The following is a 72,089-nucleotide window of genomic DNA, read 5'->3' on the forward strand; positions in this document are numbered from 1 at the left end:
ATGAAGTGAGAAGTGAGGGAATTAATTTAATAAGTCTAAAATAATCCCCATAACTTTAATAACTTATATTCTAATAATCATCACATTAGAATCTTTACATTAAAGTTATTCTTTAAATTACATGAACCAAATATTAAATTAATATATAATTTAACATTCTCCCACTTGGTTCATGTGATGACTTGAAGATCCAATATTAAACTTTAAGTGCGCACCATTCATTGGAATTATCAAGTCAACTTTCTTTAATAATTGAATTCGATGATGGATCATGGCGGTTGCAAGCTATTCAACAACATGGTTCCTTCCATTTATCACAAATCATCTAACTCAATTTCACTTTAATTATACTATAACATGTATCTTTATTTTCCTTTTCAAAGATACATCCTGTCATTCCATAAACTAAACAATAATGTATACTTTTAATTGTGAATGACAAATAAATGAACAGAAACATAATTATAATTGAATTCACAAGTGTTAAACAAAGAGAGCACTATTGCAATAATGTATATATACCAGATTACATTGATAACAAGGACTTGTTCATAACACCCATCCTTTCAACATGACCAATAAATGTTTTGGGTGGTAAGCCTTTAGTTAATGGATCCGCTATCATTAAATCTGTACCAATATGCTCAATTAACACTCTACGTTTCTGCACTTCTTCTTTGACCGATAAGTACTTCAAATCCATATGTTTTGCACCTTTCGAGTACTTATCATTCTTAGAGAAGAAAACAGCTGCAGAATTGTCACAATAAATCCTTAATGGTCTAGCAATACTGTCAACAATGCCAAGCCTTGAGACAAAATTTCGCAACCACAAAGCATGAACAGTAGCCTCAAAGCATGCTACAAATTCAGCCTCCATGGTGGAAGTAGCAATAACTAATTGCTTTGCACTTTTCCAAGAAATTGCTCCTCCAGCCAATAAATAAACATATCCAAATGTGGATTTTCTTGAATCCACACATCCTGCATAGTCTGAATCCGAGTAACCAATCACTTCAAGATTATCTGACTTCTTGTAGGTGAGCATATAGTTCTTGGTGCCTTGTAAGTACCTAAGAACTTTCTTTGCAGCCTTCCAGTGGTCCATACCGGGATTACTTTGATATCGACCCAACATACCAACAACAAAACTGATATCCGGCCGAGTACAAGTTTGAGCATACATCAAACTCCCAACCACTGATGCGTAAGGAATTGACTCCATGGCCTTTCGTTCCAAATCATTCTTAGGACATTGCATTTGACTAAATTTATCCCCTTTCTGAATTGGAACTATTCCAGCAGAGCATTTATCCATTCTGAATCTCTCTAATACCTTGTTAATATATGATTTTTGAGACAATCCCAACAATCCTTGTGATCTATCACGAAATATTTCTATTCCTATCACATAGGATGCCTCACCCATATCTTTCATTTCAAAGTTATTAGAGAGAAACTTCTTTACATCATGTAACATGGCAACATTATTAGTAGCAAGCAGAATATCATCAACATATAGGACTAAAATTACAAACATGCTCCCACTAACCTTCATGAAGATACACCGATCAACAATGTTTTCTACAAAACCATATGATGTGATGGTATCATTAAACTTGAGATACCATTGTCTAGAAGCTTGTTTTAGTCCATATATTGACTTCTTTAATTTACACACCATATTTTCCTTTCCTGCGGAGACAAAACCTTCAGGTTGATCCATATATATTTCTTCCTCTAAGTCACCATTTAGAAAGGCGGTCTTTACATCCATCTGGTGAAGCTCTAAATCATAATGAGCCACCAAAGCCAAAATAATTCTCAAAGAGTCCTTTTTAGAAACAGGAGAGAAGGTCTCTTTGTAATCAATGTCATCCTTTTGAGTAAAACCTTTGGCAACAAGTCTGGCCTTATATCTTTCAATATTGCCTTTTGAGTCACGTTTGGTCTTAAAGACCCATTTACAACCCACTTGTTTATAACTTTCAGGCAATTCTACTAGATCCCAAACTTGATTGTCATCCATTGACTTTAACTCTTCTTTCATTGCATTGAACCACTTTTCAGAATTATCATTTTCCATGGCTTGTTTAACTGAGACTGGATCCTCATCAATGCTTAAGTCACATTCATGTTCAATAGAGTAAACCACATAGTCATCTGAAATAGCTGGTCTCTTTTGCCTTACAAACCTTCTTAATATTTCTTCTTGTGGTTCCTCTACCATTTCCTCATTAATGACTTGTACATTGTCACTTGGTTCATTATCTATATGTTCATTTTGTGGTATTGGAACATCAACTTGTTGTCTCTGCATGTTGTGTGACTGTGATACAACAAGAGGGATAACAACTTGAGAAGAGACATGTGTAGAAACATTACTGTTAGTCTCTTGAATGTCCACTATACGTGATTTATCACTCCCACTGAACTGGCCATTCTCAATGAACCTAGCATTACCAGACTCAACTATTCTTGTACTATGGTTAGGACAATAGAACCTATATCCTTTTGACTTTTCAGGATAGCCGATGAAGTAACCACTAATGGTTCTTGCATCAAGCTTCTTTTCATGTGGATTATATATCCTTACTTCTGCCGGACATCCCCAAACATGAAGATGTCTTAAACTAGGTTTCCTTCCAGTCCATAGTTCAAAAGGAGTCTTAGGAACTGTTTTACTAGGAACCCTGTTAAGAAGATAGACAGCAGTCTTTAATGAATACATCCACAAAGATTTAGGAACATTGTTATGACTCAACATACTCCTAACCATATCCATGAGAGTACGATTTTGCCTTTTTGCTACACCATTTTGTTGTGGTGTACCGGGCATTGTGTATTGTGCACAAATACCCTGACTTTTGAGAAACTTTGCAAATGGACCTGGGCATTGTCCACTTTCAGTGGATTTTCCATAAAATTCACCACCTCTATCAGATCTCACAACCTTTACTTTTCTATCTAATTGCCTTTCTACCTCATCAATAAACACCTTTAGGATGTCCACTGATTGAGACTTTTCATGCAAAAGATATAAATAACAATAACGTGAAAAATTATCTATAAAGGTGATAAAATACTTTTCACCACTCCAAGATGGAATGTCAAATGGACCACAAATATCTGTGTGTATTAATTCAAGAAGTTCATTACTTCTTGTGGCAGAATTCTTTGATATGTGTTAGTTTGTTTACCTTTAATACAATCAACACATACATCCCAGTCACCAAAATCCAATTGAGGTAAGATTTCATTTTTCACCAACCTCATAATCCTTTCTTTGGATATATGACCCAATCTTTGATGCCATAAGAAAGCAGAATTTTCATTATGTACATTGCACTGACTACTAGAAACATGTTCAACATTAAACAGGGAATTAGTAAAATTAAAATTAAGATTCAAACGATATAATCCATCACATAAAGTACCAGAACCATAATAGTACGTATGTCTATACAAATGAAAAACACCATTTTCAATCTTAAAATTAAAACCTAAACAATCCAACTTTGCAACAGAAATCAAGTTTCTAGCACAACTAGGAACATAGAGACACTTTTCAAGATCTAGACAATAACCAGTGTCTAGAATCAATCTGTAAGTCCCTATTCCTTCTATTCGTGCCTTCATTCTGTTTCCCATGTATAAATACTTTTCAGTTCCTTTTATGGGCTGGATTGAAAGAAATCCCTGCATAATATTAGAAACATGAGCGGTAGCTCCAGAATCTAACCACCAAGTATTATTAGGCACTTCAACAATATTGGTTTCAAAATTTACAGAAACATAAAATGTACCTTTCTTTTCAAACCAGGATTTCCTTTTCGGACAATCTTTCTTGAAGTGACCCATCTTCTTGCAAAAGAAGCATTTAAGGTCCTTCTTGATTCTACCCTCATTAACTTTCATTGGGGCTTTGTCCTTCTTGTTCTTCTTTCCTGGATTAGCTTTGCTGGAGGTAGAACCATCATGAGTCATGAGATGAATTGAATGATCCTTCAGTTTCTTAAGCCTTCCTTCCTCTTGAACTAACATGGCCTTTATTTCTTGAAAGTTCCATTTATCTTTAATAGTGTTATAATTCACTTGGAACTGGCCAAATTCAGGAGGAAGAGAGTTCATAATAAATTGTACCAGAAAGGATTCATTCACCTCCATTCCCATTGACTTCAACTTTGCAGCTATGTTTGCCATCCCTGTTACATGATCATGAATGGGCTGTGACCAATCAAACTTTTTTGTTGTCAACTCACTCACGAGAGTTCCCACAATGGACTTATCAGTAATGTCCGACTGTGAATACTCCTTGATCATCCTTATAAATTCCTTTGCATTTTCGGTCTTGGGCATAGATGGCTTCACATTCTCTGCCATGGTCATGCGCATCAAGTTCAAAGACAGCCGATTAGACCTTTGCCAAGCCTCATAAAGAGTCTTTTCATCTGCTGTACTGGTCTCATTAATGGCTGGGGGCATCTCATCCATAACTATGGCCAAATCTAAATCGAACACACCCAATTGAAACTGGATTTGTTCGTACCAATCAGCATAGTTCAAGCCATTGAACTTGATCACACCACTGCCCAGACCACACATATTCATGGAAGCTGTAGAAAAAGAAATATATATAAACTCACACACATTAATGCTTTGATAAATTTAATGGATTCAGACAAATAACTACACTAGTCATGCATTTAAGTTCACCTTTGGGTGACGCTTAAACTGATAAATACCATACGAGTCATTCATTTAAGTCCACCTTTGGGTGATGCTTAAACTGACATATATCATACAATTAAGATGATAAAAAAAAAAGTAAAAATAAAATAGATGTACTTTAATATACAATCAATCATACTCAAGTCTACATGTATGCTATCTTTGGATATGCAAACATATTTACTAAGTATATCAAATGTATGTCTCACTTTAATATCATTATAAGCAATGGTTCACCTTTGGATAATCCATATATGCCTTATAACAATAACTTTCAATAAACCCATAAACCAATTAATATATCCATAATTTGGTATCCTTCATTTCATGAGTGATTCCATAATTCAACTTTACTTTAGAATTAATTAAAACGTAAAATTTGATCACTTTGGTGATTACAAATTTACCATACAATTAATTCCTAAATTAAATATCATGTCACAATTACGTAACAGTCAACACTTTTAATCATAATTCAAAACTTTAATTTGCAATTCAACTTCCAAATAAATTTTTATTAAAATTGCAACTTACCAATTAATATAGCTTTCACTTCATCCAAAGCAATAACTAGTAATATTCCATTCCATAACAGTGGCGCATACTTAAAAATTTTGCAATAAGAAACCAATGTGTATGCTCGTAACAGTGAAAGCATTTCAATTTCACATTTGCATTTCAACAACCAAACATAAATTCGCGGCTTCCAATATTTCATGGCATCCTTATATACTATTAAATAATGCATATTGCAATCTAAATGGTGCAATGAAAACCAATTAAACAAAAAACCCTAAATTCCATAATTTCAAATTAGGGTTTTATGATTTGGGAAATACTTTTATGGAGAATCATAAATTCCTAAACCAGGCTCTGATACCAATGTAAAATTTAATCTATGTAGTTTCCATTTTCTAATCAGTATAAGAAACTACTCTATCATACAGGAGGAACGTTTAGGAATTATGATTCTCACAATTATGTTATTAGAAGAGTTTAAGAACTTACCTGGATCCATTGCAAAGTTCTCTTGATCAATGTTTTCCTTTCTCTTACTTCTCTTTAATAGCTTCTTGATGATATAGAATTACCAAGTACGAAGTCTTCTCTTGTCAAAGTCACCTTTCCTTACGTTAACGTAAAACTCTATCGCTTTTTAGGAGCAACTGTCATTTTATTCTTTTAGTATTTTAAAACTTTAATAAAATACTATAATACCCCTATGAAGTGAGAAGTGAGGGAATTAATTTAATAAGTCTAAAATAATCCCCATAACTTTAATAACTTATATTCTAATAATCATCACATTAGAATCTTTATATTAAAGTTATTCTTTAAATTACATGAACCAAATATTAAATTAATATATAATTTAACATCCAATAGTCCCTTATACATAGTTCCAAATCCACCTTGTCCAAGCTTGTTTTCAAGGCTGAATCCATAAGTTGCTTTCGTGAGATCCCTTAGCCTAAACTTTTTCGGAGCCATAGAGGAGTATTGAATCTGTTGTATGGAGTTGATGTTGTTTATGTTGATGCCGACATGATTGTCAGGGGCATCTTCTGTGAAATTGTGTCCTGTGTCAAACTCCACTACTATAGGATAGCAGCCTGTGAAGTTCCATTGGAAGTAGCATTTACAATGCCAAGCCATTGTCTATCACTGTTTTGTGGGACATTCCTATCTGAAGTTAAGATAAAGGCCAAGCCTTCACCACCAAGGGTAGTTTCTGGAGTTGTGTTGAGCACAAAAGTGGTGTTGAAGGAACCAATAATTGAATAAGAAAGAAAAGAAAGATTTTATTAAGAAGAAGAGCACAAGAAATAGGAGAGAAATATCGTCCAAGGATTTCCTCTTTACGAATGATTTTTCGTTTCAAAAAGAGTCAATGCTCAATCTACAAATCAACATATATCCATCCACGTTTCCCTTTACTTCCTCCTATATATTTAACTCATTAACTCCCCCTTGCCCATGACTTAGATGCTGCCCCTTTTAATAATTCTAGGAAGTTTGAACTTTAATCCTTCCTAAAGTGCACTATTTAGAATTTAAATTTTGGATAACTTCTTCGTTTTGTACCAACATATCAATGTTATGACTGCAGTTTGAGTAGTGAGGAAAAGGAAAAACATAATGGTATACCGTTTCAGTTTTACAAGATATATTTGTTCTGTCAGGTTGAAGTTACAAGATATACATGATACTAATTGATCCTGATTACCAAAGATAATTACTGACACTTCTTTTGACATTTTATTCCTTTGAACTTGTTATCCATCATGAAAAAAATGAACCTACTCCTTTTAGCTGATATTTTTTTTGCTTTTTATGATTTTATGTTGAAACAGGTTGGTCGAATGACATTGGTGGGCTGTTGGCTCTTGGGTATACTGTTGTGGTTAGTTATAAGCGTGCATCGACAACTGTCAATAATGGCAAGGTTACCATCTCTTTTGAGACCATTGATGTTCTTGGTGAGACATTTATATGGTGATGAGAGGAACTAATAGAAATGTATAGTTTTTTCTGATCCCATTAGACATGTTCTATGTAAGATGCGATCGTTTTGAGGACTCACCAGTCACCATGTATTTTATGTAAAGCATCTTATTGTAGATTTCATTATACTTATTGTTGTTTCTTTTTTTTTTTTTACGAAGGGTCTAGTCATAGTAGTATAAATAAGGGTTAATTCTTATATCATATTTAAAATACCTTATTTTCTCATTTTTGAGGATTTTTTATCCTTGCACTGTGAACTCTTTTTTTGTTTTTACAGTTTCTTATATGAAAAACTTTCCATGGTTTCTTCCATTTTGTTAAATAGAATTTTTTTTTTTATACTTTCTGCTCAGTCTGATTAAGCCTCGTCTGGTTGATAATATGGTGAGTTACTTATCTGAAAAATTGAAAAAAAAATCTCAGACTGTTGGAACGGAAGCATCAAGGATGGGTATTGATGAACCTTGGATTACCAAATCATATCTGGAAATGATTCTGGAGAGAAAAGGTAGGGATTGGGATGCTCTCCCTTTAATATAGTTTATGCACATTTAGTTAATTCAGTTGTTTTCCTTACAAGTGATGATAACTGGTACAACATGAAAAATATTGTGTTTTGAAGAGTGTGAGGACTGATAGTAATTCAAGGTTGTGAAAGGGATAGTTGAAGGGATAGAGAAAATGTGTAGATAGTAGAGTGTGAAAGTAGTAGTTGGAGAAGTGTATTTGTAGTTGAGAGTAGTTGTATTGGATGTTGTGTTAGTTGTTCTTGATGTTACAAAATGGTAGGATACATGGGTATTTATAGTCCCATAGATTATTCTAGAAACTCCTAGCTAGAACTAATGCAAATACTTCTAGATTTTTCTACATAGTTGAATGTTCTTGATTTTTCTTTCTATCCTAGGCTTTTCTCCAATACTCTAGAAGTTTCTTTACATTTCAATAACTCTATCTTATATTTTTTTAGATTCTTCTAGAATTTGCATTATACTTTAATACTCCTCCTTGATGCAAATTCGGTAACTCCAAGCATAGCGCGTAGTAGTTCAAATCTTGGTCTTGGTAAGGCCTTTGTGAAGATATCTACAATTTGATCTTCTGTCGGGCAGTACTCAAGTCGTATCTTCATATTTGTTTCCGCTTCTCTGATGAAGTGGTATTTAATTGCTATGTGTTTTGTTCTACTGTGATGTATTGGGTTCTTCGTCATTGCGATAGCTGATTTATTATCACAGTTGATTGTAGTAGGTCCACTTTGTTTCTCTCCCATATCTTTGAATATCTTTCGAAGCCATATAGCTTGACTTGTTGCTTCAGCAGCAGCCACATATTCTGCTTCAGCTGTTGATTGTGCAACAGTTGCTTGCTTCTTTGATGCCCAAGAGAATATTCCCGATCCAAGCGAGAAAGCATAGTCTGAGGTGCTCTTCATGTCATCTTTTGATCCTGCCCAATCACTATCGGTGTAGCCAATGATCCTTGAGTTAGTCATGGTTTTGTACCATATTCCAAACTCCTTTGTGCCTTGTAGATATCTTAAAATTCTTTTCCCTACTCCATAATGAATCTGACTTGGCTTTTGCATGAATCTTGATAGAAGACCTGTGGCATACATAATGTCTGGTCTTGTGGCTGTGAGATATAAGAGACTTCCAATCAAACTTCTGTAGCGTGATGCATTTGTTTCTTGTGCTCCATCATCTTTTTGTAGTTTCTCATTTACCACCAATGGAGTAGCGACAGGTTTACAATTATACATCTTGAACTTCTTCAATAGGGCTTCAATATATTTCTTTTGAGAGATAAATATGCCGTCTTCTTGTTGTTTCACCTCTATACCGAGGAAATAGTTCATCAACCCAAGGTCGGTCATCTCAAATGTCTTCATCATGTCTTCTTTAAATTCTTTCATCATCTCCAAATTGTTTCCTGTATAGATAAGATCATCGACATATAAGGAGACAATGAGGTGATACTGACCTTGTGCTTTAATATATAGTGTTGGCTCACTTTTGCTCCTCCTGAATCCTTGATCGATGAAGTATTGATCAATCTTGCTATACCATGCTCGAGGAGCTTGCTTCAAGCCGTATAAGGCTTTTTTTAGTCTTAGTACTTTGCCTTCATTGCCTTTATTGATGAAGCCTTGAGGTTGTTCAACATAAATCTCTTCTTCGAGCACTCCATTTAGGAAGGCTGATTTGACATCTAGTTGATAGATGTTCCATCCTTTGTTTTATATACCCATTTCACTCCAATCATGTCTTTTCCTTGAGGACAATTTACGAGCTCCCAAGTGTTATTCTTCTCAATCATTTTAACCTCTTCTTCCATAGCCTTGACCCATATTTCTTGCTTTGATGCTTCCTCATAGCAGTTAGGCTCAATCATGGCCATATTGCAGGTTTCGTATATGTCTACCAAAGATCTTACTCGTCTTGGAGTGGACTCTAGTGAAGAATCTTCTAATGGAGGTGGAGAAGGCGTACCTGAAGCTTCTGCCTCTTCTTGAATTTCTTCTTGATATTGTTGCACTGGAACTAAAGTGGTGCTTTTAACAACTTTTTCTTCTTCCCAATTCCAAGAAGCATTTTCATCAATTTCAACATCTCGACTAATGACGAGCTTTTTTGTTTGTAGGTTGTAAACTCGATAGCCTTTTGATTGTGTGCTATATCCCAAGAATATTCCTCGTATAGTCTTGTCTTCAAGCTTGTGCCTCCTTTGATCAGGAACATGTATGTAGCAGATAGATCCAAATACTCGTAGGTGTTTGGCTGATGGCTTTTTTTCACTCCAAGCTTCAATAGGAGTCTTATCTTTGACTGCCTTAGTTGGACATCTGTTTAAAATGTAAACTGCAGTGTAGACTGCTTCAGCCCAAAAAGTGTTAGGCATACCTTTCTCTTTTAGCATTGATCTTGCCATCTCCATGACTGTGCGATTTTTTCTTTCTGATACACCGTTTTGTTGTGGAGTATATGCGACTGTGTGTTGTCTCTCTATGCCTTCATCTTCGCAGAATTTGTCAAACTCGCGAGATGTATACTCCTTTCCACGATCACTTCTAAGTACTTTTATTTGTTTTCCACTTTGCTTCTCAACAAGGGCCTTGAATTTCTTGAATATTCCAAAGACTTCTGACTTTGCCTTTAGGAAATAAACCCATGTCATTCTAGAGAAGTCATCAATGAAGAGGATGAAGTACCTGTTGTTGTGATGTGAAGGCGTCCTCATTGGTCCACAAACATCAGTATGGATCAACTCTAGTAAGTCTTTAACTCTCCATGCTTTGTCAGTCGAGAATGGTAATCGATGTTGTTTACCAAGGAGACATCCTTCGCATGATTCATTATTCTCTTTTAAGCATGGAAGATCTCTCATCATGTTTTTCTTATATAGAAGCTTTAAGGCATATGTGTTGAAGTGACCAAATCTCCTATGCCAAAGCCACGAGTCATCAACTTCTGCCTTCATGGCAATATTAGTTCCAGGTTTGAAGCTTATGGGAAAGCTTCTATTTCTCTTCTCCATTTTTACTTGGCCAATTTCTGTCTTTCTACTGTCATAAATTTTGCATGTATCTTTCTCAAAGTGGAGAGAATATCCATTCTCCATCATTTGACCAATACTTAAAAGATTTTCTTTAAGATTGGGAACCAATAAAACATCCTTGATGAATTTCGTACCTTTCTTTGTCTCCACCATGACAGTTCCTTTGCCTTGAGACTCCACTGTGGTACCGTTTCCTAGTCGAACTTTGACATTGACAGATTTATCAATGTCTTTGAAGATGCTTTGATCTTTGGCCATGTGATTGCTGCATCCACTATCCAAGTACCAACTTTCTCCTCCGTTAGGAGATTCTTGATTGGCATAAAATAAGCGTTGCTCCTGATTATGTTCTTCAGCTAAGTTTGCTTGATGCTTATTTTTATTACGACAATACTTCTCTACGTGGTCAAATTTCTTGCAGTATTGACATTGAGGTTTTCTATGATGCCAACAATCTTTTTCCATGTGACTTGTCTTTTTACATATGCCACATGGGGGATATTTTCCTTAACGAGTCATAGGGAAGCTTCTAGAATTTTCTTTATTTCTAGAAATTTCTCCTCTACTTTTATTTCCTTCATATTCTTTATTCTGAGACCGTAATTTTAGTTTTGATTGAAAGGCATTTTCGACTGAGTCTTCTTCATGCCTTTTCAATCTTTGTTCATAAGCTTCAAGAGAGCCCATTAGTTGTGTTACTGACAATGTAGCCAAATCTTTTGTTTGTTCAATCGCGGTTGCGATTGCATCATATTTTTGGGGAATAGAAATTAAAATTTTCTCAACGATTTTTTTGTCAAGAATAGTTTCCCCATAGGCTCTCATCTTACTAACTATTTCCTTTATTCTAGAATAGTAGTCTTTAATGGTCTCAGATTCTTTCATTCTTATTAATTCAAACTCTCGTCTTAGAGAATGAAGTTTAACATTGCGTACCTCATCACTTCCTTGAAACTCTTCTTGTATTGTGTTCCAAGCTTGCTTTGCGTTTGTGGCACCTATTATTCTCGGAAAGATTGTGTCATCAACTGCTTGTTGAAGAGCAAATAAAGCCCTTGAATCCTTCTGTTTGTTTTCCTTCAACTCCTTCTTCTGAGCTGCAGTAAGAGCGGAAGTGTCTTCTGGAATAGTGAATCCCTCTTCTATAATGTCCCATAAATCTTGGGAGCGAAAGAATGTCTTCATTTTGACACTCCAAAAATCATAATTTTCTCCTGTGAAAATAGGTACTGGAATTGATGATGTTTGATTGGTAGTGGCCATAGGTTGAGAAAATATTTTGGAAGTAGTATAGAATGAAGTTCTAATTTTTTTTGAAGTAGTTGAAAAGTTTATCTACGCCCAGTAGATGACCGAACGTAGCTCTGGTACCACTGATAGTAATTCAAGGTTGTGAAAGGGATAGTTGAAGGGATAGAGAAAATGTGTAGATAGTAGAGTGTGAAAGTAGTAGTTGGAGAAGTGTATTTGTAGTTGAGAGTAGTTGTATTGGATGTTGTGTTAGTTGTTCTTGATGTTACAAAATGGTAGGATACATGGGTATTTATAGTCCCATAGATTATTCTAGAAACTCCTAGCTAGAACTAATGCAAATACTTCTAGATTTTTCTACATAGTTGAATGTTCTTGATTTTTCTTTCTATCCTAGGCTTTTCTCCAATACTCTAGAAGTTTCTTTACATTTCAATAACTCTATCTTATATTTTTTTAGATTCTTCTAGAATTTGCATTATACTTTAATAAGGACAACATATGGCCAATTACCTTCATGACTACTTGAATTGTTTATTTCCAGTAGATTATCTTAATTTTCTAGACTAGTGCAAAGATAAGAACATTTGTACACATATTTAATCTTTTTTTAAAACAGTTCAATATAATTAATTTGACAAGAGGCTATGAAAGAAGCAAATATTGTGCAGTGAGTGGTTTAGAGAGTTGTCAAAGCATGAAGGGGTCCAATAAAATGTGGAGAGCAGAAAGGGATATTTGCTATGTTGTAGTTATAGATTTAAATTATAGATATATTATAGTTATAGATTACAAATTGGAGAGAAGTTGCATTTACTTGTATTCAACTTCTCACTTCCATTTGTAGGTGTACCTCGTCTTAGTACTCCACCACTTGTGTCTAATACTACTGAGGCTGGTAGTCAAGAAACAACGATCATTGCCCCAAAACCAATACGCGTTACTCCTGATGTTGTTACTGGGCTTGAGGATTTACCTCAGCCATGGACTCGATCACCAACAAAATCTAAAATGGAACCTGTTGTGGCTGCATGGCATTTCATATCTTCAGATTCCTCCCAGCCTGACAATTCAGTCCTAGGTATTTTTCCTTGAATTGGAGGATGCAAATAATTTTGTAGATAATGCCTTTACTTTATGTATTTAAAAGAATGTGCACATTATATTAATTATTCAAACAACCATATTAAAGAAAATAAGAGTTTTCTTTTTATGTAAACAGTGAATCAAATGTGATCATGTAAATAGTTTCAGTATTTTGTCAAATACACATAGTTATGAAAGATTTTCTATCCATCTAAGAGTTATCTAGAGATCATACGATCCATTTGCATATATATATATATATATATATATATATATATATATATATATATATATATATATATATATATATATATATATATATATATATATATATATATATATATATATATATATATATATATATATATATATATCGACCTCTAATTAAAATTTGCAATTAGATTATTTATTATCTCTGCTTTTTTTTCTAATTCCACAACAAATAATTAATAATAGAATAAAAATATTTAATATTCGTTGATATTGAGAACAGTACAACATCAAACAAAAAAATATTTAACGAATTAAAATAAAAATTCAGTCTACTTTTTATTTAATATGTTTAATTGGTTGAATGGGGCCACCCAGGTTAGAATAGACTAAACATTAACCCACCTTTTCGAAAATTTATTGCATGCAAGGGCTCACAAATAGACTATACATTTTTTATTATTTAAAATTTATTTAAAAACTCAAAAAAATATTTATATCTTATTGCTTAACTAATAACTCTCTCATCTGATGTTATAATTCATAATAAAGTATTACATTTGTACACTTGATGGCAAGAAGGTTGTTCTTTCTAACATCTTTAAAAGTATTAAATTGGCAATTTTGTAGCAGTTTAGGTAAATTCTTAGTGTTTTTCTCACTTGTGATGCGATTATGCAGGGACAAGAAAGTGTGTGATGGATTAACAGACGAAAGCATGGAATCAATGTGTGGAAGGTCTGAAATTCAACAGTGTGACTTGTGATCTGTACATTGCAGATGCATACTTCGGGCTTCTAATGGTAGGACCAGGTGGTGGAGTGGCTAAGCAGTTAGCCACTTCTGCAGAAGGGGTTCCGTTTAGGTTCACAAATTCCTTGGACATTCACCCCAAAACCGGTGAAGTTTACTTCACAGACAGTAGCATCCTATTCCAGAGAAGCTAAATTCTGAACCCATGTTAACTTGTTAAAAATTCGAATGCTTTGTGAGTGATTACAGTGTGTTGTGCTTTGTGTGAACGAATGTGCATGTAAAAGTCATATTGAGACTTTTCTTTTGGTTACTGCTGTACTGAATAATGCTGAATCAATTTTGCTTCATCTCAGTCTCAGCATGCATTTTTAACAGTAGTAGTTCTGATAGAATCACTTATCTTGGAGAAGTTGTGCTTTTCAGGAGGTCCAAGTGGGTCTGTGAAGACTAGTTTGGCTCATAAAATGGCAAATATAATTGGTTGTGAAGTAGTTTCCCTGGGAAGCTATTATAAACAAGTAAAGGATTTTAAATATGATGACTTCAACGCACTTGATTTATCTTTGGTATCTAAAGTAAGGTAATTGAGCAGTTTAGATGCAGTTGATTGGGTCACTCTGCATGATATTGATTGATGTCACACGTTCAAACACATTACTTTTTATGAATAAAAATGGTTTTATTTCTTCTGAGGAATCAATCTTTTTTAGTAATTATTTTTACCATGATATGTTAATTTAGTGTCACTATTTTTAGTTCCCATTAATTACCCTACTTCATGGTTTGAAGTAATAAACAACTTAATATGAAGCATTTGCTTTAGAAGATGTAAACCTTTGCATGGTTGGGGACAAACTCTGGTTAGACTTGATCTACTTATGAGCTTTGTTTGTATAATTTTACAGAGTCTACATGTCCTAGCGATTGCTCCAAAACTTGTCCTGTCAATTGCCCAAAACTCTTATCCCTGAATAATATGACAATCCAACTCAGTAACACAAAGCCATTAATTACATCTAAAAATCAGTGGAAGTTAAGGATTTGAAGCAAAGGAAATACTCTTTTTAAAAAAGTTGTTTTTTAATTTTGAATAATTTTCTCAAAGTTTATTTTATATTTGTAAGTTTGTAACCTTATATAAATATTTGATTGATATTTAGTGCTAATTTGGAGTTATTAAGGTTCATAGAGTTTCAGAGAATTGAAGCTTTGATTTTACTCCTGGGGGAAAGAATTATTACAACAACATTGATTGTTGTGATATAGCTATATATAGCTAAGAAAGGAAACTAACTTCCAGGAGACTTCAAACAACTACCACTCAGCTTTCAGTTAGATAGATGAACAACCAACTGACTTAAAAACTGAAAAATACAGAGATTCTAAGAAAAACTACAGGGGGTAGAACTCTATATCTTTTAGCGCTCTCCAAGACCTGTACTTTGATATTATAATATCTCTCTACAGACCTGGTTCTTCATTCACAAGTCTCCATTTCCATTTGCCAAGTAAAGCAAAATTAAAAAATCTCATATCTTTTAAGCCTAGTCTACCCTCTTCCTTAGGTTTACACATTTGCTCCCACTTCACCCATGCAATCTTCCTCCCCTCAAACCCCATCCCCATAGGAAATCCCTTTGTATTCTTAACTTTATATCAATTTAAATATTAACTTAAGAATAAATTTATATTTACGTAGAATTAATGTAATATTATCATTTTATATTTTTATATAATATTACATAACATTGAATTTACATTGGAAACTTTTTTTTTTCATTTAATGTCCTTCGAAACCGAACTTTTCTCATAATTGATTTTTTTAAACATCAAGCCGTAGATAATATTAGGTAATATATTCCTTCTGTGTGTTTTTAGAATAAATTTCAAAATTAATACATTGAAAATCAAATCGTTTTTAATTGTTAAAAATTAATCATAATACATATAATAATATTAATAAATTTTGGATTCAAATTTGAAATCGTCACATACAATAAAAAAGAAAAAAAAATGTGATAGCAAACATTAAATTTAACATTTAATGAAAAATATATACAAAAAATTAATTTTTGTAATAAATACTTTATAATATTTCTGATAAAAATATATAAATTCAAATATTCAAAAATTTTCGTTGACCCATAATGATATAATAATATATTAGAAAATATAATAATATGTAATAATGTAAATATAAAATATAATAATATTAATATAATAAAAATATAAGGTAAAAAATAAAAATTATAAATTTTTAAACTTTTAAAGATATGAAAATAATTAACTATTTCAATTTCAATATTATTGCAAGATTAAGATTCATATATTGTGAAAATTGGAATTCGAAATATATATATATATATATGTATATATATATATACATATATATATATATATATACATATATATATATATGTATACATATATATATATATATATATATATATATATATATATATATATATATATTAACATTTTCTCTAAAAATAATCACCAAACTGAAACTTTAGAATGAAAGTGGTACTATTTGACTAATTAAATCAAAAATATACCAATAAAATTTGAATTTTAACATTAAAAAAAATTGTAAAATAGTGTAGGTTGTTTAACAGATTCTTATAATGTCTCTAAACAACTTTCAAATATTTTTAAATTATAAGAAAGGTTCGTATTTAATAAATTATCAAAATCTGAAAAATGATAAATTGAAAAAATTTAGTGGAAATACATTAATATGCAAAATATAAAACAATAAAAGTTAAAAATATGATATAAAATGTTCCTGCAGAGAACAAACAAGATATGTTAGACACAAGTATCACCTTACCCTCGTTCGCCATCTCCTCAGCAGGCTTCTTCCCGGTTGATACATGTCGCTCATGAATATCTCGGTGTGATCGGTTTGGTCCGGAGAGGGGTTACCTGCAGAAGGGACTCCGAATCTCATGTCAGCAAAATCTCTAAGAAAGTCAAATCTGGTGATTAGGGAAGTAATGAATGCGTACCTTTAATTCGTGGGGTCCATGCGTATTTATAGATTATTAATTATGTCTGGCCACGTCATGGGCTGAGCCCTTGTTTGGGCTATAGGTGGGCCTGGACCCTAGCCTAGACCCTTAGTTCGATTATTGTGGACTTGATGAATCTTATGGGAATGTTCTGGTTTTTCCAAGTCCTTGGTTAGTTTCGTGGAATTAACGGCCTATGCCGGTTACCCTTTAGCGGCTTAGGCGGTTATTGTTGCTTTGGTTTGTTTGATCAATGTTGCTTCTTAGCGGTTTAGTCCGGGTATCTTAGCATGTGTATGGTAATTGTTATTATTTATAGCCTTGGTAGTTACATGGACGGGTTTTCTAGTTATTATTCGACTAGGCCGGCTAGGTGTGGTACATAAAAAATAAACAAGTAATATAATATTTAGGAACAAAAGCTCTATGGTTCTTAATAATATAATAATAAAATAATATATTAACATATTAGTCCTAATATAATAAAAATAATAGTAAAAATAATTAAAATATGGTGTAAAATAATAAATAAATAATTGTAAAATTTAAATATGAATTTATAAATATTTTTAAATAATTTTCACATATTTTTGACATTTTACACAAACTTAAACAATAATTTAAAAAATAATTTTTATAACATAGACATCGGTATATAATTACAAGTTAAAATTATACATTCTTAAAATTTGTAAAAATATAAAAATCACTAATGATCTCGGTATATTAGCAGGAGTAGTTTGTGTTGCTGGGTTGATAAAGATACTGATGTTGTCCCTGATGCTGAAAAATTGATAGAAAAAAGGTTATAACTGTGAAACTAATGATGTACGAACCTTTCCAAAATTATAGATGAATTCATATATTTACGTTCTTTTAATTTAATAAAATAATCCAAACCTAGTTTAAGAAAAATGAGAAAAGCTTTTCCCATTAGGATGTTTACACGTGTATTGTACGGTCGTTGTTAGCTGGCCGTCCCAACAACTGTAAAAAAAAAAAAGAAAAAAAAGAGTGAAAAATTGAATTTAAAAGATAGTTTTTGTTTTCCTCCCTCCCACTTGCGACGGACACTACTCGTTTAAGCATTCTTCTCCCAAATCTTATGTTACCATTTAATAAATCCTTTCTAACTGAGCTATGGTTTTGGCCTTGGAAGGTCTTGGAAAATTGGGGCGGAGCTGGTTGTTTTGAAGCGGGAAAATGTCACAAATCTGGTAAATCATCTCCCAAAATCCACTGTTATTGCGTTGATTAGTTGGCCATAGCTTGAAAATGGTAACTGTTTAAGAGATTCCGTTTGTTACCGGTTGCCACTGAGACCTTGTTTAGCTCTGCTTTTGTTGAATGTTAAAGCAGTGCGTGAAGATTAGCAAGATTAAAATGAGAATTACAAAGATGAATTTAAACTTACTCTACCGAGGAAAGATGCAGATTAACACGTTAATCCCAAACAATTGAAAGCAAAACTCCTAAATTAAAGCAGTGTCCACTTTCTCCCACATTCTCCACTGCCTCTGCTGCTCCCACATTTGAGTCACCACCCTGAAAAACAAAAAAAGGACAAACAAAAACATATTCGAAGTTAACGAGTGTACAGTAATGATATAAAACTTTAAAACTATAGATAAATAGAACAAGAAGTTTTTTATGATCTTTATAATGATTTGCGCTTGGCAAGTATTTATTGTTGCTTCCTTTAGATGTATTTCATAGTTAGTAATGTTGCTTAAATTGATTCACTTGTCCTCTGCAGGTAAAATTCCTATTTCATTCACCAAAGATAAGTGCCAAAATGTTTGTTGCTTATGACTGATAGCTTACAGAAAATTTGTTATATTTTAACATACTAGCAATGTTAACACACTCCTTAAGCATAATATTTTGGAAGTTAGATTTGTTTATTTTATACAAGGATTGATTTAATTAATACTCATTGTATAGTATCCTTATTAAATTGCGTTGACAATTAGGCCATTAAAGACTAAACAACTTATTAAATTTTTAACAAAATAAAAAACTCATTGAAATTTGTGCTGTCATGGCCACTAACTTTATCTATCAAAACTAACTGAATCCATGAATTATACTTTTACTCGAAAATGTGAATAAATAAAATAAAAGTAGTTGTAAAAAACTAACTACTTTCAACCTTAATCAAGCTTATTATTGTTATATGCTGAATGTAACTTTTATTTATATATAATGCAAACAAAATTACATGATGTACACAAATGTCAATATGGGTGAAATTGTTGTGCTATAGCATTTTCATCCGTAAACCGATATCGAATCCTTCACCTAAAACAAATGCTCTTGTTATCAATATTGAAACTCTATACTTTTAGAACACTTTATCTGATGGCATCTATGTTACAAATTAATTTATAATAAATTAAATTTAAATATAAAAGAATTTTAAAATTATTATCGTCCCAAGTTTCAATACAATTTCTAGATGATACAGATAGTTATGTTTTATTAAATCTCTCATACTTCTACTTGAAAATTCATATCTCGGAAATGAATCAGTTTTAATATACTTCGAAATATAAAGTAATTGAATAATAAAATTAACCGTAAAAAACAAGTTCATTAGATTATTGAAGTCTAAAAAACAGTCATACAAATAAAAGTATTTCTTAAGCCCATTTAGCCAAGAGAGACATAAAACCAGCTCCAAGCAAAAGAAAAACATTTGTTCGAAGACGGAGTGTGCCACTTTGTTGCATTCTTGGACTCATGAAATCAGCTGCAAGAAGATCAACCAAAGCCATATAGATTAAGATTCCTGCTGAAGCTGCATTCAAAACTCCTTCCACAATAAGAGCAGTTGGACTGTTTTCATCATAAATACGTGAGATTCCTATGCCAATTCCAATTCCCACCGGAGTAGTCAAGGCAAAGAACAATCCCATTACTGTCACAGATACTCTTTTGAAGTTTGCCTACAACAATAGAACTTATTTATAAGTTAGATCCTTTATCCCTCTCCATTCCTGAGGAGTGAAATTCTCAAAAATACACATAAAGTTGCAGATAGAAGACATAACTACAGAATTAACCATATTTTCTTCGCTAAATTATAATTATTCACCAACTTTTTAAACGATACAAACAGTCTCTATATATATGAATTCCTCCCACATACACTTATAAGCTTATGGATACCATCTACCAAACCATTAGCTGTCATGTATAATGACTAACATCACACAAAAATTGCGTGGTGATTAATAATATAGTTCATCAAAGTCATACATCTAAACAATTTTTTTTTACCTAGGAAATATTTTGATGTAAAAGTTAAATATTTACCGTTGAAAAGTCGTATATGGTCCCACATATATTGTACTTGTAAATGATGGATCAAGCCATTAATTAATTTAATTAAAAAAGTGGGTTAGAAAGCAGGCATGGGATAGTATTAGATAAAAAAAAAACAGGTTCAAAAATCCTGGGTTGTTTGTTCCATACCAACACAACAACACACATGGTCCCAGTCACAAATCATTTCACACAAAGCATCTTGGATCCTCACTCACATATAAGCATTTTGGATCCTCATTCACATATTCTTTTTGTTCAGATTAAATCAATCAACCAAATTCATTTGGATACCTGAGATATGCAGCTTCCAAGTCCCATGCCTTCAAAGAATTGATGAAAAGTCAGCGCAGCTACCAGTGGTCTTATCGTGTTAGGACTCTCTGAAGCTCCCAAGGAAATTCCAATAATAACAGAGTGAACAATTATCCCCAACTCCAACACCTGTGTAACAGATTCAAAACCCCCGTTGTCAAATAAAGAAACCGAGAATGAAACCCTGATTTTTGAAGAAAAAATATTAGTTTGTCCCTTAACCTTATATATTTATTTATTTTTTTTCATTGACTTAGAGTCTTAATGAATACCTGTGATATGACTCGATGGCGAAGAAGCTGGGAGGATTGATCGTGGGAGTGAACAGGGCCATGACCATGGCCCTGTGTTGCATGCATGTGAAGTTCCACATGCCCCTCGTACCCTGTCTCTCTCTCCACATCCCCACTCTCAATCTGTACATTGGAATGGTGTTTCTGAAAATAAGCAGTGGCATATGTATCCAGCATGAGAGTCCCCATGGCAGTGCACATTGCCACAAAGCCCGTGAAGGGAAAATCTCCCCAGGGATGCTCCTTCAAGCACGGGGATGCCAGATTCTCAAATGCATCAGGTAAGACATGGATGAAGCCGGTTGCCAGAATTACACCCGCTGCGAGAGCCTTTATCAAGACGAAAATATTCTTCTCGGGACTTAAAGCGGGTATCACTCTTCCCAGAAGAGGAATACAAACTCCAATTCCACTCCCTATTAAGATCGATAGCAAAGCTATTATTTTATATTTCAAAGATTTAGCTGTGTTACGATCTTCGTTTTCTCCCTCACATTCTGCTGCAACTATTGGAACTACGATCAAAAAGACGAGAATAAAAGAAGAAAACAAATAGTTTATCTTGACTCTATCCATTTTCACCAACAAGAAGAATAAGAGAAATTAGAAGGAAGAGAAAAGTAGGAGTAGAATGGAGAAAAAACTTTGAAGGATTGTATAAATAGAAAACGGTGTTGTCAAAGTAAGTGGTTTTTGTGCAGAATCAAACTAACCCACTTTCTAACTTATAGCTAAGTGATTATGAAGCAAGATGATTTTTGGCAAAGAGACAATACACTTTCTTAATATCTTTTAGAAATTTATTGGTTATTTTTTCACATACTTTATTCTTTGCATGTCATATAACTTGTTTTCTTGTTTTCTTAGGTAATGTCTTATTAATAACAGGATCATGTGGAATCTCATCATTGATAACTGATATATCTTCTTTTTTGGTACTTTCTTTTTCTTATTTGATGTTTGGATGCACTTTCTTGCTTCTCCAAATTTTATTGTTATATTATGCAATTTTATTGTTGCTTCAATTGATTCGCTTGTTCTCTGCAAGTAAAACTCCTGTTTCACCAAAGATAAGTGCCAAGATTAGAAAAAGAAAGAATATAATATTTGACTATCTAGCATTATTTTTTTAGTTTAATTTAGTGCCAAACTGTTTGTTGCTTATGACTGATAGCTCAAGAGTCTGACAAGTTACAGAATTGGTTGTATTTTAACATATTAGCAATGTTACCACACTCCTTAAGCATAACATTTTGGAAGTTAGATTTGTTTATTTTATACAGGAACTGATTTAATACTTGATTTAATAATACTCATTGTAACGTACCCTTATTAGATTGCGTTGACAATTAGTCCATTAAAGACTAAAATTCAGCAAAGAAAGCAAAAGACTAATTCTAAACAATTTATTAAAGTTTTTTTTAAAGGAACAAAATCAAAAACTTATTGAAAATTGTGGCTGCCATGGCTTGTAATTAGTATATCTCTTTTGATGCTTTCTTTTTCTTATTTGATGTTTTGATGCACTTTCTTCTTTCCCGAATTATATTGTTATATTATCCAAGTGTATGTGTTCCTTGTTTCTTTATAATCGGAGTCTGAATTATTTTGGATTGGAGATAATGTGTTTGTTTCTACCCAGAAAACTATGTTGTTCATTGCCTTGTTACTCATACGGATACACTGTTGAGTCTGACCATGCAAATACCATATATATGTTTAATGATATATGTTTGACTATAGCAGAACTACATAATGAGTTGGATGACTTAAAAAACAAAACCTGGAAGCTGGGTTGATGGTTTAATCTTTTTTACTTATGTGTAGAATTTAAACACACAATTGATCACAACAACAACAGCAGAAAAAGTTACGTAACCAATATTTTTTTAGAAAATAAATTTTTAGCAAGGGCCTAGCCCTTATTAATATTAATATTTTCTTAAAAATAAAAAAGGGACGTAACCAATAAGTCTGAGTTTCACCGTTGTTTTTGTGAGATAGCTGTGACACTCTTGTTATAATGAATTTGCTATCCATTTTAAGGAAGGGCTTTAGAGGAAGGGTTTTGTTGGAAACGTTTTTTTCTTTTTTTGCTTTTGGTATAATAAAATACATCTTAAGTCCATTTAAATATGAGGCACATCAAACAAGCTCTAAGTCAAAGAGAAACGTTGACCCTAAAGTGAAGTCTGTCACATAGTTGCATCCTTGTATGCATGAAATTAGTGGCAATATGCATGAAATTAGTGGCAAGAAAATAAAAAAGTGTGAATAAAATTTGGCTGAAGCTATTTGGATACACCTTCCACAATAAGTACACTTGGATTATTCTCATGTAAACACTTGTGATTCCTGTGTCCATTCCAATCCCAATTTCCACTAGAGTAGTCAAGGTAAAGAACAATCTCATCAGTATGACATTTCTTGAAATTTGCCGTAACAATTCATTTCAAAACTCATCTATATTGACCATTTATCCTTTTTCACTCTATTTGAAACATGAAATTCTCAAATATAGATCTACTTATTCTTCAGTTCTACTAATAATATAAAACTTAAAACATAATTTAGCCCATTATTTAAAGTTACAAACACAGTCCCTTTCTAGACTTTCTCCCACGGATAATATGTTGTTTTGAATGGATATTTACCAAAGTTACACGTTGACTAAAGTGAATAAAAGTGATAAGGTTTGAGAATTACCAACGCAACTTAATAGATCTATATGAGAGTTGGCTATCTGTCATTGAAAATTTTGTCTTTAGAAAATTAAGGATTAAGTATGTCTTTCGTCTATGAACTTTGAATTAAAATTAAAATTCGTTTTTTGTCTGAAATTTTGATATATTTTGCATTTTAAACTTAAAAAATGAATGAACAGTCATTTTAATCCAATTACGTTAATTTTTTTTGACGTGTTGAACGCATCTCTAAGCAGATATTGAATCGAAAATGTGTCAAACGTTATAAAAAAGTCAAATACTAACATAAAACACCAACACCTAAAAAAAGTTAACGTAATTAGGTTAAAAAGACTGTATTCATTCATTTATTTAGTTCAGGGACCAAAATGTATTGAAGTTTCTGACGAAGATAAATTCTAATGTTGGGTCAAAATTCAGAGACTCAAAATATAATTAACCCAAAAATTAAAAAGAGTGTTTGCAATCTTGTTTACAATTTTTTATTCTAAAATTTTGTCCACTGAAAAAATTATTGTACCAGAAGATTATATGACCCTAAAAAAATTCCAAAAAGTCAATGGCAAAGATAAAGATATACGAAAAATACTTAATATTGTTCAATAAATATAATATAATTTAATTAACACGACGATAAAAGTTTAAAGATTTAAAAATAAATTTTACAAATTAATTGATAATAAATTAATTCTAAATTTTAATATAATTTTTACAGTAATTCGTACTTTATAAAATCTTTCTCATAATTTTTGAAAACTTTATCTATGAAAACCTACTGAATCCATGAATTATACTTTAATTATACTTTCAAAAATGATATTTAAACAAAATTTCTGGACTCAGTTTTGACATAAAAGAGGTGGCACTGTAGTTAAGTTTTTTAAATTGATTTTCATTAAAAGTTTTTAATTCTTGCATGTGCGGACAATTTTGGAGGCAAAAGAAAAAAGCATTGTGTTTTGCAGAGAGAAGACAAAGGCATTTTGTTTTGCTGAGAGAAGGTAGAGGTGACGAAAACACATCGTCGAGAACAAGGGTTTCCGTTGTCGTCATCCATGCCCACGGTCGTTTGTGAGTTTCCTTTAATTTTATCTCACAACTTTCTCACACCTTCATCATTTATGGGTTGGTAACCCAATCATGATTTGTTTATTTCTTTGGCACCGAGAACCCACAACTCAAACATCGAAATGTTTGGTCTGTGTGAGATTCACCAGATAAGTTGAAACATTGGGTTTATTTAAGCAAAATGGTCAAATCTTTGGGTAGTAGGAATCATTGCAAGCAAGGAATGCAGTAAGAGTGATTACAGGGTTGGGAGAATCAAGTTTTTTTAGTGTTGTTGTTGGAATCTTTCCTTCGTCAACGTTCATTTTTTTAATGCAAAAATACAAAACTTAAGTGTTAAGACAAAATGTTCGTTGTCATCATATCATAGGACAAAACTATAAAATGTTCTTAATATTATGAACATCGCTAAGCAGGTTTTTTGGATGGTGTAATGAAAAGATGTCCCTTAAAATATGTATGAGGTATGTGGGGATTCCTATTGGATTAACTTGTGAGTTATTCTTATTATTTTGAACATCAGTTGCAATAATTCAATGGAAAATAAAAAACTTAAGAGTTAAGAGAAAAATGTTCATTGTAATCATATGATAGCACAATAATATTTCCAAGACTACTGAATGTTAATTGGATATGGATAATGGAAAAAGGTCTCATAACTAATGATGGATTAAGTGGGGAGTTATGATAGACATTTTGATCTTGAGTTATGAACAACAAAAGTAAACTATTTCCATGACAACTAAATTGAATAGTAGCTTATTTCGATGGTGAACATTACAAATTATCCCATAAGTATTGTAAATGGTATGTGGGGAGCCGTGTTGGATTAACTGGAGAGTTATTGTAAATTTGTTTTATTATCAGTTACAGTAACTCAAAATATGAAACAAAAACCGGTACTGATGACCAAAATATTCAACATAACTTTCCACTTAATTGTTCTTCACTCCTCACTTTCAAACATAGTAACTCGAAAATTCCAAAAAATCCCCATGGCCACATTACCCAGTATTTAGTGTCATGGTCATGGAAATGAATTTGTACTCACTAGTGCAGTAAGGGCTTTCTGCCCCGGTTATTTTCCACATTTTGCCTCGGGTCTGGAACCGAGGCATATTGGGGCGAGGCCAAAAGGTACACCTTTTGGCCTCGGTTATCACCCGAAGCCATAGACCCAGTTTTATGCCTCGGTTGTTTTGAAACCGGTGCCATATACACAGCTTTCTGCCTCGGGTCAGTTAGGACCGAGGCCATAGGTGATAAATATCTTTTTTAATTCAAATTTTCGCAGGCCACCATGCCAGACTGAACCTCACCCTTTTGCTTACTCATGGCTGCTGCAGAGTTATCACATCACATAACCAAAGAAGAAAAAACCTTAAACAAAACACAACACACTTGCTCCACCTTAAGCATTCTATAACATCAGCATTTTATTTGGTTACATAGAATAGGGATTTTGATTCATTGATTCATTGATTCATCCCATTGATGTTCTGAATGCTAGAGATAACCCCTTGCGTGCCAAGCTTCCCCTGTCCATTGGCCACCATACTAGTAAAAAGTTGTTTCCACTAGGAAGCCCCAGGCAACACAACAACATCATCGTCTTCGGCTCCTTCAACAACATCAACTCCCATTCCCAAATCCTTAACCTGGTACTCTGCAAACCCACCTAGTCGGAAATCCCCTTCGATCATTCTCTCCCCAAATATCTCCAACGCTTTAGAACCCGCAGCACCATCTCTGATACCCTCCACGAACTGCTTCAAGTCCAACCCCGCGTGCTTGATCACCCTGCATTCAAACCAAAACACAAACTGCAGGAGAGTAGAACAACCCAAGATCTTCTTCACCAGCAGCAACAAGCCCTCAAGTGCCCTCGCCGCGACTCTTCAAACACCAAGTTCTGCTACTACAACAACTACAGTTTGTCACAGCCCATGCACTTTTGCAAAGCCTGCAAGCGATACTGGACCCGAGGTGGAACTCTCAGAAACGTTCCCGTTGGTGGTGGCTGCAGAAAAAACAAGCGTCTCAAACGTCCAAACGGTGACGCTTCTTCTAACTCTCATCCTTCTACCTCCAATTCAAACCCTCCCTCACTACCCCACATCCTTTCTCCTGCAGTTCATTCACAGCGGCGGCTTGCCTGATCTGCTCGTCCACGGAGGTCTCCGCGACTAGGCGGAGGACCACGAGGCCATAGTTGGGGCGATCGGAGGCATCGACGAGGGAGGATTCGACGCGGCGGCGGGGCTCGGGCGCCGGTGACAGTGTGTGGAGAAAGCATTCCGATAGGAATTGCAGAGTCTGAGGGTTCCACTCCATCTCCAGAAAACTTTGTGAGAGATTTTGGGGAGGGCTCGTGCTCGAGGAGAGAGAGAGAGGCGCTGGTGCGGGGAGGAAGAAGGGTTCACGAATTTTGAACCCTAAATAAAGAGTATGGCTTCGGTTGTTAGAGGAACTGAAGCCATTGACTCCCTTTTGGCACCAGGTCTCCTTGGACTGAGGCCTATACCCCTAACTTCCAACAACCTTTTGGCTTCGGGTCCTACTGGACCGAGGCCTATACCCCTCTTTGGCACCGGTTTTGAGCGAACCGGGGCCTATACCCCTCTTTGGCTTCGGGTATTTGGAGAACCGAGGCCTAAAACTTGGCTCTAATTGCAAAAATGCCACCGCGCCATTATATGCTTTGGTTTCTGGCCAACCGAGGCATATATAAGGCGAGGTAAAATGGGAATTCTGCACTAGTGACTATGTTATGGTTAGTGTGAGGATATTATATTCACAATGAAGTTTGATTTATATATAAAAATTGGGTAATGAAGACCCAAATAGTCATCACAACTCCCCACTTACTACTTCTGTACTTCCTATTTACGAACAATATCAGTATTAGCACAATTTCAAAAAGGTCTACCATCCACATAACCAGTAGTGAATGTTGTCGTACTGACTAAATTTTTTATGTACATAATGTACGATGCATGGATCATTTCATAAGTGGCGAGTATAAAGTAGATTAATGGAGAGTGGTGATAAATCCCGTTGTTGTCGCTTCTGGTGTGATGTGGATGAAGTGTTCCCATCGAGGAGTTCTTCAAGCCGTTGTCTCCAAAAAGCTAGACATAGGAGTTTTCGCTTCTTTTTGCCAAAAACTTTTCCCTTTTGCCTTTGTGTCCAAAACTAACGCACATGCCACACTTAATTTCATTTAATGAAATTCAATTTGAAAAATAAAACTGTCTTGCCACATCATTTTGGTTATACTTTTACTCGAGAATGTGAATAAATAAAAGTACTTGTAAAAAACCAACTACTTTAAACTTTAATCAAGCTTATTCTTGTTATATGCTGAATATAACTTTTATTTGTATATAATGCAAACAAAATTACATGATTTACACAAATGTCAATATGAGTGAAACACTTGTACGATATATGATGCAAAGTGTCTTTATTGGTGTAGTTTTTCATTCATATTACATATGATGAACCCAATTGGCAGTATAGTAAAAAATATGATGTCCAACCTCATCTTTTCTTCTTGTAATGCATGCGTAATATTTAACAAATATATTATGATTCTTGTTTTAATTTTTATTATTTGACTTGTATGTTTTAATATTCTATATAGGGATCATATATTTTTATCATAGAATAATTAATTTTTTAACATTAAAATTAAACAGTTAATTTTATATACCATCAAATTATCTATACTAGATTTACTAGCGAAAATTAATGAAATATAGATTATCTAACATAGATTTACTAAGTTAGATATAGATTAACAGTTGTTATATATAAAATAAACTGCACAATCTACGGTGATAAAAATAATATACACAATAAATAAATAAATAAATAAATATATATATATTATTAAAATAATAAAAATACTATATAATATAAGTAATAATAATCAATAATAATCATAAAGTAATGTTATATATATATATATATATATATACTAAAGACGACAGTTTGTTGTTTCAAAATCTTGAATTCGTCATTAGTTAAATTAGAATTAAAATTTTAAAAGATATAATTACTAAAAAAAATTTTATGATGAATAAGTTATAGTTAAAAATTAATTATAAAAAATATATAATATAAAAAATTACATGTATAGGAAAATATTGTTCTATAAAAATAAGATTTCACATTCAAATAGGTAGAAGAGTTGAATAATTTTATGTTATTCAATTATTGAAGATAGCACATGAAAAATATGTAGAAACCAATAGTTTGTTTTTTATTTCCACCGTTTCTTCACTAAATAATACAAAAACATATAAGAATTGAGAAAAAAAATGCATAGTTTGAAAAGAGATTTTTTTTTTTACAGCAATAAGTTTGAAAAGCAAATTAACCAGACACCATTGAAGAGACAATACAAAAAATTGTATTAATTTTCTTCCTCTATTCATGTCACCAATTTTTTTATTCTTATTATGTGTTCATTTTTGTTAAAATTAAATGACTTGTATTATAAAATAAATGTTAAAATGTCTTTTTGGTCTCATTTTCGTCAACTTTTATTAAATAGGTCCCAATTTTCGTTTTGTACTCAAAAGGGTCCTAATTTCTGTCAATTTGATTCAATTAGGTCCTAACGTCATTTAAATTGTTAACGTTTCATTGTGCAGTTGGCATTTATGTGCTACATGTCGCATTAGTAAACCTGTGTGGCAATGTTTTAAGTTTAATGACATGTTTAATCATATGTTTAAACAAATTATTTTAAAATAAATGAAAAGGAAAAGTAAAGAAAATAGAATGTTTAAAAATTCTTTGTCTTGGTCTTAGGGTTTATAAAAATTTAAGAGGGCATGTTCTTGCTCGTGATTAGAACGTTAAGCTTGTGTGAAATAAGTTATGTCTCAGACCCAATCATCTTCTTCATACTGAAATAACTGTGTGCAGCATAGGGTTACCTCGTCTGAAGGTGGGGGGCATAAGATTTTGGGGTTAAGACCCATTTGTGATTGTGGAGAAGTTACAGTTCTACGGACAACAAGAACTCCGAAAAATGTGGGTAGAAAGTTCTTGGGTTGTGCTAACTACAAGGTAAGATTGATTTAATTGTTATTCTTTTGGGTATGTCTGATTTGATGAATCTTCTAATTTTTGTTCGTTTTGATGTTTTTCTGTTCAATAACAACGCGAGAGTGAAGTTGGTGTTTGGTGTAATTTTTTCAAATGATGATATGAAGACGTTGATGAAGAAAAAGATGTTATTATCGTCGGCCAAAACATGAAGATACAACATCTGGAGAATGTAGTTATAGGGTTCTTAAAAAATGGTTCATTATATTAGCAGGAGTGGTTTGTGTTGTTAGATTGATAAATGTAGTGATGTTGTCCATGATGCTGAAAAATTGATAGAAAAGGGTTGTAACTGTGAAAGTAATGATGTACAAACCTTTCCAAAATTATCGATGAATTCAGTTATTTATGTTCTTTTAATTTAATGTAATATAGATTATCTAACATAGATTTACTAAGTTAGATATAGATTAACAGTTGGTATATATAGAATAAACTGTATAATCTACGGTGATCAAAATAATATACACACACTATAAAAAAATTATTATTTAGTGGAGGTTTTTTTTTTCGATCTATGGAGATTTTTACCTTCTGCAAATTAATTTGTTGGGATTTTTTAAACCTCTATAGTTAGAGTTGCCATAAGCTATTTGGGGAGGTTTTGAGTGACCTCTGGTATCCGAGTTATATTGCAGGGGTTATTTTGTGGAGGGTTTTAACCTCTTTTATTGTTGTCTATTATTTTGTGAAGGTTTGAAACCTCCTTTATTTGTAATTACCCACTTGCATTTATAATTTATTAATTAATGAAATTATCTTTATAATAATAAATAAATAAAATATGTAGATTTGTAAAGTACTCAAAAATTAACCAAAATTAATTTTATTGATGATTTGATAAAGTATTAAAATTTGAAATATAAATATAAAAAAAGTACATAATGTTGAAAAACGAAAATACATAATGTTATAAATATAAAAACTGAATATAAAGTTTAAAGCTACTCAAACAAAGATTAATCTATTGACCCCTTCATTGTTCTTCTTCCTATTCCTCTATTGATTCTTTCTCAAAAAGAGAAAGATAACTCTTTAAATAGGGTTTACATTATTAAGTGATGAATATTTTTGGAGAGAGTATTTCTGGAGATGATCAGAGAGTATTTCTGGAGAGCAATGGCAACAATTTCTTATGCTATTAGAAAGTTCTATCAGTAACTTCGATACCTCTGATGCAAGTCAAATGCAAGGATCCTTGAACATGGCTTTCACAGATCATGGTGTCTAAAAAACATTTTCAAATCAAATTATGTAAATTATAGTGTTAGTTAAACTGCCTATAGTCCAAAGCACAATATTATAGTGAAAAACAATGGCCAGAGCCATACGAGTACTTCTAAATTAACCCACAAATAACAATGACTTATCAACACTTGCTATATTATTAGCATGAAAGCTCACATGTTGGATAATGCTAAAAGCATCTTTGACAGCCAGCGGTATGATGGCAGTACAATTTTGGTCTCCCTGCAAAAATCATTATTAAAATGTAAACAAAAAAAAACACAACTTTAAAGATCTAGTAAATTTATAAAAATGCATCATGAAGAAGATTCTAGGGAAATACATCAATGTGTTAATTTCACAAGAAATGGTAAAGAGGATACGTAGATCACTAACTTTTACCTTTGATTTGATCATATAACTTTTCACAAAGAAAATAGTCATGTTTATTTTAATCTGTAAATAGATTATTTTTAATCTTTGCAATTTTAGAGGATAAAAAGTAAAATAGAAAAATAAAACTCATGTGCATACATATGAACTGAAAATTATTGAATTGATATTTATAAGAATCAAAATAAAATAATTCTTCATTGTAGAAATCTAAAGGAAAAGTTTTTAAAACTATAAATGATTAAGCCTAAAGTTAATATTACTCTATTATAGCTAAAAGACAATAAGAGATTAAAATTAACATGACTGCAAACATGACAGAACTATGATTTCTCAAGTAACATGAAAGAGTTCATACATTAAGCAATTGCTAGCAAAAGGGCATTATGAAGTTTTGAAGTCAATCTTTTTCATTCTCCATTGAAAACTAAGTATATTAATAGTTCTTTTAATTTCTTCCTGATGGTAACTTAATTACCTGGTGCAGTGGTGCTTTCGGCACGAATACCATTATTTCCATTAATTTCATGTTAAGAAAAGAAAGTAGTAGTTCAATTGATTTCCATTAATCTTATGTATAGTACCTGATATCTTCCCACCGAGTGAATAACAATGCAAGCATTAGCAAAGTCAATAAGCCAATAAGGCTCATAAAATCCAAACCCTTTTAAGAGTCTCTAGTGTTTGATTTCCAAAAGTTGCATATCCAAAGCATCCACACAAGGCACAAACAGACAGATTATGATTAAGTAGAGCATGTTCATACAACTAACAAGGGCATCTTTCAGTCTTAATAGAAATGCAAAAATCCTCACCTCATGTTTCTCCATTTCTTGTTTCCACATAGCAGCGTCCCAGAAGTCAACTCCCATGGCTCTGCAATACGTTTCCACTTTTAAATCGGTGTGCTTTTTCACGACTTCAGATTGCTAAAGTGTATCAATAACAACAAGTTAAAAAGACAAAATACAAAATGCCAAGAAGCAAAAGTACTGATCCATCACAAGACAACTTGTGATTAAGTAGAGTAGGTTCATACAACTAACAAGGGCATCTTTTAGTCTTAATAGAAAGGCAAAAATCCTGACCTCATGTTTCTCCATTTCTTGTTTCCACAAAGCAGCGTCCCAAAAGTCAACTCCCATGACTCTGCAATACGTTCCCACTTTTATATCGGTGTGGTTTTTCACGACTTCAGATTGCTAAAGTGAATCAATAACAACAAGTTAAAAAGACAAAATACAAAATGCCAAGAAGAAAAAGTATTGATCCATCACAACTACAAGAAAAATGCTTATTATCTACGAAAATCTATCTATGAAATATGGTTCATAGATAATTTTATTTTATCTACGAAAGTAGAATATATTATGTACGAAAGTTTCCTAGGTAACGATAAAATATATTATTTACGACATTTTGATAGGTAACTATAACAGAAACTTTTCTTACGAAGTATTACCTACAACATTTAGCGTAGACAATAAATATCATTTAAAAAAATATAAAAATTATTTAAGAAAATGTTATTTACAAGATAATTTCATATGTAATCTTATATAATTTATTTTTTTATTAAAAATATGTTTTTAGTATATAGCTTATTGTAAAACAACGTTCAGTCGTTCATCCCCTCACTTTGTTCATCTCCTTCGTTTGATGCTCGTTGTTCAATATCTCTCTCATTGCTCACTGATGCTCATTCTTGTTAATCCTGCTCATCGAACGTCTCACTACAAGTTGTTCGTCAGAAGCTCACTGTGGTGTTCGTCCCAGGCTGATGCTCACACTTGTGCGAACCACTATGCGAACGATTGTGTGAACGATAGTAGTGTGAACGATTGACGCTCACGCTCACGCTCCCAAGCTGACGCTCACACTCTATATCTCGACCCAGCTCGCAGGTGTTTGAATGCCATTTTTCGTGAGGAAAGCAGAGATCGAACCCAATTCCAGACTGTGCGAATGAGGTTTACAGAGTGGGGTTCTTTTTTCAAAAAAGAAGAAATTGGGGTTTTTAGCAAGTAAGTGAATGGTTTAGGGTTTTAGATTTTACATTTTTTTGGACAATTTTATTCGATCTTCCACTTTTTCAATGTTAATCTTAGTAACAATTTAATTTTAATGTAGGGTCTGTTTTATGAAAAAACCAATAATTGCTATGCTGAATCCACCTCTTTGGAGACTCTCTTTACAGCTACCTCCTTGTTTTCCAATAGCCCCTTATACATAGTTCCAAATCCACCTTGTCCAAGCTTGTTTTCAAGGCTGAATCCATAAGTTGCTTTCGTGAGATCCCTTAGCCTAAACTTTTTCGGAGCCATAGAGGAGTATTGAATCTGTTGTATGGAGTTGATGTTGTTTATGTTGATGCCGACATGATTGTCAGGGGCATCTTCTGTGAAATTGTGTCCTGTGTCAAACTCCACTACTATAGGATAGCAGCCTGTGAAGTTCCATTGGAAGTAGCATTTACAATGCCAAGCCATTGTCTATCACTGTTTTGTGGGACAGTCCTATCTGAAGTTAAGATAAAGGCCAAGCCTTCACCACCAAGGGTAGTTTCTGGAGTTGTGTTGAGCACAAAAGTGGTGTTGAAGGAACCAATAATTGAATAAGAAAGAAAAGAAAGATTTTATTAAGAAGAACAGAACAAGAAATAGGAGAGAAATATCGTCCAAGGATTTCCTCTTTACGAATGATTTTTCGTTTCAAAAAGAGTCAATGCTCAATCTACAAATGAACATATATCCATCCACGTTTCCCTTTACTTCCTCCTATATATTTAACTCATTAACTCCCCCTTGCCCATGACTTAGATGCTGCCCCTTTTAATAATTCTAGGAAGTTTGAACTTTAATCCTTCCTAAAGTGCACTATTTAGAATTTAAATTTTGGATAACTTCTTCGTTTTGTACCAACATATCAATGTTATGACTGCAATTTGAGTAGTGAGGAAAAGGAAAAACATAATGGTATACCGTTTCAGTTTTACAAGATATATTTGTTCTGTCAGGTTGAAGTTGCAAGAAATACATGATACTAATTGATCCTGATTATCAAAGATAATTGCTGACACTTCTTTTGACATTTTATTCCTTTAAACTTGTTATCCATCATGAAAAAAATGAACCTACTCCTTTTAGCTGATATATTTTTGCTTTTTATGATTTTATATTGAAACAGGTTGGTCGAATGACATTGGGTGGGCTGTTGGCTCTTGGGTATACTGTTGTGGTTAGTCATAAGCGTGCATCGACATCTGTCAATAATGGCAAGGTTACCGTCTCTTTTGAGACCATTGATGTTCTTGGTGAGACATTTATGGTGATGAGAGAAACTAATAGAAAGGTATAGTTTTTTCTGATCCCATTAGACATGTTCTATGTAAAATGCGATCGTTTTGAGGACTCACCAGTCACCATGTATTTTATGTAAAGCATCTTATTGTAGATTTCATTATACTTATTGTTGTTTCTTTTTTTTTTACGAAGGGTCTAGTCATAGTAGTATAAATAAGGGTTAATTCTTATATCAATTTAAAGAAAAAGTTAATCAGTTTTTTATGTAAAAATTAAATATTTACAGCCATTAGATAGTATTAGATAAAAGAAGAGAAAGTTCAAAAATCCTATGTTGTTTGTTCCATACCAACACAACAACACACATGGTCCCAGTCACAAATCATTTCACACAAAGCATCTTGGATCCTCACTCACATATAAGCATTTTGGATCCTCATTCACATATTCACATATTCTTTTTGTTCAGATTAAATCAATCAACCAAATTCATTTGGATACCTGAGATATGCAGCTTCCAAGTCCCATGCCTTCAAAGAATTGATGAAAAGTCAGCGCAGCTACCAGTGGTCTTATCGTGTTAGGACTCTCTGAAGCTCCCAAGGAAATTCCAATAATAACAGAGTGAACGATTATCCCCAACTCCAACACCTGTGTAACAGATTCAAAACCCCCGTTGTCAAATAAAGAAACCGAGAATGAAACCCTGATTTTTGAAGAAAAAATATTAGTTTGTCCCTTAACCTTATATATATATATATTTTTTTTTTTTTTCATTGACTTAGAGTCTTATGAATACCTGTGATATGACTCGATGGCGAAGAAGCTGGGAGGATTGATCGTGGGAGTGAACAGAGCCATGACAATGGCCATGCGTTGCATGTGTGTGAAGTTCCGCATGCCCTTGGTGCCCTGTCTCTTTCTCCACATCCCCACTCTCGATCTGTACTTCATTGGAATGGTGTTTCTGAAAATACGCAGTGGCATAAGTATCCAGCATGAGAGTCCCCATGGCAGTGCACATTGCAACAAAGCCAGTGAAAGGAAAATCTCCCCATGGATGCTCCTTCAAGCAAGGTGAGGTCAGATTCTCAAAAGCATCGGGTAACACGTGGATGAACCCAGTTGCCAGAATCACACCTGCAGCAAAAGCCTTTATCAAGAAAGGCAGGTATCACTTTTCCCATAAAAGAAATACACACTCCAATTGCACTCGCAATTAAAATTGATACCAAAGCTACTATTTTGTATTTGAGAGCTTTTGCTCTATCACAATCTTCATTTTCTTCGTTACAACCAAAAATACTATAATAGAAGAAAAAAACGAAAACTGTTGGTTTATCTTATATCTAGTCATTGTAAGATAAATCTAACCAAGAAGAAGAACGAGAGAAATAAGAAGGAAAAGAAGAATATAGTGAAGAAAAAATTTTCCGAATGATTTAAATAGGAAACTGTATTATCTGATTGATTATCTTAAATTTTAATTAATGTATATTATTTTTATTATAAATGGTAAATCTTTTAACAGAAAAGGAAGATGACATAAATGATGAAGCTATGTCATGAAATGTCGACATAAGTTTGTAACAACCAATGGAAAAAAAAACTTTGAGAAATTTAAATGCAAAGAGATTTTGAGAGAATAAGAGGAGTGTGTCCATTATGTGGAAACTGACGGCAATGTGTGAAAGAGAAGAATAAAAAAAGTAGAGTGAAGTCAACCTTTTCTGTTTTCATATTTTGATTGAAATCTCTTAAATGTAGGACCAATATAACAAAAAAAATAAAGGCAAAATGACCCATCGAATACAAATATCAAATAACAAGGTAGAAAATATGAATTCCAACTTCATCTTTTCTTCTATATTGTGATGCATGCGTAATGATTAATAAATAAATTATTGATCTGGTTTTATTTTTTATTATTTGACTTGTGTGTTTTAATATTTTATATACGGATCATATATTTTTATCATAGAATAATTATTTTTTTATCATTAAATTTAAACAGTTGATTTTATGTACCACCAAATATCCATACTAGATTTACTAGCGAAAATTAATGTAATATAAATTATGTAACATAGATTTACTAAATTAGATATAGATTACCGGTTGGTATATATAGAATAAACGGTGTAATCGGTAGTGATCAAAATAATATACACAATAAATAAATAAATAAATAAATATATATATATATATATATATATATATATATATATTTAAAAGATGGCAGTTTGTTGTTTCAAAATCTTGAATTCTACATTAATTAAATTAAATTAGAGTTTTGAAAGATATAAATACTAAAAAAAACTTTACGATGAATATGTTACGGTTAAAAATTAATTAAAAAATATATATAATATAAAATTTCATGTTATGTTCTTAAAAAAAAAAAAAATACATGTATAGGAAAATATTATTCTATAAAATTAAGATTTCACACTTAAATAAGTACAAGAGTTGGATAATTTTATCTTATTCAATTATCGAAGATAGCGCATGAGAAATAAATAGAAACTAATAGTTTGTGTTCAAAGAGGGAGCTTACTCGGTGTGTTGAAGTTTTGATGGTGTTCAAAGTCATGCAAACCGATCAAGCTTTGTCACTAGAAATAGGTATAATCATTTATATGAATAGGTAATGCATGTTTAACATAATGTGAGTCAAACCTAGAATTACTTAGATCAGCTTATCCAATCTTGAACTGTAAAAATATAGGTGTTACATAACTCTTTAATGGATTAGTCACTTATTTAATCGATTATGAAATGCACTACAGTCACTACAATCAAAACCCAATCAGGATAACTGATTAGATAAATCTCTTAATCCATTAATCTCACCAGCAAAGAATTCCTTTTTAAACAAATCTCAATTCATTTTCAAACACACAGAATACATAATCAAAAACCTGATTTGAGAGATTGAGAAAAGAGAATTCTTGACTTTTTAGAGATTACTCTTTTGGGTGTTCAAGAAGACTAAGGATGGAGTTAATCTTGGGAGATCAAGCTTGCCGGTAGGTGTTAGCGCACAAATGGGTTTTGGTGATTTGGTGCTTGAAGATTTGATAAAGATATACGTGAAGTCATGATCAATTTAATGAAGGTGTGAAGACTTGATGATTCACTTGTTGAAGTTATTCTTTATGTTATTATTTAATACTGGATTAGATGACCAAATAATTTAAAATTATAAAATGATAAACTTAAGAATGCAAAAATATTGTATAGAAATATACTTTCATTTTAAGGACTATTCAATTTAAAAATAAAATAAATGATAAAAAAGTAAAATAACTTATTTGATCATGTGACTGTAAAATAAATATAAATAAAAAAAAAGATAAGTTAAGAAATGTCAAATGACTAAAAAATTAACTTTTAAAATACTTGTTAACAAAATAAAATAAACATTGGTTATAAAATAAATTTAATAGATAACAGATACATATATTTTAAAAATTTGAAAAAAATTATTAAATACAATCTTTATATGGGATTCTATGTATATATGATTAGTGTAATTATTTATTAGATAATTTCTATTCAAATTTTACATATTAAAATAGGAAGAATATTCAATGATAAAAATATCTATATTATAATTTGATATAAATATGTTTTATTGTTTATAATTTTTTTACTAATTTTAAATAATAGTATTTCACAAAATAAAATTATAATATATTTTTTAAGTTTAATTTTAGAAAGTGACTAAGTAATGAAATATCATAAAAGAAAAAAGGAAATATATAATAAAATTTAATTTATTTAAATATTATTATTTTATGAAATAAAAGTAAAGTATATTAAATAATCAAATAATTAGAAACTATATTAAATAATGATGTAATTATAGAAAAAAAATTTAATTTATTTAAATATTATTATTTTTTAAATAAAAGTAAAGTATATTAAATAATCAAATAATTAGAAACTATATTAAATAATGATGTAATTATAGAAAAAAAAAATTAATAATTTAAATATAAATAATGGGTAAAACATAAAATTTATCTCTAGAGACATATGTGACAACAACAAAAACGCTAAAAAATATCAAATAACTAAAACACTAACAATTAGAATATTTGTCAACAAAATAAACATAGATAAAAAGATAACTTTCCTAGTATTTTTTTATATTATAATGGATAATAGATAATACATAATAAATTATAATAGTTTTTAATTATTTTGAAATTATATTGATATTTTAGTTAAAATTGTGTGAAGTTTTTAATACGGTTTGTTATGGTTAGGGATGTCAAAAAAATCCGTACCCGCGGATATCTGCGGATAAAACCCGCAACGGGTAGGAAATGGATATTAAAAATGGATACCCGCTACCCGCGGGTACGGGTATTTTTGATACCCGCATGTTAACGGGGCAGGTACGGATATCATAGTATCCGTACCCGTGGATACCTGTACCCGCTAAACTTTAATTCACAAAAAGTACCCTTATATATATATATATATATATATATATATATATATTAGTAAAAAACATTCTAGCCTAATTTTTTCTAAGTTGCACATCTTGTCTTCTGTCTTCATTCTTCAAACTTCAAGTATTGGTACGTTGTCTTCTTCCAAGTACACCCATTGACATTCTTCTCTTTCCTTTACTTGAAATTGGGCATATACATCAAATCCTAGATAGATAATGACGTTTATGGTATACTTGTTGTCAGATGATGAAATCAAAATAAGAATATTTGGCACGTGGCAATTGAGGTTTATTGTTTTTTTATTTTGTTTATTTTTTAAGAATCAATTGGAGAAAATGGACTTTTTGATCAAAACACTAATTAAAGAATTTTAATTGTGTTGAATGTCATTTTATATTTACTTTTATAATTATTTGGACTTGTGTGAACTTGAATTTATTTGAACTTTATTTAAAATTTATGATAGTGATGTATTTTATTTTATTTTATTTGAATTTATGATTAAATATTTGTTTTTTAAATAATTTTGTAAATACCCGCGGGTACTCGTGGATACCCGCGGATATGAAAAAAATAGACGGATACCCGCATAACGGATACCCGACGGATATGGGTACGGGTACGGGGCAAATATTTATCTAGCGGGTAGGGTACGAGGGAGCTACTACCTGTACCCTACCCGCCCCGTTGACATCCCTAGTTATGGTTGTTTATTACAGTATATTATTACAGTATATTTCTTATTTCATTTTTTATGTGCAATTTAATAATAACAAATTAATGTACTAAAATGTGTATTTTAGTTTACAAATTTAATTTTAGTATTGTTATGAATAAATAAATCTGAATATTTAAAATATGAAGTTGTTAAAAAAAATTAATGTTGATGTTTTTTTTAAACACAGATTCATGTTTTGTGTGTGTTTTTTAAATAAGGATTGATGTTTGTTTGAGTTTTTTTAGGTTAGTAAATATATATTTATTAAAAGAGATTGAGAAAAATAATAAATTTTTTTAAGTTTATAATTAAGTTTTATATAAAATTAACATGAATTTTTTTATATATATAAATTTTGAAAGTTAATATATATATTTATAACATGTAAAGAGTTGAGTCTCTACAATGAATTAAAAATAATAAGAATGGATTATGTAAAAATATATAGAGTAAACTCATTAAAAATATTAAGCATAAATCATATAGTTAAAATATTAAGCATAAATCATATAGAAAAAACGTAAAATGAGTAAACTATATAAAAATTAAAAGAATAGACAACATATAAAAAATGAAAAAAATTAGACTTTTTAAAATATATAGTTAAATGATGCAGAAAAAAAAATGTAAAAGGCAGATGATCTTATGGTATGAATGTTACACGAAAAACAAATTGCAAACAATAAATTCTGTAAACATAAAAGGTCAGACAATGTAAAAAAATACAAGGTTAAACGATCTAAAAATATAAAAATTAGACATAAAAATGTAAAGATACTTATATTATTATTCTTGGCCTTAATTTCATCTCATTTTTTATAATTATCATTTATGTATTTTTTTAAAAAAAATATGTTAATTTTGTTTAATTATGACTTAAAATATTATGTTTAATTGTTTTAAGCTGATGTTTTATCTTATACTTAATTTATTTTATTTTAATGCAATTCTTTGGTAATATAAAGATGAAATTTTAACTTTTGTAAAGTGAAAATAACTTTTTTTTAGTGAAAGTAAGATATTTTAGGAGCAAAACTAATGTTTCTAGTTTATTTTAACAGTATTATAAAATTTAAATTATGGTGACATAGTTTACATGTGAAAGTAAAAATAAAAATAAATTATTAAATAATAAAATTACAATTTTTAGTTTTGGTATTATAAAAGATTTTAAATTAATTAATAAACATACATAAAGTGTAATTTCTACAATTACGAAGAGTACACCTGAGACTTCAATACAATTTCATTTCCTACCATATAGAATATGACTATGACAACAGTAAATAATTCTCAACTAATCCAACATCATCTATTATATTAAACCAATAATTAAACAAATAACTACATTGAGTAGAAGAATCCACCTTTTGTTTCCAATAGAAAATGTTTCTATATTTCCTAGCCAAACGAATTAAAAAACTACGAGTGATGTTAAAATACAACCGAAGCACCATCATTAAAAATTCAATATATTATGTTTGATATATTATCTCCACTTGTTAGATGTATGAAGAAAGGAGTAAAACAGCCAGAGAAGAAAGTAACAAACAAAAGTTGTTAAGATAAATAGGACAATTCTTCTCAAAACAGGAGCCGGTGAATTGATTTTACCTAATTTTACATAATTTAATTTTTTTGAAATAGTTTTTAAAAAAATAGCTTGTTAAAAATAATTACATGGGATGTTTAAGTAGATTGATTGTTTATATCATGACAAAAATAAGGAGAGAAAAGATAGAACAACTACGAAAAAAATTTATACTAGTTTTTTATTTCTTAAAATCAACATTCAGTTTCTTATAACAAACCGACCACTTGCATCAAACACAAGAACACTTTCATAACGAGTTTCAGCAAATAACACAACATAAATTCATAATTCAGTAATCAGATTAAATACACCTATTCAATTTTAATCTTCCTTCACATTGCTAAGCCAAAATCCATGAAATTGATTCCAAACTTGATAAACATTGTTCCCTTCAATATACTTTAAGAATGCTTTCTCTGAATCTTTCCTAGAATTCAATTGTTGAACTTTATTATGATAGAATACTAGTTTTCGTGTTTAAAAACCTGTTATGAGAATATTAATCAATTCTATTATTTTTCTAATTGATTAGGTCTCTAATCTATTAGATTATTAGTTTAACCCATTAATTCATAAGTTTTTCGGCTAACTTTTAAGTTTTCGAATTCATAATAGTATGTACAAGTTAAGATGATTTTGTGTGTTTCTACTTTGGTCTAATTCTAACCTACCTTGATTTATATCCTAACCATAAGAAGATATACATGACATAGTGCATTTTTCCTATCTCAGGGACATCATCAAAAACACACAACTCTGCCACACATATATACAAATTACAATTCTAGCTCAATGCTATAGGGACAATAAAAATGTCGAAGATCCTTTGCCAAATGTGGAATTAGCAACAAAGACAATTGTTTTGTGATCAACTTGCCAGAAATTTTTGACAGACAAACTTGTATAATTCATTAGTTTCGGCCACAATTTCATTCCTTTCCACCTAGAAAACAACTACACTATCAATAAATAACTCTCAAATAATTCAATTCCATTCATTTATGACATTGAATAGCAAACAACGTAACTACAAGAAAAAAAAAATCCCAAAACAAATCCATTTTGTCATATTAACACAAATGCAAAGGGTGGTTTAAATAACAAAAAAGTCAACTAAAGTAAGTGAATTTAACAAAACTTATACTAGTAACAAATTATATACAACCATAACATAAAAATATAAAAAACATAAAACCATAAGAATAACAAAAAAAACCATAAGAATAACAAAAAAACCATAAACATAATGAAAAAGCAAACTTGCCATGGAAAGTAAAACCTAAACAGAACAACACTGTAATCACACACCCAGTGAATAAAATAAAACCATACACCCAATTCCAGTCATAAATGAAGTTAAGGAAGACATCAACATAACTACCAAAAAGAATCACAAAATGAAATCATTATAGTGTATCAACACAACAACAATGCAGATGTACAACAAATACCAAGGCCACAAAAATACACAACAAAAAAATACCCCTTTACTAAAAAGATAACTTCTTCCATATATGTAGTGGAGAGCTGGAACGGAAATACAAAACTGTTAGGTTTTACAGAGGGGGTTTCACTGGGGAGAACAACACCAATGAGATCTGAGCCTAACCACATAAGACACTGACACCACTCTCAACCCAAAACCTTAAGGCAATGGGTTTATGGGTCTTGATTCTTATATAGTGCTCTACTTTCTCATTTCTGGTCAATGTGGGACTTAGACTCACACTCTCCAGCGGAAGCTGCCCAACCACAACCACATTGGTACACTCCCTCTCCAGCGGAAGCTGCCCAACCACGAGTACTCCTTTTCTGCCCTTTTCTGTACCGCCGTTATTCTTAACGGGACACGCTTTACCTGGAACCCTTACCTGGGACCTTTGCCAGGAAGACTTTCGATACTAGGACCATACTGCACTCGTTTGAGCCGGTATGAACCATCGGCTCTGATACCACTTGTCAGGTTTTACAGAAGGGGTTTCACCGGGGAGAACAACACCAATGAGACCTGAGCCCAACCACATAAGACACTGACACCACTCTCAACCCAAAACCTTAAGGCAATGGGTTTATGGGTCTTTATTCTTAAATAGTTCTTTATTCTTATATAGTGCTCTACTTTCTCATTTCTAGCCAATGTGGGACTTAGAATCACACTTGGATTCCTAACAATCTCCCCCTCAAGGGTGAGTCCCTTCAACCACATTGGTACACTCCCCCTCCAGCGGAAGCATTCCCAACCACGAGTACCCCTTCTCGTACCGCCGTTCATCTTAACGGGACACGCTTACCTGGAACTCTTTGCCAGGAAGACTTTCGATACAGGGACATACTGCACTCGTCTGAGCCGGTATTAACCATCGGCTCTGATACCACTTGTCAGGTTTTACAGAAGGGGTTTCACCGGGGAGAACAACACCAATGAGACCTGAGCCTAACCACATAAGACACTGACACCACTCTCAACCCAAAACCTTAAGGCAATGGGTTTATGGGTCTTGATTCTTATATAGTGCTCTACTTTCTCATTTCTGGTCAATGTGGGACTTAGACTCACACTCTCCAGCGGAAGCTGCCCAACCACAACCACATTGGTACACTCCCTCTCCAGCGGAAGCTGCCCAACCACGAGTACTCCTTTTCTGCCCTTTTCTGTACCGCCGTTATTCTTAACGGGACACGCTTTACCTGGAACCCTTACCTGGGACCTTTGCCAGGAAGACTTTCGATACTAGGACCATACTGCACTCGTTTGAGCCGGTATGAACCATCGGCTCTGATACCACTTGTTAGGTTTTACAGAGGGGGTTTCACTGGGGAGAACAACACCAATGAGATCTGAGCCTAACCACATAAGACACTGACACCACTCTCAACCCAAAGCCTTAAGGTTTTGGGTTGAGAGTGGTGTCAGTATCTTATGTGGTTAGGCTCAGATCTCATTGGTGTTGTTCTCCCCAGTGAAACCCCCCCTCTGTAAACCTGACAAGAGGTACTATATAAGAATCAAGACCCATAAACCCATTGCCTTAAGGTTTTGGGTTGAGAGTGGTGTCAATGTCTTATGTGGTTGGGCTCAGATCTCATTGGTGTTGTTCTCCCCAGTGAAACCCCCTCTGTAAAACCTAACAAGTGGTATCAGAGCCGATGGTTAATACCGGCTCAGACGAGTGCAGTATGGTCCTAGTATCGAAAGTCTTCCTGACAGTGTGGGTCAGGTAAAGCGTGTCCCGTTAAGAAAGAACGGCGGTACAGAAAAGGACAGAGAAGGGGTACTCGTGGTTGGGAATGCTTCCGCTGGAGGGGGAGTGTACCAATGTGGTTGAAGGGACTCACCCTTGAGGGGGAGATTGTTAGGAATCCAAGTGTGATTCTAAGTCCCACATTGGCTAGAAATGAGAAAGTAGAGCACTATATAAGAATAAAGACCCATAAACCCATTGCCTTAAGGTTTTGGGTTGAGAGTGGTGTCAGTGTCTTATGTGGTTAGGCTCAGATCTCATTGGTGTTGTTCTCCCCAGTGAAACCCCCTCTGTAAAACCTAACAAAAACTCACCTAAATGAAACAAAATAAAAACCAAACATCTATCACAACAACATATAAAGCAATCCAATCTTTGTCGGTGCTTTGTAGTGCTCGTGCCAATAGAAAGAATAACATAATTGAAACGGTAAATGACATAAAAGCCTATACAATGAACATATGTCAAATGTTGAGGCATAGGTAAAATGAGAATTTTCATAACCGGAAACATGAAAAAAAAAATCATGTTTTAGGATAGGTGTCAATAGTATAGAATAAGTAGTTTAGATATTTTAATGGTATATCTATAACAACATATAAAGAAGATTCTCTCTTCTGTGTTCACGTTTCAAAATTTCAATTTTACTCTTTAAAATGTAATTATTTATTACATTTTTAAAAATTGACCGTTATTTTTACAAACATTTTATAAAATCGTCTATCTCTACTTCTTCTTTTTTTCCTATTTATCAACCGTTATTCTCTCATCTTTTCTGATATATTTCACTTTATTTTTCATAAATATAATTTTATTTTATATATTAACTTAATAACATTACAATATCATCACTCACTAATATAATATCACACATATTTAAAAAATGTGTACACACAAACGTGACAACGCCTATTTTTACACTAGTTATTTTAAGATATTTTGCTTTAGGACAAGTGTCAAAAGTGTAGATATAGGTCATTTAGAAATTTCACCACTACATTGTTTTACCATATTTATAGTTGAATATTAGTGAATGTAAGTCAGTCGAAACTACCAACGTTGGTAAATTCTAATCAAGTCATCAAATCTAGGGGTGGCAATTAGGCCTGGCTCGGTGGGCCACCCTGTAGGCCCGCACAAAATACGCGGGGTAGGCCTAGAAGTTGAACCCGCAAGTCCAGCCCGTCCTGCATAAGCCCATGACCCAAACTGGCTGGCCTGCGACCCACACGGGTCGGCCCGCACGCCTGCATAAAAAAAGGATTTAATTATGTCTTTGGTCCCATTTTCATAGCAAAATCTCAATTTGGTCCCGTTATTTTTTTTTATCTCAATTTGCTCCCTATTTTGAGAATTTTGATCTCAATTTAGTCCTTTCTGTTGTTGGTACAGTAACAACGTTAAATGGGACTCCACGTGGATTTTTTTATTTATTTTTTTTGAATTTATTTATTTATTTTTTTGAATTTTTTTTAAAAATAAAAAAATTTGTCACGTGTCAAACTATCGTCGTGCCACGTGTCAGTGACAGAGTGATGTGACAGTGATAATGTCAAGTGTCAGTATTATGCCACGTGTCATTTATTCATAAATTGTTTCAATTTAGTCCCTATTTTTGTAAAAATAGTACAATTTCATCCCTCTCCAAATTGAAACAAAAATTAATTTTTATATAAATGTTATACAAATATTTTTATTAAATTTGATATTTTATTCAAATTGATATTTTATTATATATTTTTAACATAGCTAAGTTTATTTAAATTTGTGTTTCACATTCAACTTTACTTAAAATTGTTTTCAAATTTAAAATTTATATGTTTTTTACTGTTACATGAACTAGTTAATTTATGAATTTTTTTCTATTAACATTATTTCCTATTAACAACTTTAAAACAATTTTAAATAAAGTTCAATGTAAAATATTAATTAAATGAACTTAATTTTGTTAAAAATATTTACTTGAAATATCAATTTTGATAGAAATATTTGTGTACATTTATATAGAAATTAAATTTGATTTCAATTTGGAGAGGGATAAAATTGCCGAATTTTTACAAAAATTGGAATTGAATTGAGACAAAAATTAAAATAAAAGGACCAAATTGAGAGAGTGGAAATGACACCTGACATATAAGTGACACATGTCATTGTCACTACCACATCACTCTCACTACCACGTGGCACAATGACAACTTAACACATGGCAAATTTTTTATTTTAAAAAAAAAATCAAAAATCAAAAATCAAAAAAATTAAAAAAAAAGTCAAAAAATCCAAGAACTGACACTTGACACTCTCTCTAACGAAAATGGGGACCAAAGATATGATTAGATAAAAAACAAAACTTGCATTTGTGTATATTAGTTACTTTTTTTATGGATTGTTGCACTAACGTTCCAAATTCTTGTATAATTGGAAAACAAAAGTATTATGTATTTTTTAATGTGCTAAAATTTAAAGAATACATTGTGTATGTCATAGTATGAAGATGAATATGATGAAAATGTTGAATTATCAATTTATCATCCAACTCCCCAAAGTCTTTACTTAATTTTTGTGAACTTCTTAAAGTTTCCGAATTTTTAAATATTGAAAGTTTTTTCTTAAAAATTAAAAAATAAATAAATAAACAAAAGCAGGCTAGCCAACGGACCGACAAATCAAATAATGTGAGACGAGCCAGTGATTGCAGCTCGCATAAATTATGCAGAACAGGACGAGCCAGTCCGCGATATATGAATCTTATGCGGACCGAACCAGTCAACATTACCATCCCTATTGAAATTTCAACATTATAAACAACTTGGTAAAATGTAATCATATGATCAAATCTCAACATTATTAACTCTTATCTATAACAATTCAATTCATGAAAAGGTTCACTTCTTTAATGTACGTATTTCAAAATACTCATTTTACCCTTTAATATATAATTATTTATTAAATTTTTATATATTGTTAAATTATTATTATAGCCGATAGATGAACCCAAGCGGCTATCAGTAAAAAAAAATCGAATTAGCGGGGAATTCAAATTCCATTTAAACTCTTCTTCTTCTTCATCGCACACAAATACTTTTTGATGAACAATGTCAGAACCACAACCACCTTCTTCACCTTTTTCTTCATCCGCCATGGATCCTCTCGGCTTGCTCAAAAATAAACTCAACCCCGACGGTTCCCTCACCAAAAACGACATCATTCCGAGTGAAAAATCAACTACTTTAAACTTTAATCAAGCTTATTCTTGTTATATGCTGAATATAACTTTTATTTGTATATAATGCAAACAAAATTACATGATTTACACAAATGTCAATATGAGTGAAACACTTGTACGATATATATGTGATGCAAAGTGTCTTTATTGGTGTAGTTTTTCATCCATATGACATATGATGAACCCAGTTGGCAGTATAGGTAAAAAATATGATGTCCAACCTCATCTTTTTTTTCTTGTAATGCATGCGTAATAATTAACAAATATATTATGAATCTTGTTTTAATTTTTATTATTTGACTTGTATGTTTTAATATTCTATATAGGGATCATATATTTTTATCATAGAATAATTAATTTTTTAACATTAAAATTAAACAGTTAATTTTATATACCATCAAATTAGCTGTACTAGATTTACTAGCGAAAATTAATGAAATATAGATTATCTAACATAGATTTACTAAGTTAGATATAGATTAACAGTTGCTATATATAAAATGAACTGTACAATCTACGGTGATAAAATTTACTGATCAGGAAGCTCTCAAATAGATTATTAACGTATTGAATTTAGCACTGGACTAAAGGAATGAATCCAATAATTGCCAATGTGTACCAACTTGAATAAGTTCCTATGAGTGGATATTCTTAAGATGATACTTTTTAGTTGTACTTTGAATATGTAGGTCCTCTATTTGCCTTTGATCTTTTTGCTACACACATCTATTAGGTTGTTTTTTTAATCTAAGAACCTCAATGTAAAATCAGGATCTGTATAAGGGTTGAGACACTCCTAAAGTGTCTCTGTATATATATTAATATTCTTTGCTGATAAAAATAATATACACAATAAATATATATATATATATATATATATATATATATATATATATATATATATATATATATATATATATATTTTAAAGACGGCAGTTTGTTGTTTCAAAATCTTGAATTCGTCATTAATTAAATTAGAATTAAAATTTTAAAAGATATAATTACTAAAATTTTTTTTTTGATGAATAAGTTATAGTTAAAAATTAATTATAAAAAATATATAATATAAAAAATTACATGTATAGGAAAATATTGTTCTATAAAAATAAGATTTCACATTCAAATAAGTAAAAGAGTTGAATAATTTTATCTTATTCGATTATTGAAGATAGCACATGAATAATAAGTAGAAACCAATAGTTTGTGATTTATTTCCACCGTTTCTTCACTAAATAATACAAAAACATATAAGAATTGAGAAAAAAGAATGCATAGTTTGAAAAGAGATTTTTTTTACAGCAATAAGTTTGAAAAGCAAATTAACTAGACACCATTGAAGAGACAATACAAAAAATTATCTTAATTTTCTTCCTCTATTCATGTCACCAATTTTTTTATTCTTATTATGTGTTCATTTTTGTTAAAATTGAATGACTTGGATTATAAAATAAATGTTAAAATGTCATTTTGGTCTCATTTTTGTCAACTTTTATTAAATATAGGTCCCAATTTTTGTTTTGTACTCAAAATGATCCTAATTTTTGTCATTTTGATTCAATTAGGTCCTAACGTCATTTAAATTGTTAACGTTTCATTGTGCAGTTGGCATTTATGTGCTACATGTCGCATTAGTAAACCTGTGTGGCAATGTTTTAAGTTTAATGAGATGTTTAATCATATATTTAAACAAATTATTTTAAAATAAATGAAAAGGAAAAGTAAAAAAATAGAATGTTTAAAAATTCTTTGTCTTGGTCTTAGGGTTTATAAAAATTTAAGAGGGCATGTTCTTGCTCGTGATTGGAACGTTAAGCTTGAGTGAAATAAGTTATGTCTCGGACCCAATCTTCTTCATATAGTGTAATAACTGTGTGCAGCATAGTCTTACCTCGTCTAAAGGTGGGGGGCATAAGGTTTTGGGGTTAAGACCCATTTGTGATTGTGGAGAAGTTATAGTTCTACGGACAACAAGAACTCCGAAAAATGTGGGTAGAAAGTTCTTAACATTTAAAATTAACCAAAATTAATTTTATTGATGATTTGATAAATTATTAACATTTAAAATATAAATATAAAAAAGTACATAATGTTGAAAAACGAAAATACATAATGTTATAAATATAAAACCTGAATATAGAGTTTAAAGCTACTCAAACAAAGATTAATCTATTGATCCCTTCGTTGTTCTTTTTCCTAGTCCTCTATTGATTCTTTCTCAAAAAGAGAAAGATAACTCTTTGAATAGGGTTTACATTATTAAGTCATGAATATTTCTGTAGAGAGTATTTCTGGAGATGATCAGAGAGTATTTCTAGAGAGCAATGGCAACAATTTCTTATGCTATTGGAAAGTTCTATCAGTAATTTCGATACCTCTAATGCAAGTCAAATGCAAGGATCCTTGAACATGGCTTTCACAGATCATGGTGTCTAAAAACATTCTCAAATCAAATTATGTAAATTATAGTGTTAGTTAAACTGCCTATAGTCCAAAGCACAATATTATAGTGAAAAACAATGGCCAGAGCCATACGAGTATTTCTAAATTAACCCACAAATAACAATGAATTATCAACACTTGCTATATTATTAGCATGAAAGCTCACATGTTGGATAATGCTAAAAGCATCTTTGATAGCCAGCGGTATGATGCCAATACAATTTTGGTCTCCCTGCAAAAATCATTATTAAAATGTAAACAAAAAAACACAACTTTAAAGATCTAGTAAATTTATAAAAATACATCATGAAGAAGATTCTAGGGAAATACATCAATGTGTTAATTTCACAAGAAATGGTAAAGAGCATACGTAGATCACTAACTTTTACCTTTGATTTGATCATATAACTTTTCACAAAGAAAATAGTCATGTTTATTTTAATCTGTAAATAGATTATTTTTAATCTTTGCAATTTTAGAGGATAAAAAGTAAAATAGAAAAATAAAACTCATGTGCATACATATGAACTAAAAATTATTGAATTGATATTTATAAGAATCAAAATAAAATAATTCTTCATTGTAGAAATCTAAAGGAAAAGTTTTTAAAACTATAAATGATTAAGCCTAAAGTTAATATTACTCTACTATAACTAAAAGATAATAAGAGATTAAAATTAACATGACTGTAAACATGACAGAACTATGATTTCTCAAGTAACATGAAAGAGTTCAGACATTAAGCAATTGCTAGCAAAAGGGCATTATGAAGTTTTGAAGTCAATCTTTTTCATTCTCCATTGAAAAATAAGTACATTAATAGTTCTTTTAATTTCTTCCTGATGGTAACTTAATTACCTGGTGCAGTGGTGCTTTCGGCACAAATACCATTATTTCCATTAATTTCATGTTAAGAAAAGAAAGTAGTAGTTCAATTGATTTCCATTAATCTTATGTATAGTACCTGATATCCTCCCACCGAGTGAATAACAATGCAAGCATTAGCAAAGTCAATAAGCCAATAAGGCTCATAAAATCCAAACCCTTTTAAGAGTCTCTAGTGTTTGATTTCCAAAAGTTGCATATCCAAAGCATCCACACAAGGCACAAACAGACAGATTATGATTAAGTAGAGCATGTTCATACAACTAACAAGGGCATCTTTCAGTCTTAATAGAAATGCAAAAATCCTCACCTCATGTTTCTCCATTTCTTGTTTCCACATAGCAGCGTCCCAAAAGTCAACTCCAATGGCTCTGCAATACGTTCCCACTTTTATATTGGTGTGGTTTTTCACGACTTCAGATTGCTAAAGTGAATCAATAACAACAAGTTAAAAAGACAAAATACAAAATGCCAAGAAGCAAAAGTATTGATCCATCACAACTACAAGAAAAATGCTTATTATCTACGAAAATTTATCAATAAATATAGTTCATAAATAATTTTATTTTATCTACGAAAGTAGAATACATTATCTACGAAAGTTTCCTAGGTAACCATAAAATATATTATTTACGACATTTTCGTAGGTAACTATAACAGAAACTTTTCATACGAAGTATTATCTACAACATTTAGTGTAGACAATAAATATCATTTAAAAAAATATAAAAATTATTTAAGAAAATGTTATTTACAAGATAATTTCGTATGCAATCTTATGTAATTTATTTTTTATTTAAAAATATGTTTTTAGTATATAGCTTATTGTAAAACAACGTTCAGTCGTTCATCCCCTCACTTTGTTCATCTCTTTCCTTTGATGCTCGCTGTTCAATATCTCTCTCATTGCTCACTGATGCTCATTCTTGTTAATCCTGCTTATCGAAAGTCTCACTACAAGTTGTTCATCAAAAGCTCACTGTGGTGTTCGTCCCAGGCTGATGCTCACACTTATGCGAACCACTATGTGAACGATTGTGTGAACGATAGTAGTGTGAACGATTGACGCTCACGCTCACGCTCCCAAGCTGACGCTCACACTCTATATCTCGACCCAGCTCGCAGGTGTTTGAATGCCATTTTTCGTGAGGAAAGCAGAGATCGAACCCAATTCCAGACTGTGCGAATGAGGTTTACAGAGTGGGGTTCTTTTTTCAAAAAAGAAGAAATTGGGGTTTTTAGCAAGTAAGTGAATGGTTTAGGGTTTTAGATTTTACATTTTTTTGGACAATTTTATTCGATCTTCCACTTTTTCAATGTTAATCTTAGTAACAATTTAATTTTAATGTAGGGTCTGTTTTATGAAAAAACCAATAATTGCTATGCTGAATCCACCTCTTTGGAGACTCTCTTTACAGCTACTCCTTGTTTTCCAATAGCCCCTTATACATAGTTCCAAATCCACCTTGTCCAAGCTTGTTTTCAAGGCTGAATCCATAAGTTGCTTTCGTGAGATCCCTTAGCCTAAACTTTTTCGGAGCCATAGAGGAGTATTGAATCTGTTGTATGGAGTTGATGTTGTTTATGTTGATGCCGACATGATTGTCAGGGGCATCTTTTGTGAAATTGTGTCCTGTGTCAAACTCCACTACTATAGGATAGCAGCCTGTGAAGTTCCATTGGAAGTAGCATTTACAATGCCAAGCCATTGTCTATCACTGTTTTGTGGGACAGTCCTATCTGAAGTTAAGATAAAGGCCAAGCCTTCACCACCAAGGGTAGTTTCTGGAGTTGTGTTGAGCACAAAAGTGGTGTTGAAGGAACCAATAATTGAATAAGAAAGAAAAGAAAGATTTTATTAAGAAGAAGAGCACAAGAAATAGGAGAGAAATATCGTCCAAGGATTTCCTCTTTACGAATGATTTTTCGTTTCAAAAAGAGTCAATGCTCAATCTACAAATCAACATATATCCATCCACGTTTCCCTTTACTTCCTCCTATATATTTAACTCATTAACTCCCCCTTGCCCATGACTTAGATGCTGCCCCTTTTAATAATTCTAGGAAGTTTGAACTTTAATCCTTCCTAAAGTGCACTATTTAGAATTTAAATTTTGGATAACTTCTTCGTTTTGTACCAACATATCAATGTTATGACTGCAGTTTGAGTAGTGAGGAAAAGGAAAAACATAATGGTATACCGTTTCAGTTTTACAAGATATATTTGTTCTGTCAGGTTGAAGTTACAAGATATAGTGCAGTACCCCCTTTTGGCCTCGGTTATTTTCGAGATTCTGCCTCGGTTTAAGAACCGAGGCATATTAAAGCGAGGCCAAAAGGCACCCCTTTTGGCCTCGGTCATTACCCGAAGCCATAGATCCCTTTTCTGCCTCGGTTGCAGAGAAACCGAAGCCATAGATTCAATATTGTTTTAAAAATAAATAAATTCACAGGACCGAACTTCATCTCGCCGGCAGCACCCATCGCGAATCCTTCGCGCAGTCCACCAAGCAGTGATGAGAACTCCATTGTTCAGCCATTGATGCCGCAGCAGCAGCGAAAATCGTAACCACCTGCACCACCATTTTATCGTTGCACCTCGCCTCATCTTCCAGCAACACCTGCACTTTTGTGAGCCACCGTGAATGCCAATACTGCACCGCTCACCATGGAAGCACCTGGAACAGTTGCAGCAGCGAAATGCTCTGTTGAAATCCTCTTCTCTGTTTCGATATTTCATGTTAGTGGCCTTTGAAGCGGGAGGGCTCTTGAGGGCCATAGTGTTGGTTCTATTATACCCTTTTGTTTGTGTAGTAGGAAGCGAGATGGGGTTGAAGATAATGGTGATGACATGCTTCTTCGGGATGAAAGCATCAAGCTTCAGAGTGGGACGCTCCGTGTTGCCAAAATTCTTGTTGGAAGACGTTGGTGCTGAAATGTTTGAGACACTCAAAAAAGGAGGGAAGCAAGTTGGTGTGACCAAACTCCCTCGGGTCATGGTGGAATTAGGGAAGAAGATGAATAGTGTTGGGGTTCGCGATTTGGGGATTTTAACAGGTTTTATGGCTTCGGTTATTCAAAAAACCGAGGCCTAAAGTGGCTCAATGGCCTCGGTCGAAGGGGACCCGAAGCCAAAGGCGGCGGCGCTGATGAAAATTTTAAATTAGGGTTTCTGGGCAAGGTTATAGGCTTCGGTTCTATTTCAACCGAGGCCTAAAACTGTCTAATATTGCCTCGGTCGAAAAGCAACCGAGGCCAAAGGGGGCGGCGCTGATGAAAATTTTAAATTAGGGTTTCTGGGCAGGGTTATAGGCTTCGGTTCTATTTCAACCGAGGCCTAAAACTGCCCAATATTGCCTCGGTCGAAAAGCAACCGAGGCCAAAGGGGGCGGCGCTGATGAAAATTTTAAATTAGGGTTTCTGGGCTGCCTAATAGGCTTCGGTTCTTAAGGAACCGAGGCCTAAAACTGCTTACGGCACCGGTTGTTTGTAGAACCGAAGCAATATAGGTTGCTGAAATTGCAAAATTGCCACCGCCTCCTTATAGGCTTCGGTTCCGCCATAAACGAGGCCTATAAGGCGAGGTAAAATATCAAATTTGCACTAGTGATATACATGATACTAATTGATCCTGATTACCAAAGATAATTACTGACACTTCTTTTGACATTTTATTCCTTTGAACTTGTTATCCATCATGAAAAAAATGAACCTACTCCTTTTAGCTGATATTTTTTTGCTTTTTATGATTTTATGTTGAAACAGGTTGGTCGAATGACATTGGTGGGCTGTTGGCTCTTGGGTATACTGTTGTGGTTAGTTATAAGCGTGCATCGACAACTGTCAATAATGGCAAGGTTACCATCTCTTTTGAGACCATTGATGTTCTTGGTGAGACATTTATATGGTGATGAGAGGAACTAATAGAAATGTATAGTTTTTTCTGATCCCATTAGACATGTTCTATGTAAGATGCGATCGTTTTGAGGACTCACCAGTCACCACGTATTTTATGTAAAGCATCTTATTGTAGATTTCATTATACTTATTGTTGTTTCTTTTTTTTTTTTACGAAGGGTCTAGTCATAGTAGTATAAATAAGGGTTAATTCTTATATCATATTTAAAATACCTTATTTTCTCATTTTTGAGGATTTTTTATCCTTGCACTGTGAACTCTTTTTTTGTTTTTATTAAAGTATAATGCAAATTCTAGAACAATCTAGAAAAATATAAGATAGAGTTGTTGAAATGCAAAGAAACTTCTAGAGTATTGGAGAAAAGCCTAGGATAGAAAGAAAAATCAAGAACATTCAACTATGTAGAAAAATCTAGAAGTATTTGCATTAGTTCTAGCTAGGAGTTTCTAGAATAATCTATGGGTCTATAAATACCCATGTATCCTACCATTTTGTATCATCAAGAACAACTAACACAACATCCAATACAACTACTCTCAACTACAAATACACTTCTCCAACTACTACTTTCACACTCTACTATCTACACATTTTCTCTATCCCTTCAACTATCCCTTTCACAACCTTGAATTACTATCAGTGGTACCAGAGCTACGTTCGGTCATCTACTGGGCGTAGATAAACTTTTCAACTACTTCAAAAAAAATTAGAACTTCATTCTATACTACTTCCAAAATATTTTCTCAACCTATGGCCACTACCAATCAAACATCATCAATTCCAGTACCTATTTTCACAGGAGAAAATTATGATTTTTGGAGTGTCAAAATGAAGACATTCTTTCGCTCCCAAGATTTATGGGACATTATAGAAGAGGGATTCACTATTCCAGAAGACACTTCCGCTCTTACTGCAGCTCAGAAGAAGGAGTTGAAGGAAAACAAACAGAAGGATTCAAGGGCTTTATTTGCTCTTCAACAAGCAGTTGATGACACAATCTTTCCGAGAATAATAGGTGCCACAAACGCAAAGCAAGCTTGGAACACAATACAAGAAGAGTTTCAAGGAAGTGATGAGGTACGCAATGTTAAACTTCATTCTCTAAGACGAGAGTTTGAATTAATAAGAATGAAAGAATCTGAGACCATTAAAAACTATTATTCTAGAATAAAGGAAATAGTTAGTCAGATGAGAGCCTATGGGGAAACTATTCTTGACAAAAAAATTGTTGAGAAAATTTTAATTTCTATTCCCCAAAAATATGATGCAATCGCAACTGCGATTGAACAAACAAAAGATTTGGCCACATTGTCAGTAACACAACTAATGGGCTCTCTTGAAGCTTATGAACAAAGATTGAAAAGGCATGAAGAAGACTCAGTCGAAAATGCCTTTCAATCAAAACTAAAATTACGGTCTCAGAATAAAGAATATGAAGGAAATAAAAGTAGAGGAGAAATTTCTAGAAATAAAGAAAATTCTAGAAGCTTCCCTATGACTCGTCAAGGAAAATATTCCCCATGTGGCATATGTAAAAAGACAACTCACATGGAAAAAGATTGTTGGCATCATAGAAAACCTCAATGTCAATACTGCAAGAAATTTGGCCACGTAGAGAAGTATTGTCGTAATAAAAATAAGCATCAAGCAAACTTTGCTGAAGAACATAATCAGGAGCAACGCTTATTTTATGCCAATCAAGAATCTCCTAACGGAGGAGAAAGTTGGTACTTGGATAGTGGATGCAGCAATCACATGGCCAAAGATCAAAGCATCTTCAAAGACATTGATAAATCTGTCAATGTCAAAGTTCGACTAGGAAACGGTACCACAGTGGAGTCTCAAGGCAAAGGAACTGTCATGGTGGAGACAAAGAAAGGTACGAAATTCATCAAGGATGTTTTATTGGTTCCCAATCTTAAAGAAAATCTTTTAAGTATTGGTCAAATGATGGAGAATGGATATTCTCTCCACTTTGAGAAAGATACATGCAAAATTTATGACAGTAGAAAGACAGAAATTGGCCAAGTAAAAATGGAGAAGAGAAATATAAGCTTTCCCATTAGCTTCAAACCTGGAACTAATATTGCCATGAAGGCAGAAGTTGATGACTCGTGGCTTTGGCATAGGAGATTTGGTCACTTCAACACATATGCCTTAAAGCTTCTATATAAGAAAAACATGATGAGAGATCTTCCATGCTTAAAAGAGAATAATGAATCATGCGAAGGATGTCTCCTTGGTAAACAACATCGATTACCATTCTCGACTGACAAAGCATGGAGAGCTAAAGACTTACTAGAGTTGATCCATACTGATGTTTGTGGACCAATAAGGACGCCTTCACATCACAACAACAGGTACTTCATCCTCTTCATTGATGACTTCTCTAGAATGACATGGGTTTATTTCTTAAAGGCAAAGTCAGAAGTCTTTGGAATATTCAAGAAATTCAAGGCCCTTGTTGAGAAGCAAAGTGGAAAACAAATAAAAGTACTTAGAAGTGATCGTGGAAAGGAGTATACATCTCGCGAGTTTGACAAATTCTGCGAAGATGAAGGCATAGAGAGACAACTCACAGTCGCATATACTCCACAACAAAACGGTGTATCAGAAAGAAAAAATCGCACAGTCATGGAGATGGCAAGATCAATGCTAAAAGAGAAAGGTATGCCTAACACTTTTTGGGCTGAAGCAGTCTACACTGCAGTTTACATTTTAAACAGATGTCCAACTAAGGCGGTCAAAGACAAGACTCCTATTGAAGCTTGGAGTGGAAGAAAGCCATCAGCCAAACACCTACGAGTATTTGGATCTATCTGCTACATACATGTTCCTGATCAAAGGAGGCACAAGCTTGAAGACAAGACTATACGAGGAATATTCTTGGGATATAGCACACAATCAAAAGGCTATCGAGTTTACAACCTACAAACAAAAAAGCTCGTCATTAGTCGAGATGTTGAAATTGATGAAAATGCTTCTTGGAATTGGGAAGAAGAAAAAGTTGTTAAAAGCACCACTTTAGTTCCAGTGCAACAATATCAAGAAGAAATTCAAGAAGAGGCAGAAGCTTCAGGTACGCCTTCTCCACCTCCATTAGAAGATTCTTCACTAGAGTCCACTCCAAGACGAGTAAGATCTTTGGTAGACATATACGAAACCTGCAATATGGCCATGATTGAGCCTAACTGCTATGAGGAAGCATCAAAGCAAGAAATGTGGGTCAAGGCTATGGAAGAAGAGGTTAAAATGATTGAGAAGAATAACACTTGGGAGCTCGTAAACTGTCCTCAAGGAAAAGACATCATTGGAGTGAAATGGGTATATAAAACAAAGCTCAATCCTGATGGAACTATACAAAAGCATAAGGCCAGATTGGTCGCAAAAGGATACTCACAACAACCAGGAATCGACTACAATGAGACATTTGCTCCAGTCGCACGACTAGATACAATAAGAGCTCTAATAGCCCTAGCAGCACAAAAAGGATGGAACATCTATCAACTAGATGTCAAATCATTCTTTCTAAATGGAGATCCAACTCGATTACTGCCCGACAAAAGATCAAATTGCAGATATTTTCACAAAGGCCTTACCAAGACCAAGATTTGAACTACTACGCGCTATGCTTAGAGTTACCGAATTTGCATCAAGGAGGAGTATTAAAGTATAATGCAAATTCTAGAACAATCTAGAAAAATATAAGATAGAGTTGTTGAAATGTAAAGAAACTTCTAGAGTATTGGAGAAAAGCCTAGGATAGAAAGAAAAATCAAGAACATTCAACTATGTAGAAAAATCTAGAAGTATTTGCATTAGTTCTAGCTAGGAGTTTCTAGAATAATCTATGGGTCTATAAATACCCATGTATCCTACCATTTTGTATCATCAAGAACAACTAACACAACATCCAATACAACTACTCTCAACTACAAATACACTTCTCCAACTACTACTTTCACACTCTACTATCTACACATTTTCTCTATCCCTTCAACTATCCCTTTCACAACCTTGAATTACTATCAGTTTTTACAGTTTCTTATATGAAAGACTTTCCATGGTTTCTTCCATTTTGTTAAATAGAATTTTTTTTTATACTTTCTGCTCAGTCTGATTAAGCCTTGTCTGGTTGATAATATGGTGAGTTACTTATCTGAAAAATTGAAAAAAAAATCTCAGACTGTTGGAACGGAAGCATCAAGGATGGGTATTGATGAACCTTGGATTACCAAATCATATCTGGAAATGATTCTGGAGAGAAAAGGTAGGGATTGGGATGCTCTCCCTTTAATATAGTTTATGCACATTTAGTTAATTCAGTTGTTTTCCTTACAAGTGATGATAACTGGTACAACATGAAAAATATTGTGTTTTGAAGAGTGTGAGGACAACATATGGCCAATTACCTTCATGACTACTTGAATTGTTTATTTCCAGTAGATTATCTTAATTTTCTAGACTAGTGCAAAGATAAGAACATTTGTACACATATTTAATCTTTTTTTAAAACAGTTCAATATAATTAATTTGACAAGAGGCTATGAAAGAAGCAAATATTGTGCAGTGAGTGGTTTAGAGAGTTGTCAAAGCATGAAGGGGTCCAATAAAATGTGGAGAGCAGAAAGGGATATTTGCTATGTTGTAGTTATAGATTTAAATTATAGATATATTATAGTTATAGATTACAAATTGGAGAGAAGTTGCATTTACTTGTATTCAACTTCTCACTTCCATTTGTAGGTGTACCTCGTCTTAGTACTCCACCACTTGTGTCTAATACTACTGAGGCTGGTAGTCAAGAAACAACGATCATTGCCCCAAAACCAATACGCGTTACTCCTGATGTTGTTACTGGGCTTGAGGATTTACCTCAGCCATGGACTCGATCACCAACAAAATCTAAAATGGAACCTGTTGTGGCTGCATGGCATTTCATATCTTCAGATTCCTCCCAGCCTGACAATTCAGTCCTAGGTATTTTTCCTTGAATTGGAGGATGCAAATAATTTTGTAGATAATGCCTTTACTTTATGTATTTAAAAGAATGTGCACATTATATTAATTATTCAAACAACCATATTAAAGAAAATAAGAGTTTTCTTTTTATGTAAACAGTGAATCAAATGTGATCATGTCAATAGTTTCAGTATTTTGTCAAATACACATAGTTATGAAAGATTTTCTATCCATCTAAGAGTTATCTAGAGATCATACGATCCATTTGCATATATATATATATATATATATATATATATATATATATATATATATATATATATATATATATATATATATATATATATATTTATATATATATATCGACCTCTAATTAAAATTTGCAATTAGATTATTTATTATCTCTGCTTTTTTTTCTAATTCCACAACAAATAATTAATAATAGAATAAAAATATTTAATATTCGTTGATATTGAGAACAGTACAACATCAAACAAAAAAATATTTAACGAATTAAAATAAAAATTCAGTCTACTTTTTATTTAATATGTTTAATTGGTTGAATGGGGCCACCCAGGTTAGAATAGACTAAACATTAACCCACCTTTTCGAAAATTTATTGCATGCAAGGGCTCACAAATAGACTATACATTTTTTATTATTTAAAATTTATTTAAAAACTCAAAAAAATATTTATATCTTATTGCTTAACTAATAACTCTCTCATCTGATGTTATAATTCATAATAAAGTATTACATTTGTACACTGATGGCAACAAGGTTGTTCTTTCTAACATCTTTAAAAGTATTAAATTGGCAATTTTGTAGCAGTTTAGGTAAATTCTTAGTGTTTTTCTCACTTGTGATGCGATTATGCAGGGACAAGAAAGTGTGTGATGGATTAACAGACGAAAGCATGGAATCAATGTGTGGAAGGTCTGAAATTCAACAGTGTGACTTGTGATCTGTACATTGCAGATGCATACTTCGGGCTTCTAATGGTAGGACCAGGTGGTGGAGTGGCTAAGCAGTTAGCCACTTCTGCAGAAGGGGTTCCGTTTAGGTTCACAAATTCCTTGGACATTCACCCCAAAACCGGTGAAGTTTACTTCACAGACAGTAGCATCCTATTCCAGAGAAGCTAAATTCTGAACCCATGTTAACTTGTTAAAAATTCGAATGCTTTGTGAGTGATTACAGTGTGTTGTGCTTTGTGTGAACGAATGTGCATGTAAAAGTCATATTGAGACTTTTCTTTTGGTTACTGCTGTACTGAATAATGCTGAATCAATTTTGCTTCATCTCAGTCTCAGCATGCATTTTTAACAGTAGTAGTTCTGATAGAATCACTTATCTTGGAGAAGTTGTGCTTTTCAGGAGGTCCAAGTGGGTCTGTGAAGACTAGTTTGGCTCATAAAATGGCAAATATAATTGGTTGTGAAGTAGTTTCCCTGGGAAGCTATTATAAACAAGTAAAGGATTTTAAATATGATGACTTCAACGCACTTGATTTATCTTTGGTATCTAAAGTAAGGTAATTGAGCAGTTTAGATGCAGTTGATTGGGTCACTCTGCATGATATTGATTGATGTCACACGTTCAAACACATTACTTTTTATGAATAAAAATGGTTTTATTTCTTCTGAGGAATCAATCTTTTTTAGTAATTATTTTTACCATGATATGTTAATTTAGTGTCACTATTTTTAGTTCCCATTAATTACCCTACTTCATGGTTTGAAGTAATAAACAACTTAATATGAAGCATTTGCTTTAGAAGATGTAAACCTTTGCATGGTTGGGGACAAACTCTGGTTAGACTTGATCTACTTATGAGCTTTGTTTGTATAATTTTACAGAGTCTACATGTCCTAGCGATTGCTCCAAAACTTGTCCTGTCAATTGCCCAAAACTCTTATCCCTGAATAATATGACAATCCAACTCAGTAACACAAAGCCATTAATTACATCTAAAAATCAGTGGAAGTTAAGGATTTGAAGCAAAGGAAATACTCTTTTTAAAAAAGTTGTTTTTTAATTTTGAATAATTTTCTAGTTTATTTTATATTTGTAAGTTTGTAACCTTATATAAATATTTGATTGATATTTAGTGCTAATTTGGAGTTATTAAGGTTCATAGAGTTTCAGAGAATTGAAGCTTGATTTTACTCCTGGGGGAAAGAATTATTACAACAACATTGATTGTTGTGATATAGTTATGTATAGCTAAGAAAGGAAACTAACTTCCAGGAGACTTCAAACAACTACCACTCAGCTTTCAGTTAGATAGATGAACAACCAACTGACTTAAAAACTGAAAAATACAGAGATTCTAAGAAAAACTACAGGGGGTAGAACTCTATATCTTTTAGCGCTCTCCAAGACCTGTACTTTGATATTATAATATCTCTCTACAGACCTGGTTCTTCATTCACAAGTCTCCATTTCCATTTGCCAAGTAAAGCAAAATTAAAAAATCTCATATCTTTTAAGCCTAGTCTACCCTCTTCCTTAGGTTTACACATTTGCTCCCACTTCACCCATGCAATCTTCCTCCCCTCAAACCCCATCCCCATAGGAAATCCCTTTGTATTCTTAACTTTATATCAATTTAAATATTAACTTAAGAATAAATTTATATTTACGTAGAATTAATGTAATATTATCATTTTATATTTTTATATGATATTACATAACATTGAATTTACATTGGAAACTTTTTTTTTTTCATTTAATGTCCTTCGAAACCGAACTTTTCTCATAGTTGATTTTTTTAAACATCAAGCCGTAGATAATATTAGGTAATATATTCCTTCCGTGTGTTTTTAGAATAAATTTCAAAATTAATACATTGAAAATCAAATCGTTTTTAAATTGTGAAAAATTAATCATAATGCATATAATAATATTAATAAATTTTGGATTCAAATTTGAAATCGTAACATACAATAAAAAAGAAAAAAAATGTGATAGCAAACATTAAATTTAACATTTAATGAAAAATATATACAAAAAATTAATTTTTGTAATAAATACTTTATAATATTTCTGATAAAAATATATAAATTCAAATATTCAAAAATTTTCGTTGACCCATAATGATATAATAATATATTAGAAAATATAATAATATGTAATAATGTAAATATAAAATATAATAATATTAATATAATAAAAATATAAGGTAAAAAATAAAAATTATAAATTTTTAAACTTTTAAAGATATGAAAATAATTAACTATTTCAATTTCAATATTATTGCAAGATTAAGATTCATATATTGTGAAAATTGGAATTCGAAATATATATATATATATATATATATATATATTAACATTTTCTCTAAAAATAATCACCAAACTAAAACTTTAGAATGAAAGTGGTACTATTTGACTAATTAAATCAAAAATATACCAATAAAATTTGAATTTTAACATTAAAAAAAATTGTAAAATAGTGTAGGTTGTTTAACAGATTCTTATAATATCTCTAAACAACTTTCAAATATTTTTAAATTATAAGAAAGGTTCGTATTTAATCAATTATCAAAATCTGAAAAATGATAAATTGAAAAAATTTAGTGGAAATACATTAATATGCAAAATATAAAACAATAAAAGTTAAAAATATGATATAGAATGTTCCTGCAGAGAACAAACAAGATATGTTAGACACAAGTATTACCTTACCCTGGTTCACTATCTCCTCAGCAGGCTTCTTCCCGGTTGATACATGTCGCTCATGGATATCTCGGTGTGATCGGTTTGGTCCGGAGAGGGGTTACGTGCAGAAGGGACTCCGAAGCTCAAGTCAGCAAAATCTCTAAGAAAGTCAAATCTGGTGATTAGGGAAGTAATGAATGCATACCTTTAATTCGTGGTGTCCATGCGTATTTATAGATTAATAATTATGTCTGGCCACGTCATGCGCTGAGCCCTTGTTTGGGCTATAGGTGGGCCTGGACCTTAGCCCAGACCCTTAGTTCGATTATTGTGGACTTGATGAATCTTATGGGAATGTTCTAGTTTTGCCAAGTCCTTGGTTAGTTTCGTGGAGTTAACGGCCTATGCCGGTTACCCTTTAGCGGCTTAGGCGGTTATTGTTGCTTTGGTTTGTCTGATCAATGTTACTCCTTAGCGGTTTAGTCCGGGTATCTTAGCATGTGTATGGTAATTGTTATTATTTATAGCCTTGGTAGTTACATGGACGGGTTTTCTAGTTATTATTCGACTAGGCCGGCTAGGTGTGGTACATAAAAAATAAACAAGTAATATAATATTTAGGAACAAAAGCTCTATGGTTCTTAATAATATAATAATAAAATAATATATTAACATATTAGTCCTAATATAATAAAAATAATAGTAAAAATAATTAAAATATGGTGTAAAATAATAAATAAATAATTGTAAAATTTAAATATGAATTTATAAATATTTTTAAATAATTTTCACATATTTTTGACATTTTACACAAACTTAAACAATAATTTAAAAAATAATTTTTATAACATAGACATCGATATATAATTACAAGTTAAAATTATACATTCTTAAAATTTGTAAAGATATAAAAATCACTAATGATCTCGGTATATTAGCAGGAGTAGTTTGTGTTGCTGGGTTGATAAAGATACTGATGTTGTCCCTTATGCTAAAAAATTGATAGAAAAAAGGTTATAACTGTGAAACTAATGATGTACGAACCTTTCCAAAATTATAGATGAATTCATATATTTACGTTCTTTTAATTTAATAAAATAATCCAAACCTAGTTTAAGAAAAATGAGAAAAGCTTTTCCCATTAGGATGTTTACACGTGTATTGTACGGTCGTTGTTAGCTGGCCGTCCCAACAACTGTAAAAAAAAAAAGAAAAAAAAGAGTGAAAGATTGAATTTAAAAGATAGTTTTTGTTTTCCTCCCTCCCACTTGCGACGGACACTACTCGTTTAAGCATTCTTCTCCCAAATCTTATGTTACCATTTAATAAATCCTTTCTAACTGAGCTATGGTTTTGGCCTTGGAAGGTCTTGGAAAATTGGGGCGGAGCTGGTTGTTTTGAAGCGGGAAAATGTCACAAATCTGGTAAATCATCTCCCAAAATCCACTGTTATTGCGTTGATTAGTTGGCCATAGCTTGAAAATGGTAACTGTTTAAGAGATTCCGTTTGTTACCGGTTGCCACTGAGACCTTGTTTAGCTCTGCTTTTGTTGAATGTTAAAGCAGTGCGTGAAGATTAGCAAGATTAAAATGAGAATTACAAAGATGAATTTAAACTTACTCTACCGAGGAAAGATGCAGATTAACACGTTAATCCCAAACAATTGAAAGCAAAACTCCTAAATTAAAGCAGTGTCCACTTTCTCCCACATTCTCCACTGCCTCTGCTGCTCCCACATTTGAGTCACCACCCTGAAAAACAAAAAAAGGACAAACAAAAACATATTCGAAGTTAACGAGTGTACAGTAATGATATAAAACTTTAAAACTATAGATAAATAGAACAAGAAGTTTTTTATGATCTTGATAATGATTTGCGCTTGGCAAGTATTTATTGTTGCTTCCTTTAGATGTATTTCATAGTTAGTAATGTTGCTTAAATTGATTCACTTGTCCTCTGCAGGTAAAATTCCTATTTCATTCACCAAAGATAAGTGCCAAAATGTTTGTTGCTTATGACTGATAGCTTACAGAAAATTTGTTATATTTTAACATACTAGCAATGTTAACACACTCCCTAAGCATAATATTTTGGAAGTTAGATTTGTTTATTTTATACAAGGATTGATTTAATTAATACTCATTGTATAGTATCCTTATTAAATTGCGTTGACAATTAGGCCATTAAAGACTAAACAACTTATTAAATTTTTAACAAAATAAAAAACTCATTGAAATTTGTGCTGTCATGGCCACTAACTTTATCTATCAAAACTAACTGAATCCATGAATTATACTTTTACTCGAAAATGTGAATAAATAAAATAAAAGTAGTTGTAAAAAACTAACTACTTTCAACCTTAATCAAGCTTATTATTGTTATATGCTGAATGTAACTTTTATTTATATATAATGCAAACAAAATTACATGATGTACACAAATGTCAATATGGGTGAAATTGTTGTGCTATAGCATTTTCATCCGTAAACCGATATCGAATCCTTCACCTAAAACAAATGCTCTTGTTATCAATATTGAAACTCTATACTTTTAGAACACTTTATCTGATGGCATCTATGTTACAAATTAATTTATAATAAATTAAATTTAAATATAAAAGAATTTTAAAATTATTATCGTCCCAAGTTTCAATACAATTTCTAGATGATACAGATAGTTATGTTTTATTAAATCTCTCATACTTCTACTTGAAAATTCATATCTCGGAAATGAATCAGTTTTAATATACTTCGAAATATAAAGTAATTGAATAATAAAATTAACCGTAAAAAACAAGTTCATTAGATTATTGAAGTCTAAAAAACAGTCATACAAATAAAAGTATTTCTTAAGCCCATTTAGCCAAGAGAGACATAAAACCAGCTCCAAGCAAAAGAAAAACATTTGCTCGAAGACGGAGTGTGCCACTTTGTTGCATTCTTGGACTCATGAAATCAGCTGCAAGAAGATCAACCAAAGCCATATAGATTAAGATTCCTGCTGAAGCTGCATTCAAAACTCCTTCCACAATAAGAGCAGTTGGACTGTTTTCATCATAAATACGTGAGATTCCTATGCCAATTCCAATTCCCACCGGAGTAGTCAAGGCAAAGAACAATCCCATTACTGTCACAGATACTCTTTTGAAGTTTGCCTACAACAATAGAACTTATTTATAAGTTAGATCCTTTATCCCTCTCCATTCCTGAGGAGTGAAATTCTCAAAAATACACATAAAGTTGCAGATAGAAGACATAACTACAGAATTAACCATATTTTCTTCGCTAAATTATAATTATTCACCAACTTTTTAAACGATACAAACAGTCTCTATATATATGAATTCCTCCCACATACACTTATAAGCTTATGGATACCATCTACCAAACCATTAGTTGTCATGTATAATGACTAACATCACACAAAAATTGCGTGGTGATTAATAATATAGTTCATCAAAGTCATACATCTAAACAATTTTTTTTTACCTAGGAAATATTTTGATGTAAAAGTTAAATATTTACCGTTGAAAAGTCGTATATGGTCCCACATATATTGTACTTGTAAATGATGGATCAAGCCATTAATTAATTTAATTAAAAAAGTGGGTTAGAAAGCAGGCATGGGATAGTATTAGATAAAAAAAAAACAGGTTCAAAAATCCTGGGTTGTTTGTTCCATACCAACACAACAACACACATGGTCCCAGTCACAAATCATTTCACACAAAGCATCTTGGATCCTCACTCACATATAAGCATTTTGGATCCTCATTCACATATTCTTTTTGTTCAGATTAAATCAATCAACCAAATTCATTTGGATACCTGAGATATGCAGCTTCGAAGTCCCATGCCTTCAAAGAATTGATGAAAAGTCAGCGCAGCTACCAGTGGTCTTATCGTGTTAGGACTCTCTGAAGCTCCCAAGGAAATTCCAATAATAACAGAGTGAACAATTATCCCCAACTCCAACACCTGTGTAACAGATTCAAAACCCCCGTTGTCAAATAAAGAAACCGAGAATGAAACCCTGATTTTTGAAGAAAAAATATTAGTTTGTCCCTTAACCTTATATATTTATTTATTTTTTTTCATTGACTTAGAGTCTTAATGAATACCTGTGATATGACTCGATGGCGAAGAAGCTGGGAGGATTGATCGTGGGAGTGAACAGGGCCATGACCATGGCCCTGTGTTGCATGCATGTGAAGTTCCACATGCCCCTCGTACCCTGTCTCTCTCTCCACATCCCCACTCTCAATCTGTACATTGGAATGGTGTTTCTGAAAATAAGCAGTGGCATATGTATCCAGCATGAGAGTCCCCATGGCAGTGCACATTGCCACAAAGCCCGTGAAGGGAAAATCTCCCCAGGGATGCTCCTTCAAGCACGGGGATGCCAGATTCTCAAATGCATCAGGTAAGACATGGATGAAGCCGGTTGCCAGAATTACACCCGCTGCGAGAGCCTTTATCAAGACGAAAATATTCTTCTCGGGACTTAAAGCGGGTATCACTCTTCCCAGAAGAGGAATACAAACTCCAATTCCACTCCCTATTAAGATCGATAGCAAAGCTATTATTTTATATTTCAAAGATTTAGCTGTGTTACTATCTTCGTTTTCTCCCTCACATTCTGCTGCAACTATTGGAACTACGATCAAAAAGACGAGAATAAAAGAAGAAAACAAATAGTTTATCTTGACTCTATCCATTTTCACCAACAAGAAGAATAAGAGAAATTAGAAGGAAGAGAAAAGTAGGAGTAGAATGGAGAAAAAACTTTGAAGGATTGTTTAAATAGAAAACGGTGTTGTCAAAGTAAGTGGTTTTTGTGCAGAATCAAACTAACCCACTTTCTAACTTATAGCTAAGTGATTATGAAGCAAGATGATTTTTGGCAAAGAGACAATACACTTTCTTAATATCTTTTAGAAATTTATTGGTTATTTTTTCACATACTTTATTCTTTGCATGTCATATAAATTGTTTTCTTGTTTTCTTAGGTGATGTCTTATTAACAACAGGATCATGTGGAATCTCATCATTGGTAACTGATATATCTTTTTTTTTTGTTACTTTCTTTTTCTTATTTGATGTTTGGATGCACATTCTTGCTTTTCCAAATTTTATTGTTATATTATCCAATTGTACGTGTTCTTTGTTTTTGTGTGATTGGAGTCTGAGTTAGTTTGGATTGGATATAATGTGTTTGTTCCTACCAAGAAAACTAGGTTGCTCATTGTCTTGTTACTCATACTGGCACACCGTTGAGTCTGACCATGCAAAGACCATATATTAGGTAATTAAGAAAACAATTATTGAAGATAGCACATGAGAAATAAATAGCAACCAATAGTTTGTGTTTAATTTCCATTATTTTTTCATAAAAATACACAAAAACATATAAGAATTGAGAGAAAACAATGCATAGTTTGAAAAGAGATTTTTTTATCAGCAATAAGTTGAAAAGCCAATAAGACACCATTGAAGAGATAATACAAAAAATTATCTTAATTTTCTTCCTCTGTTCATGTCACCAATTTTTTTATTCTTTTTTTTTATGTGTTCATTTTTGTCAACACCCAATTGTTTTTGGGTGACTAAATAATAAATAAAATAAAATAAATTTTATTATTAATAATAATCTTATTTTTCTTATTTCCTAAACAACTTATTTAAATATATAGTATAATATAACTATTTTTTTTAAATAGAAAAGTAAACCAAATAGAAAAAGATAAGAAAAATATTTTTGTAGTGAAAATGAGTTTTTAAAAGATAAACACAAAAAAACATAAAAACAACTTTTATGATTAAGAATAAGAATTAAAGAAAAAAGAGTTTTATATTAAAAAATAATAATAAGAAAAACAAAATAGAAAAATAGTTTTTAAATAATCAAAGTAGTTTTATAAAATATATTTGAATTTATAAAAAAATGAAAAAAATAACGGTAAAAAACTATAAAATATTATTTAAAGAAAAATATATATTAGGCTAATAAGTATATAAAACAAAGTAATAAATATATATATATATATATATATATATATAGTATTTAGTAAAGAAAGAAGTAAAATTAAAATTAGAAAAAATAAGGAAATTTCAAAATAAGTGATTATATGTTACTGTTACTCAACTATATTCTCTTTATACTCTCACTATCTAGATTTTCTCCCCATTTCTCTTAACCTCTGCATACAGGTAATATTTTAGAGGATGCTAAAAAATATATAGAAAAATGTCTCAGGATCTGATAGTCTCTCGGGCTCGTTCCTCGAGTTCTTTTTTCTTTTCTCCACTTCATTAAAGAGAGCTTTTTTTCACACAACACAAAACGAGACATTTCTCCTTTATCCACTATCATCTTCTTCCCAAGGTCAAAAATATCCTTTTTGGATCTCACTCTCATCACCCTCCATTAACGATCATTCTAGAATAACTCACATTAAGGGATCACACATCTCGATACCAAATACAAAGAAAAAGCACCTGAAAAAAAATACTTATTGGAGGGTCAAAGCTACCAAAATATAGAGCTTTGAGAAGATAAGAGAGATACACTTGCAAACATTGTTTTGATTTTGAAAAGTAAAAATCTTCAAATAGGTGTGAAAAAATCCAGGTTTTTCTTTCTTCTTTTATATTTACTTGTGATATTTATTATGAGATCATAGCACTGAACATATTGATTGTTTTTCTCTCTCTTTTCCTTCTCTTACACCAAAGCTTGAACTCATCATGGCATCATATGTACATGTTCTAATTATCATTTCTTTTATGAAACTGTCTCTTATAATGTGATTTTGTAATGTCAAAAGAAATGGTTGGTTGTGTAATATACGGATTCTGGGATGGGCTTTATTGTCATATATATTAGATAAAAGTTGCATATGTGTGTTGGCATACAAGGTGTAAAAGAAACATAAACCTTATATGTATAAAATATTTGCATTTGAAAGCTTCTTTTGATACGTTAGTTTATTAATAAAAATCTTTTATACTTTTTCCTTAATTTCTTTTATCCGAATGCGAGTGTTGATTTTAATGGCTAATATCATATGTTGCTTGTATTGAATGTTTGAAAATAATGCACAAGATACACACTAAACATGAATATTAGAATAAAGAATTTTGAGATAGCTATTGAATAATAAATATGTTTAGGCAGTAACTGAGAAAATTTTATTTTTGTTTGACGATATTCTTTTCTAAAAGAGATATATAATATTTAAATTTGAATTTTAACATTAAAAAAAAATTGTGAAAGAGTGTAGGTTGTTTAACAGATTCCTATAATGTCTCTAAAGAACTTTCAAATATTTTTAACTTATAAGAAAGGTTCGTATTTCATATATTATCAAAATTTAAAAAATATAAATTGAAAAAATTTAGTGGAAATACATTAATATTCACAATTAAAAACAATAAAATTTAAAAATATGATATAGAAAATAAACAAGTAATATAATATTTAGGAAAAAAAGCTCTGTGGTTCATAATAATATAATAATATAATAATATATTAACATATTAGTCCTAATATAATAAAAATAATAGTAAAAATAATTAAAATATGGTGTAAAATAATAAAGAAATAATTGTAAAATTTAAATATGAATTTATAAATATTTTTAAATAATTTTCACATATTTTTGACATTTTACACAAACTTAAACAATAATTTAAAAAATAATTTTTATAACATAGACATCGGTATATCATTACAAGTTAAAATTATACATTTTTAAAATTTTTAAAGATATAAAAATCACTAATGATCTCGATTTCAATATTTTTTTTTTCTAAATTATGATATATATTGTCAAATTTGAAATTCAAAATATATAGTAATAAAGTTTGAATTTAAATTCTAAATTTTAAAAGTTATAAAATATGGGAGTAAAGTTAAAATTTGAAATTCAAAATCCAAAAAAATTGTGAAAAAAGGACTCCAATAGAAGAGTCTACCAAACGTCTAACCTTTGTATTTTTGCATAGTGTACTATTTATATTTGTCTACATAGTCTACATTTTGTAAGTTTTGATTGTTTACTATTTATATTTTGTTTGCAGTCCAACATTTGTATCTTTAAAGAATCTACTATTCA

At 32.0% G+C, this 72,089-nt stretch overlaps 4 protein-coding genes, 1 long non-coding RNA gene and 1 pseudogene across 5 annotated transcripts; 2 read left to right on the forward strand and 4 right to left on the reverse strand.

Moving 5' to 3' along the window:
• Positions 1 to 11,304: 11,304 nt before the first annotated feature.
• Positions 11,305 to 12,060, reverse strand: LOC146883330 (uncharacterized). The gene has a single exon (XM_085667514.1). The coding sequence runs from the start codon at positions 12,058 to 12,060 to the stop codon at positions 11,305 to 11,307; it is 756 nt and encodes a 251-aa protein (XP_085523640.1).
• A 501-nt stretch (positions 12,061 to 12,561) lies between these two features.
• On the forward strand, positions 12,562 to 14,492 carry LOC146883331 (uncharacterized). The gene is made up of 2 exons (XR_014985005.1): positions 12,562 to 13,129; positions 14,026 to 14,492. It is a non-coding gene; the product is annotated as an uncharacterized LOC146883331 (long non-coding RNA).
• A 5,261-nt stretch (positions 14,493 to 19,753) lies between these two features.
• Positions 19,754 to 21,622, reverse strand: LOC146883332 (zinc transporter 5-like). The gene is made up of 3 exons (XM_085668356.1): positions 21,026 to 21,622; positions 20,733 to 20,882; positions 19,754 to 20,059 (listed from the first exon to the last, which is right to left on the reverse strand). The coding sequence occupies exons 1-3, from the start codon at positions 21,620 to 21,622 to the stop codon at positions 19,754 to 19,756; spliced, it is 1,053 nt and encodes a 350-aa protein (XP_085524482.1).
• A 13,729-nt stretch (positions 21,623 to 35,351) lies between these two features.
• LOC146883333 (zinc transporter 1-like) lies at positions 35,352 to 48,021 on the reverse strand (annotated as a pseudogene).
• Positions 48,022 to 59,497: 11,476 nt separating this feature from the next.
• Positions 59,498 to 61,656, forward strand: LOC146883334 (uncharacterized). The gene is made up of 3 exons (XM_085667957.1): positions 59,498 to 59,618; positions 60,095 to 60,328; positions 61,190 to 61,656. The coding sequence occupies exons 1-3, from the start codon at positions 59,558 to 59,560 to the stop codon at positions 61,213 to 61,215; spliced, it is 321 nt and encodes a 106-aa protein (XP_085524083.1). The 5' UTR covers positions 59,498 to 59,557; the 3' UTR covers positions 61,216 to 61,656.
• Positions 61,657 to 66,821: 5,165 nt separating this feature from the next.
• On the reverse strand, positions 66,822 to 68,690 carry LOC146883335 (zinc transporter 3-like). Its single transcript, XM_085668370.1, has 3 exons — positions 68,094 to 68,690; positions 67,801 to 67,950; positions 66,822 to 67,127 (listed from the first exon to the last, which is right to left on the reverse strand). Exons 1-3 carry the CDS (start codon positions 68,688 to 68,690, stop codon positions 66,822 to 66,824), a joined length of 1,053 nt encoding a protein of 350 aa, XP_085524496.1.
• Positions 68,691 to 72,089: the final 3,399 nt, after the last annotated feature.

This window comes from Vigna unguiculata, chromosome 10, assembly GCF_037176805.1.
Source record: "Vigna unguiculata cultivar grain cowpea cultivar isolate G323 ecotype 2 chromosome 10, ASM3717680v1, whole genome shotgun sequence".
Classification (NCBI taxonomy): domain Eukaryota; kingdom Viridiplantae; phylum Streptophyta; class Magnoliopsida; order Fabales; family Fabaceae; genus Vigna; species Vigna unguiculata.

Coding starts and splice junctions, on each gene's coding strand:
- LOC146883330 (XM_085667514.1), bottom strand. CDS start 12,060: ATGGCCACTACCAATCAAACATCATCAATTCCAGTACCTATTTTCACA.
- LOC146883332 (XM_085668356.1), bottom strand. CDS start 21,622: ATGGATAGAGTCAAGATAAACTATTTGTTTTCTTCTTTTATTCTCGTC. Junction 20,883..21,025: donor GCCATCGAGTCATATCACAG/GTATTCATTAAG, acceptor TCTGTTACACAG/GTGTTGGAGTTGGGGATAAT. Junction 20,060..20,732: donor TTGGAAGCTGCATATCTCAG/GTATCCAAATGA, acceptor CTATTGTTGTAG/GCAAACTTCAAAAGAGTATC.
- LOC146883334 (XM_085667957.1), top strand. CDS start 59,558: ATGGGTATTGATGAACCTTGGATTACCAAATCATATCTGGAAATGATT. Junction 59,619..60,094: donor AATGATTCTGGAGAGAAAAG/GTAGGGATTGGG, acceptor TTCCATTTGTAG/GTGTACCTCGTCTTAGTACT. Junction 60,329..61,189: donor GCCTGACAATTCAGTCCTAG/GTATTTTTCCTT, acceptor GCGATTATGCAG/GGACAAGAAAGTGTGTGATG.
- LOC146883335 (XM_085668370.1), bottom strand. CDS start 68,690: ATGGATAGAGTCAAGATAAACTATTTGTTTTCTTCTTTTATTCTCGTC. Junction 67,951..68,093: donor GCCATCGAGTCATATCACAG/GTATTCATTAAG, acceptor TCTGTTACACAG/GTGTTGGAGTTGGGGATAAT. Junction 67,128..67,800: donor TTCGAAGCTGCATATCTCAG/GTATCCAAATGA, acceptor CTATTGTTGTAG/GCAAACTTCAAAAGAGTATC.